General features: G+C 41.2%; 2 protein-coding genes and 1 pseudogene across 3 annotated transcripts in view; all 3 read right to left on the bottom strand.

Moving 5' to 3' along the window:
• Positions 1–13,938: 13,938 nt before the first annotated feature.
• LOC148791579 (uncharacterized) lies at positions 13,939–39,037 on the bottom strand (annotated as a pseudogene). Its single transcript, XR_016076389.1, has 7 exons — positions 38,972–39,037; positions 38,611–38,854; positions 15,029–15,220; positions 14,835–14,914; positions 14,670–14,742; positions 14,496–14,566; positions 13,939–14,213 (listed from the first exon to the last, which is right to left on the bottom strand). The product of XR_016076389.1 is annotated as an uncharacterized LOC148791579 (transcript).
• A 1,916-nt stretch (positions 39,038–40,953) lies between these two features.
• On the bottom strand, positions 40,954–59,164 carry LOC104591148 (wall-associated receptor kinase 5-like). Its single transcript, XM_088888240.1, has 8 exons — positions 58,693–59,164; positions 56,492–56,729; positions 55,892–55,919; positions 54,362–54,833; positions 53,697–53,864; positions 45,287–46,192; positions 43,567–43,728; positions 40,954–42,447 (listed from the first exon to the last, which is right to left on the bottom strand). Exons 1-8 carry the CDS (start codon positions 59,162–59,164, stop codon positions 41,276–41,278), a joined length of 3,618 nt encoding a protein of 1,205 aa, XP_088744366.1. The 3' UTR covers positions 40,954–41,275.
• A 6,036-nt stretch (positions 59,165–65,200) lies between these two features.
• Positions 65,201–72,089, bottom strand: part of LOC148791578 (uncharacterized) — a 7,917-nt gene continuing 1,028 nt past the window's right edge. The window contains exons 2-3 of the mRNA XM_088888239.1: positions 70,973–71,134; positions 65,201–66,169 (exon numbers count right to left, since the gene is read on the bottom strand). Of these exons, the coding sequence (XP_088744365.1) occupies positions 65,238–66,169; positions 70,973–71,134 (1,094 nt within the window). The 3' untranslated portion in view covers positions 65,201–65,237. The remainder of the gene's footprint in view (positions 66,170–70,972; positions 71,135–72,089) is intronic.

The following is a 72,089-nucleotide window of genomic DNA, read 5'->3' as shown; positions in this document are numbered from 1 at the left end:
CATCTTTGCTAGCCTTGAGGTTTCAACCTTGCACCAAGCAATAAAACCCTGTTTTTCATACAAATAATAATGAAGAACTTTAATGTGCATTTGGACAATAATGAAGAACTCATTGTATCTAGGATATAAAAGTTCTTTACTAACAAAACAAATTGTTTAATAAGTGCTCTACTTATTGTTTCAATATTTCTATAATGATTATCAATGGCACTTTGATACTTAAATGGGGGTATGAAATTTATCAAAATGGCCATATAGCTTTAATGTTACAATATGTGAATAGATCCTATTATTTATCCATATAGGAAGTTTCTTCTTTTGAAATCAACCAACAAAAGAGTACATAATTTTCAAATACCTTGAACTTAGACTAACCATATAAGATGTCTTAGATCATCTTAGTGAGGGAAATCCATTGACAATATCATGTCTTTCAGCAAAGAAGACTACTTAGATGTATCACCAACATGATGTTTTGGTGGTACTGGACAAAGTTTTGTGGGTTTAGATAATATGTTCACATTCTCATCTTCTCGTGGTTGAACCCATGGGTGTTTTTCTAACCTCAGTCCTTGTATCCCAATTTTAACCTCTTTCAAAGCTGGTCTTTCTTCACCTTTTACATTGAGGCATCGCTTTGTAATTTCAGCAACCACCAAAAGTTCTTTAATATTTTCCTCTTTCAAAAGCCGACTTTCAATTAGTTCAAAGAGACGATTCTCTAGTTGGCCACTTTACGTACTCTGTAGATTTAAGCTCCATTAGTATCTCCCCTCTTTTTGCGTTAAGGGGTGTATAGTTCTTTGTTTGGACTGGCAAAGATCGGGAGCATCGACCTGACGACCTGCTATTGCAACGAAGGGTTTTGCTTCTACGACAAGGATACCTGCTACGCCTACGCGGCAACCTGCTATGTCTTCAGGACAACTTGCTTCTCTTCATCTATTTGCTATTGCTTTGGCCATCCTGTGATCTTTCCTTTTCTCACTGAGCTCTACTTGAGATTCGATTGCTTCTTCAGCCTTAGTAAACTTGGCCGCTTGGTCGAGGAACTGTTGGGGGTTCAATTCGACCTCTCAACACAACTTGTAGTGTTGAACACCGCGGAGAGCTGAACGGTAGGGTCGAGGTTGGGTATCTATAGGCACTACAGATTAAACCTCTTAATATAATTCCTAAGTGATTCATCGTCTTATTGGACTACGTATAAGAGGCAAGTTATTGACTTCATCGTCGTTGTAAATAGGACTGCGAACTGATTCTATGTCTTTATTGAACCCAGTGTCAACCCAAAATACCACAACCAAGCTATGCCTCAAAATGTTGTAGGAAACACCATGCACAAACTGGCATCTGTTGCCCTATGAAGCTTTATCAGGGCTTGAAAACTGTCAATGTGATTGACCAAATCTGTAGTACCATCATAAGACTCGAGGCTGAGGTCCTTGAAGTCCTTGGAGTGGGGTGCCTTTGTTAGAAGGATTAGGATGCATCATATGCATGGCCGAACCATGCTAGATGGCTAGGCAAAGTTTCAAAAATTCTCTAGTCCTTTTGGGAATTGAGTTCCCTATGTTTTGAAAAACTACATTTTTCAAGATTGGTCTTGCATTGAACCGGACCAGATTTGACACAAAACAAAGAAGGATAATTATACCTGATACGGATACCAAAAAAGCAGATTCTAGGGTGGAAGTTTACGCCCAAATCAGTCCTAAAACCAGCCTCCATTGAAAATGGCATAGTGTATAGGTGAAGCTGATTCAACAACACAGTTTTTAACAAACTGCAATCAAGTTCTTAAATCAATTTGGGGAAGGTTAACCTGAAATTCTTTTGAATTTTTCTTGCAAAAATCAAAAGAAAACTAATCTCTATCAGTCCTTGAAAGCCTAAGTCGTGATAGGGTTTCTTGGAAGGCAAAAGAGAAGAAGAGTCAACAAGAGAAAGTGGTGTTCTAGTCTAGTTCGCCTTCTTCTTCTTTTATCTCCTTATGGAGCACTCTCCTAATCAAATTAGGAGAATATCCAAATCTAATTTGGATCTGAAATTTATTAAGAGATAAGCCCTATCCTCTTAAAAGGATGGGTGCTCTATACCCATTTCCAAACCTAGATTTGACCCAGAGCATATGGCAACTTAAGTTGTCATGTGACAACTTACTTAATCTTATTAATTATGGGCCTTAACCCCATTTCCTTCAAAGGCTCATGACCCAAAATGTTGCATGGAAAACTTAGGCATGATTTGTATGACGTAAGACTCCACAATGACCTCACATAAGTCCACATGGGTTCAGCCCAACCTCTATGGAAAGGTTAAGCTGAATTTACTCCTAAACGTAGTAAACCCTTGAGCACATCACTATGGGATCAATATGGGCCCAACATTTACACCTAAATAATTAATGAATTCATCAATCCTATGAAGATCAGACGATGATGGCCTTAAGTAAGATAAAGTCCACCAGATAATCAGCCCTGTAATGGTCTCTTACACTTAACCTCTCAGCCCATAATGATCAAACACTGCCCTACAAGGAATGACCTCTCCCTTAGCAACAAGGTTCAGTGTCACACTCTCTACTCGGATGGATCCTAGAAATTAAAATCTTTTGCAAACATTTTTCATAAAACATAATATATATATATCATATAAATATATTTTGCAAAACCAAATCTCAAACACATTTAAAATCCACTACCGACAGTTTAGGTTTCCATCAGAGAGAGTGTAATTCCTATCATTCACTTTGTTCGACAAAGGAGTCGATCATATCACTATGATCACCCATTCAAATGAATTCTTAGACTGCCCCAACATACCCTAGTTTTGAACCTTTGATGGATCTCACTGATTGGCATATCAAAGACATCCCAATCCAACACCTAGTGCAGTACCATAATCAAGTCTAGGGGTTATGTGTAACTTTCCAGTTTTACCCATCAATTTCCAAGGTCCAAAGCATAATTAGAAAATGGTCCGGGTTTAGTGTTTCATCCAAACATAAGTTACATGTCCTTCGGGTCTAACAATAGTAGCTGAGACAAGTTGCCCCAATTTCTTTGGTAGCATATCAGTGTTAGCTTTTGCAGGATAAACTTCCTAAGTCTATCCAACAGTTGAGAAGATTTTAAACTAACACGAGTCTCATAAGTTTCCCGTTTACATAGAAATATACCAATATCAACAAATAATGTACTTTTATTCATTTACAACAAATGTATCTGTACATCAATCTGATTGGAGCGAAGGGCATACACTATCTAATAGCCGCAAGGTTCTCGGGTGCTAACAGCTGCACTCGAGTGACGGTTAGTGTAGTGGAAGTGGCGACCACCTCTTCTTTCTTGTCTTTTTCTTTGCTCGGCACAAAGTGAGTCCTTCTCGGGTTCTACTAGGAGAGTCTGCGATGCCTCCTTTGTGACCCCTTCATGTCTGTATTGGCGGGTCGGCAACAGAGCTAGCTCGGCTAGTGCCTTCGAATGCTACTAAGTCTCGAACTTCAAGGTTATGGGTGTGTTGCTGCCTACTAGCATGGTTTTGATTCTGATCGCTGGGGTTCTGGTTGATGTTTTCGTTCACCACCGGGGTGGGGAATGTACCAGTGATCTGATGCTGATGTGGTTGCTATTGTTGGTAGTGAGGGGCTAATGGCATTGGCACACCGAGGGGGCCATGATGTATTGTATCAACTCTTAAAAATGGCAGCCATCGACCCTCCATAACTGCATCCGTAAATCCATATTGCGGACGTACTATAACAACTCATAAAATGTCAACCATCAATCCCAGTAGGAACCACCGAGGGGGATGCGATGCTTAGCAAGGTGAGGGTATTGCTAATTTGCCCGACTGCAACCATTGGACTTTCAATGCTCATCACGAGCTGATTCTACCCCCCTTGTGTAGTGTCATCTACTAGGACATTGTTGGCATTATTTTTTGTGTGGCTTGCGTGATTGCAGTAGAGTTGGTGAGAACTTCGGCTTTTAGTCATGGTTCCCACAGACAATGCTAATTTAGGATGCGTGATCTGGTGCTCCCTACTTGTAGTATACGTGTGTTTCATGCTGTTTGCTCGAGATCCTTGATGAAGATGTGTTCGTCTCATTCGGAGGTCATTTATGAGTCAAAGTCAGGGTCCGCATGGGGGAGTCATTCCTGAAGAGTGCAGCGTGGGGAAATGGGCCCGTAGAGTATGGGACGTGATCCCGGGAAACTAGGAGGCCTGATCCTTGAGGGAGGGCCACGCATGTAGGGGACTGTTCACCACATCATGCAGTTATCGGCTAGGTTGTGGTTAGATCTATGGGACCTCGGCGGGAGGTCTCTCCTTTGCCGAGGTCAACAGGTCAGCCACGACTAGTTCGTCAGTATGCCGAGGTGTCGTTGAGGCTCCTTAGCACGTGCAAGGTCCTCTCCTAGTGTTCCAGGGTGGCTCCCAAGTGCATCCAAGGTGATAGGATGTGTCAATGGAGGGTCAAATCCTCCATCATCAGGAAGAATTGGTAGGCTCTAAGTCACGAGGTTTGTGGAGAGACAAGGAGAAGGGAGATTCAGTCACATTCGGTGTTGGTGGTTTTTGAAGCAGGGGATTCTCCACTATTAGAGGTGTAAAGCGGGTCGTGTCGTCCTCCCTAGTGGAAATTTTGGGGGTTAGCCCAGCACGGCCCACGGCCTAGGCCCAAAAGGGCTCCTGCCGTGCTGTGCTGGCATGCGGGCCTGGGCTGGGTCGAGCTGCAAGCCGTACCGGGCTGGGCCACAGGGTGAACCTTGGGCCTAGGCTGAACTGGGCTGCACTATTTTCTTTTCATTTTTTTCTATTTCTTTTTTGAAAATTTTGATTTCTTTTCTAAGTAAAATTGTAAAACTAAAATATTTAACTTTCCTATGGACTTTAGGAATTGGGAACTATTTAAAAAATTAGGAAATGAGAATTCTAATTTATTTAACACATAAATGAAAAAAAAATACTTAACCAAATTTAAATAAGAATGATGGAATAACAAATTGGAAGAAAAATAGGAATTTTATTTCATTTAAATTTGAATGCTACAAATTAATGAATTACAAATACAATGATTTGATCATTGCATACTTTGATGAATAAAATATAAAAATGGAATAAATTAATAAAATATAAAAAATAAAATATGGTTACAAATTGAAAATACAAAATTAAATTGTTAAAAATTTAAAAAAGTAAATTAAATAAATTAAGTAAAATTAAAAAAATTACATTTATTTGAAAAAATGAAAAATTCTATACAAGTAGCCAAAATTCATGAATCATCATTCATGACTTTCATTGTTCATGCAACTTCTTTGTCCGGTGTTGTAATATATCTTCTGCATCGAGCCAATCCTTTACGCAAATGCACATCTCTATGCTTTCATTGTTCATGCAGCTTCTTTTGTCATCCAGCACCCTAGTACTTGCACTAAAACAAGACTCTAATGGAACTATAGATACCGGAGGTGTTAGTAGATCACGTGCCATGGTGGCGAGAACCGAATAATTTTTCGAGTGTTCACTCTACCAGGCTAAAATATCAAAATTATTTGATACTTCATCTAAATTAGAAAAATTTTCTTGTAAATAAAAATTAAGTTCAGTAAATGAACTTGTGGAACTAGTAGATTTCTGCCTTCTACTTATTAAATAAAAAAGTTTTTCTCTTCTACTACTGTTGTAGGAACATTTTCTACAACTTCAGATTCATACAAACTGTACATTTCAAATAATAAATTACTAGTTTCTTCTTTTTTATTTCCTATATCAATATTCATATTTTCACAATATGTTTCAAGTAAAATATCTAAACCATCTTTCCTAATCGTAGGGTCTAATATTGTGGCTAAACAATAAAGGGGAGAAATGTTCTCCCAATATATTTTTTAAATTTATTTTCCATAATTTTAACAATACATTGAAATTATGGATTATTTCTATATTTAGCAAAAAATCACTAATTACCATTAATTGATATGGTAAATTACAACAAGTTGGATAATAAATTCCAGATAATTCATTTGTTGCATTATAAAAATGTTTTAAAAAATCTCTTATACAGACTGTCATTTCCCAGTCTTCCTCAAATATCATATCATTAGGCATTTTAAAATTATGAAAATCAGAAAGAATTTGTTTATGAGATATACAACTTTCTAACATAGCATAGGTAGAATTCCACTTATGCTTTACATCTAATATAAAATGTTTATATTTTAAACTATAATTTTGGCATAAATATTTAAATTCTTGTTTCTTGCTCCTGAACTTTTTATATATATAATACAATTTCTAATTTTTGAAATAATATTCAAGGCATCTTGAAATCATAAATTTAAGATGTAACATGCACATCTAATATGAAATAATTTATTATTTAAGCTTGGTTTTAATTGAAATTTTAAAATATTTATTGTAGAATCATTATTGCTAGCATTATCAAAACGAATATCCATAAGCATGCAAAGTACTTAAAATACTTGCAGCAATAGCTGGGCCACTATGTGGCCATTCAAGCCTAATAAAGCTTAAAATTATTTTATTCAAAAGCCAAATTTCATCAATGAAATGGCCTGTAAGACAAATATAACTAATATTAAATTTGGATGTCCAAATATACGAAGTAATTGCAACTTTAGAATTAAAATTTGCTAACAAAGAAATTAACTTTTGTTTATATGAATAAAAAATTTTTAAAGCATCGGTTCTTATAGTATCCCTATAAACTTTTTTATATTGTGGGTTTACAGAACTACGCAACCATTTTTCTAGCTTGTGAATATCTAAAAGTACCAAAGTAGTCCCCCTCCCTATCTATGTTTGGGTTGTTTGTCTCCCTTCATCTTCCTCTTGATCATGTTTGAGTAGATGTCTACTCAAATGACCCGTACCACTCTTGCTACAATAACTAAAATATTTCCTACTTTTTTGGCAAACAACCCTTTTCCCCTTCCCGTCAATATCCTCTACATTGAAAACTTTCCAAACTGGTCTACTCAGCTTAGAAACCCTCCTTTTTCCCCTAGTATTAGTACTACTAGGGGTGAAAGTTTCACTTCCATCAACATTAATTGCATTAGTGCTAACACTACCGTGATGCAATTGAATGTTATCCATGGTGAATATGTTGGGGAATCGGTTTTCAGAAGAGCTGGTCATTTTTTTTTTAATTCTAAAAAGGTAAAAATTAATCTAATTCGACTTATCCAAATTATCAGTTCAAAATCTCAACTTGATTTTAACGGTTGAAGCCTTTGAATGTCCAAGCCTCCCGAATTGAGATACTTGAGCTGGTTAAGCTAGCCTTCTTCTTGTTGATAGTTGAAACTTCGATAAAGTTGAAACTTGAGAATTGGAGAATGCAGAATCAAATAATTAGTTAATTAGAATTTCTCAGATTGCAGATAATTGAAAATCTATGAGTATGAGAGAGAGAGAGAGGATATTAAGAGAATTGTTAAATTGGTGTGATGAGAATGGTGGAGGATAGGGCTATTTATAGCAATTGAACATAATTCAATTGCCCAAAATACCCAAAAAACTGTCTATTATTTAGTTGGTGGGAGGGGTATTTTGGTCATTGTAAAGTTACTTATAACTTTACCTAAAATGACCCATAAACTAGTTGTTATATAGCTATTGGGGGGGATTTATGTCATTTTCTCACCACCACCATAAGCAAAATACACAAATACCGCCCTAATATGGTTGTTTATAACTATTGGGGAGTATTTCTATAAACCCCCCAAATAAAAAATGAAACTAGCCGTTGTGACCCTTTGGGTGGGGGGGTTGGAGGGGGGGGCAACGGTTATATTCTCGAGCGGCTGAGCACGGTCCACTACGGGCCTAGCAAGCCGTGCCGACACGTGCGCCGTGGGTGGCACGACACGTGCTGTCGTGCAGTGTTGTACTGGCCCATAGGCCTCGAACCCCTAGCCCAGCATGACACAGATCTCTATGCCAGGCCTGGCACGGCTTGTGGGCCTTCATGCTGGGTCGGGCCGGGCCGATCTAAAATCGTGCCAGGCCGGGCCGCGGCACGACATCGTGTTAGCCATGCCTGGTGGGAGTCCAGACATGTGGGAGTCCCACATCTATCCACAATGCCAATCAACGTTGGCCTGTGGGAGTCCAGACATTTTACTAGCGTTAGCCGGAAGTATGCTAGATCCGGTGTTGTGTCGGACTGAACACCAGAGAAGAGGACTCCAATTTCCTCTTCTCAACGTTTGCACCACTAGGCAGGCTTTTCGATTTTCAAACCACTGGTTTGTTTGGTGGGCGGGGAAGATTTAGGAGGGCTGCATTTTCGATTTGGGGTCTGGGTCAACCCTTACGTGTCAACCCAATCTCTTTCACTCTCCTACCTAATAGCCATGAACCTAGGATGGGCTTACATTGGGTTGGTTTAAAGCCCAATCCGTCGGTGACATCTCAATGTCTAGTCCCCTTGAAATCTATTTGGCAGAGGTTTGAGAAGATCATGTGTCCTCTGTGTGGTCACAATGGGAACTTGAATCTCCAAGACTCGTTAACCATTAATGAAGACCATAGTATGTTCATTCTTGATAGTGTTGGGAAGAAACCATGTTTATCCACAAACTATTTCTTTCCCAAAAATAAAAACTTATAGATATTCAACTAGCACAATTCCAAGCAAGATATTAACCAAAAACAATCATAAGCCAAGCAAAGAGAGACACACGATATTTAACGTGGAAAACCCCTCCAATGTGAAGGGTAAAAACCACAGGGCCAAGGAGACCCAACCAAAATCTCCACTACTAACTTTAGGTAACAATTACATCAACTCAATCACCACAATATGCTCACAAATTTAGAGCAAATACAGATTGTCAAACATACACTCAAGAATACCGAAAGCTGTGAAAGGAATAGTCAAAAAAACTCACAAATGTGGCTACAGTTCAGCCACAAAATGGAGACCTATAGTACTCCAAATCAGATTGCCACCGTTCAGATCGTAGGTCTATGAGGTCCGAACAAGCCCACCACATTTCAGCCAAATCGAACCACAAATGACCCTTGATCAGAGTGATTGGTGAAGACTGCTGCGAGATGTTTTCTTTTCCCGACCAACTGCGAGTTGCTTCTGTTCGACCTCAAATAACTGGCGATTCAAAACTCCGATCAAAGATCCAACCGTTCAAAATGCGGCATGATGAGTCCTCCACCTACTTTCCAAATTTCAGCTCGATCGGACGGTGGATCAAAAAGTTCCGGCCGTTTGACGAACTCTGCGCATTGAGAAATCTGCACAATATTTCGATTTCTCTCTTTTGCTCTCTCTCTTCAACACACCGTGCGCAAATCTGATGTAACCCTAGTTTTTTATTTTTTCTTTTGAAGACAAAAAGACAGTGGGCTGAAGGAGAATGGACTGTAACATGGATCAATATCCCACAATGGGCTGGACCCAACAATTCTCCCCCTCCATCCCATGAGAGAAGGGAGACACTTCAAAAAAGGCAACTATGCAAATTTATGGCCGGATGCTCCGGCACACAGTTCAAGCTTCTCTCAAGGCACTACTTTTGTCAGTGTGAATCTTTTCAAGTTCAATCAACTTGGAGTTCAAAACATCTCGAATCCAATGACTGTCACAATGTAGTATGTACCAAGATGAATGGAGTTCAAAACATCTCGAATTTTTGTTAGAGTGAAATGTCAGATTCTTACCAAGATGAATGGCACTCTGACTGTCACAATGTAGTATGTACCTTTCTTGAGTGAAGCCAAGTTCGTGCATGAATTTCTTCATCCAAAGAAGCTCTTTACAAGCTTCAGTAATAGCAATAAACTCTGCCTCGGTGGTGGATAATACAACACACTTTTGCAATCTAAATTGCCACGCCACAGCTCCCCCTGCAAAAGTAATCAAATAGCCTGATGTAGATTTCCTTGAGTCCAAATCTCCGGCCATGTCTGAGTCTGTATTACCAACAAGCACAAGTTTTTCAGATCCAAAACAAAGCTTCAAACCACTAGTACCACAGAGATATCTCATAATCCATTTCACAGCATTCCAATGCTCTCTACCTGGATTAGCCATAAATCTACTAACCACACCAACTGCATGAGCCAAATCTGGCCTCCAAGGAAGCTCAAAACTTTTCCATTTGGTAATCAAAAGCTAGAAAGATGAGAATAAGCTCTCAAAGAAAGATAAAAAAAGATAAAAAACATTGAATTTTGAAAAAGCTTCAAATGAAGCTTTCTAGTCTTTCTATCTGATATATTGCCTATAAATGCATTTTTGAAAGCCTGGTAGACTGTGTCACTTTCCAAACGATCATTGTCTATAAAAACAATACCTCAAAAGCTCAATATGTCTTTTGGCCATTTGGACTACTGGAAGATCTTTTCTGAAAAAGCTTTCCAAACGGCACCTAATTTGATAACTTTGTTTTGTCATACAACAAAAGGGTTTGCAAAATTAAAGAAAAAAAAAAGACAATGGAAAATCGAATAAAGCCAAATAGGCTATTATCTTAGAGATTCAATTGGTATAGTTTCGAAGATTGGCTCTATTGTAATGCATTCTGTAAAGTGTTGGTCATTTAGAGTTACATAAGCTATAGCTTTGACACTTAAAATGTTAATATAGAAACAAACTATCAAATAATTTTCCCTAGAGGAATTATAAATTACACATGAAATGGATTAATTTTTATAACGAGTCAAGTGAATCTAGATTGTAACTACACATGGAGCACACCAATCTTCCCAATGCACTGGGTAACATGTTGTGGATAGATGAGGTAGAGTTCTTGTCGGAAAGATATCTGAAGTCAAGTCAAGTGCACCTAGAAAGGAAAAATAACTACGCCTTTTTTTGAAGTTTTTAATATTTTAATCTATGTCATTTTCAAAACTACCAATTAGAAACTCTAATTTTCTAAAAAAAATCATCCTAAAATCTCTCTCTCTCTCTCTCTCTCTCCCTACATGTTCCAATAACCTAAGTAATCTAATATCCTAAAAATTTCTCCTAGACAACCTCACCCATTATCCCCAATTTTCCCTTAAGATGTCTCTTATTTAATAGTGAGTTTCTCTCCTAAATTATCTCTAATTCTTACTTATCTTCTCTCCCACTTTTTATCTACATCTATCTAAAGAAAGTTTGAATTAAAAGTTTAAGAATTGTTTAAATATTCTAATAAAATTATATAATCACTTTAAAATATTTATTAAAGACAAATATAATCAATTTAATAATATTCATATTATTAATATTTATATATTTTTACAAAATTCATCACAAAAGAATATAAAATTTTATTTTTGAGATTATTCAATCTAAATGTTATTCAAAAATAAAAATTTAACATTAAAAATGAAACATTATTTAAATATTTCAACAACTAGATATTTTAAATAAAAAATATTAAAATTAATACTTTAAATCAATTAATAATATATTTTAAATAGTTATTGAATAACTTTTAATTACTATTATATTTTATGAAAAATGTTTGCAAAAGGTTTTAATACTCAGGATCCATTCGAGTAGAGAGTATGACACTATACCTTACAGCCAAGGGAGAGGTCCTTCTCTATTGGATAATGTTTGATTATTATGATTCGAGAGGTTAAGTGTAAGAGACCATTAAATGATGTTTATCTAATGAGTTTTATATTACTTAAGTTCATTATCTTGGAATCTTCATAGGGTGGCTGAATTTAAGGATCATTTAAGTGTAAATGTTAGGCCCATATTGAACCCATAGTGATGTGTTTAGGTGTTTGGGTTTATTGTATACAGTGAATTCGGCCAAGCCTTCTCATGGAGGTTGGGCCAAATCCATATGGACTTATGTGATGTCATTGTGGGGTCTCACGCCATACAAATCAGGCCTAAGTTGGCCATACAACACCCTTGGGTCATGGAGTTTTATAGTTGATGGGCCTAAGGCCCATAATTAATATTAAATTGTCATGTGACATGGGACGAATCTAGGTATGGAGCACCTAATCTTATAAGAAGATAAGATATATCTTTAATTAGAGTCGAGATCTGATTTAGATTTGGATTGTCTTCTAATTGGATTAGGAAATAACTCCATAAGAGAATATAACAAGGGGGGGGGGGTAGATCAATCCAAGATAGCTTTATATTTGTTGTAGTTTCTAGTTCTCTTCGCACCCATTTGTCTCCCAGTTTTTCCTAATTCGACCTCAGTTATTTGTGATTGATATAGATTAGTTTTTCCTCTAATTTTTTCAAGAAAAATTTAGGGGATAACATGCTCAATTTTCCTAATTCGATCCAAGCAGTTGGGTTATAGTTTTATTGAAAACTGTGTTGTTGAACTGACTTTAGGAATACACTGCATCATTTTTCAGTAAAGGCTGGTTTTATGACTAATTTGGGCATGAACTTCTACCTTAGGATCTACGTTTGTGGTATCCGCATCAAATATACATCTTCATTGATTGGTTTAAAATTTGATCCAATTCAGTGCAAGATCGATATTGAAAGATGCAACATAGGGAATTCAACTCCCTAAAGGATTAAGAAATTTTTGAAAATTTACCCAACCATAACATAGTTTGGCCATCCATATAATGAATCCTAACCCATCCAACGATTTTTTGTTTTATTTAAAAAATAAAAATAAAATAATTAAAATTTACATTCCTATTAGAAAATATTCAAACATATTCAACCATATTTTTAAAAATATTAACATATAGACGTATGTGTACATATATACATATATAAATGTATGCATGTATATTTGTATTTATTAGCAGGGATCATATGGGGTGGGAATCATGGTCCACATGACGCAGGGAGTGCTTTCTCCATTCTCAGATCATCCCTGCCAATGGGGATGAAAATTTTCCTATCTCTTCCCAAACAGGGGAAAATTATCCCTACACTCACCTCATTCGGGGCAGTTCTGCATAGGAATTAGGAAAATGAAAAAAATTGCTATTCCTAAATTTAATAAACAATCTTATATAAAATTAATTATTGTTATTTTTGTATTATAAAAAAGTACTAAAATAATATATAAAGTATAAATAATTATTGATTATTATACAAAATAATTGTATACTTTTATATATTTAATTTAGTAAAACACACTAAAAGAGAATTCACAGATTAATCAAAAAATATGGGGAATTTCAGCTTTTATTTTCAAACGTGAGAAACGGCAAAGGATCCGATAAAAGTTGACCTTTGGACTTAACTTGTAAAAGCTGTAAGTCATTAATCATTTGGGAAGGAAGGGCTATGAGGCATTCGCACTTCGCTTTTATGAAGTTGGATCCATCCAACAAAATTAGAATCAACTTTTAGTGAAATTTGGGAGACAATTTTGATCATTCATACAGTCCTTCACGTGGCTTCTTTAATTAGCTGAATCAAGCCAGCTACCTACAAGAAACAATAAAGTGAAGTGCTTTGAAATGGGAGACCGGATCTGCTCCTGACACTCGGCGCTTCACAGGCGTCTCACATGCACATTCTATTCTATGATGGTTGAAAACATTTTTATCGTACTTATTAATTATTATTGATAGAAGATGTGGTTGTGATAAATGCACAACCCTTTGTCAAGTCACTTTCATTGACTTGACTGAAGACTTTTTTTGTTTATTTTTTTTTGAATAGGCAAACTTGACTTGAAGTCTTGAACAAGCCATTAGCTATCTAATAAATTGGACAGCACCCTCTCTTCGGTTCGCTTTGTGTTGATTAATTAGTATATTGAAAACAAAACTAAAATTTTGGGATGGTTGTGGCATTGAAACCAGTCCCTTGGTAATTTGCTTGGAAGTAGTTAGTATATTGGAATATGTGTAAGGAATAAATTTTACTGATGTATAATCTTAAAACAAATGGCTTAAAAATAATAATATCAAAACAAATAAAACACCAATAATGAAACCATTTCTAGATCAATTCACTAATCAATCAAACCATTGATATTGTAAATCCGTTTATACTCAGATTTAATTAAGATAGCCTTGTATCCATCATACCATGATACTTTGTAAATGCACCATGATTTGCACTTCCAGCTACCATTCTATAACACTTTCAGATTGTTCATTTTCGTTTTTTTCCAGAGAATTAATTTAACATAGGGACTGATCTACTAATCAACAATTCAGATCTGCTACAGAACATAAATTCCTCTTCCCCTTCCTCAAGCACCTGCTCATTTTAGACAAAACAGAACATAAACCAGCTGCTAACATCTCCCAATGCCCCTTCTAACTGTCAAAGCTAATAAACTAAATGAATTCTTCTCTCGGACTGTTTTAAACAGAGATTAGTGATTGTCCTAGCAAATAATCCAGTGACCATACCCACTCATATGTATCTTGAACACTTTCTGTTTTATAATGGACTTGACAGTGTTTCAAGCATGTTTCTATTCATATACTTCAATTTTGATTACTGGAAAAAGTGTTATGATATATTTAATTAATATACCTGTCAATCCGAGACAAGATATTTTTGGATGACATAATCACCATAGGTACCTTTTTGAAGGTCGAAGATTCCTGCATAGAAAGATTAAGGAAACAAGTAATTACTGAATTCAGTATTTTTCGAATTAATCCGTTGAAATGCTATAAGAATATGTATGAATTGAATCTAATTAACCTTGATTTTCTTGAGCAGCTCATATCCAGTCATCCCAGGCATAATCAGTGATTATCATATTTAACTTCAAACCCTGCAATTAATATCAGATGAAAAGAATAAATCACTAAAAAAATAATTCCAATGAATCATTTATATTGCCTACAACTTACTAAATTCTCTTACACCCATGCCGACTGCAGAGTTTTCTTCCCCATCCAAACCCAGAAATTTCAGAGCACTCCTTCCACTATCCACAACAGTAACTAAGATTTCAACAATATTTATTAGATAACAAAAAAAAGTTCAAAACAGAACACTACAAAAACGAAAAGAACAAGATGAGAACCAAATGCAAGGAAGAATAATCTGAAAATGACCTTTGCAAGAAGGGATCTTGAGCAGACGCTCAATTACTTTCCGATCAACAAAACTGTCGTCAATCGCAAGAACATGCACTTCATCAGATTCCGCTGACGACAGCGAAGGATCGATTTCTTCATAACACTCCTTCAAATAAGGATGGAAATGTTGGAAATTCCCCAGCTTCTCTCTGTCAATCACTTTCAAACCTCGTTATCTCTCTGTTTTAAGTCTCATCAAATCTGGAAATCTGCTTTTTTAGAAGCCAATTTTAAATCCACTAGCTATTTTCCGGTCTGCAAATCCACCCCGAATTAATATCTTCATCTTCTCTGTATCACTAGACAGTAGCACCCAAATGGTGAAATGAACTCATCCATACCATTTCAAATTTTCATATAGAAAATATTATGGAATGGTTTATCAACAAAAGACAAATGTTATCACTGGCTACATCACTTAGATTTAACTTGTTCTCTCTGCTCAGAAAATCCTAAAACCTTCCCTCATTTATTTTATCCTATTGAAATGGTATCGGAATCTCAAACTTACATATTCAAAACAGATTGCCACTCAGTTCTTTAAGACTCTTCTTACACCCCATTGGAGATCATTGCCAAATGGAGCACATACTTCACACCACTGATACACAGAATCATTAACTTTTGAGATGCGAAGCCCAGCCATGGATCAACAAACCATCTTGTAGTATTTACCAATGGCTTCACACAAATAATCAAGGCATGGAAGAGTGTATCCTAATAAAGTATAATTTCAATAGCCAAAAAAGGGCAATTACCCCTAGACATAAATCAGCAACTATACAGTGAGAAGCTGTACAGAAAACTAAGAGGTATTGCAAAAAGAAAGCAAATGACATCCCTCATAAAACAATATTTTAACTCAACTATTTCTTTAGGTGCAACCAAAAAATAGACAAAAAAACAATGTCAAATGCATGATAACCCCCCCCAAAAAAAAGAAAGCTACTGAACTTGAACCAAGGCAAATATTATTGAAAAACGTAAAGTAGATAAATGAGCCCCAATTATATGATAGTTGCATAATGATTTAATGATACAAATTAGTCCCAAATTAGTCCCAAATTAGATCTCCGAATGATATTCTAGAACCAATATCTGTAGCAACAAAGTAGCTGATGAAGGGAAATTTGGCCCGACCTCGCAATCACTCGATACGTGGCAAAAGTAAATATTCAGGGCAACAGTGCGTCCCAAACGCAAGCACCAAAAGGAACCAACAGTCCAGGAGCCCGAGCTCCCTACTAGGAGCCCGAGCTCCCTACTAAGAACCCGAGCTCCCTACTAGGAGCCCGAGCTCCCTACTAACAACCCGAGCTCCCTACTAGGAGCCCGAGCTCCCTACTAGGAGCCCGAGCTCCCTAAGGACCCGAGCTCCCTACTAGGAGCCCGAGCTCCCTAAGGACCCGAGCTCCCTACTGGGAGCCCGAACTCTCTACTAAGGACCCGAACTCCCTACTAGGAGCCCGAGCTCTCTACTAAGGACCCGGATTCCCTACCAGGAGCCCGAGCTCCCTACTAAGAACCTGAACTCCCTACAAGGAGCCCGAACTCTCCCTTAGGCCCTGAGCCTCACAAAGCAATGACCCGAACTGGCCCATGGCAATTCGGGACACTCCCCAAACCGAACTCGAGACTTCACCTCGCCTTGCCACTCCTGTACCTCACCTCCCAGATACCTGGCTGACCGAACGTACCGCCCCTGACACCGGGGGTGTCCATATCCTAGGGCGGCGCACCTGACTGGCTTGGAATCTGACGCTTGACAGCCTCACTTCAAACGGCCTCCTGCCACCGCCACCTGCCACCATCATCACCAGTCACAGAGATGACCTCGACAAAAGGAGCAGTGGCGGTTCTGACCAAGTCAGAAGAAAGGACATCCGAACTGACAGGAACTCAAAAGTAATCATGCCCGATCTGACAGAGCTTGGAAGTGAGTGTGCGAGGTGGTTATAAAAGGCTTCCGACCCCCCAAGAAGAAGGTATGCAAACTTTGCACTATCTGGTTTCATTTTGCCTTTAAATGATTCTAACTTGAGTTTCGGAGCCTCCACACCGGGTCTCCCCCGAAGCGTTCTCACCCTTTGGTTTCAGGTTCCCCGTAGCTCCTTTCAGAGGCCAGGTCATTGACAACTAGGACCGAACGGATTGCGCACCATCAATTGGCGCCATCTGTGGGAAGGTCGCTTCTAAAAGCCTCCCTCTAAAACTCTCAACTCCTCGATCCCCTCTTCTTCCATAAATCGACGTTCATGGCTTCCTCCAGTAATGCCGGACGTGGCATAGAAACAAACACCACCGGGGAATGACCCCAAGCTCCCGTAATATGCATCGGACAGTTCACCATCCCCCTTCCTGTGGATGGAATCCCCAACTTGGATGCGCCTCAAACAGTGGCGCCCATGAATCCTCCTACCATGAACATCCCCTCTTCGTTCCTTGTCGAAACAACTTTTGCTGAACCAACCGCCGTCCCCCTGGTCCCCCTGGCGACTCGCCCAAACTAGTTGGACGACCTGATGCAATGCATGCGGGCGATGCAGGCCCAAATGCAGCAATTCCAGCAACATCAACTCCAACAGCACCAAGTGCTGCACCACCTCTCCCAACATCATTATCAACAGCAGTTCCCCCAACTACCCTTGAACCAGTCATTGCTTCCACCTAGGCACCCAGCCCCGAAGCAGGTTAAGGCCTCTCCTCAGGGTGGACACCCTCACCGGGGAGAAACCTCCCAGCTGCAGAACCCCCCTAAAAGTCAAGCCTCATCTCCAGGCCGAAGGGAAAGGAAAATCACCCCCGCCTCACAGCTCGCAGGCGGAACAGGAACCTCGCCCACGAGGCCAGCACCTCAGTGCTCCAGACCCGAGTTCCCGCTCATGGAGAACCGGTTCAATGCCCTAGTAGCAGACTACCGGCATTCCGGGCCCGTCGAGCTTGGCAACACCGAGGCCAGCAGCGCTAATGCCAGGCCCACTCAACGAAGGCGCCGGCGAAGGCGCCAGCGAAGTCGCCGAACTGCCACCCGCGTCCTGCCCGAGCTCAAAGGAAAGGAAGAGACGAGCTCGGACGAGGTAAGAGCTACCCCAATTCTCTCAGTTCCTTCTCCCCTCGCATCAGAACTCCTGGCAATCCCCATGCCCAAAGACTTCAAGCTCTCACCTTTGGATAAGCATGATGGATCCTTCGACCCCAACGACCACGTCGATGCTTTCCAATCCCAAATGCACCTCACTAGGGCCAGCAAATCATGCATGTGCGTGGCCTTCACCACCACCTTCAGGTGCGTGGCCCGCACCTGGTACAGGAACCTAGCCCCTAGGTCAATAAGAAGCTGGACCCAGTTCGTGCAGGTCTTCACAGCATACTTTGTCACTAGCAAAAGGTGCCCCAGAACGGAGGAAAGCATCTTCGGGGTAGTCTAGAGAGAAGGAGAATCCATCCAGGGCTACATCAAGCGGTTCAATGAAGCATGCTTACAGATACCGCAATTGGACCCCGCAGTACAGCTCGCCGGAGCCAAGAGAGGAGTAACGCACAAAGAATTCAAATGGCACATGGTAGCCAGCCAACCCGCGACCGTGGCCGAATTCCTCAAACTCGCGGACAAGTTCATGAGAATAGAGGAAGAAATCAACCAAAGAACCGAAGCCGAGATCAAGAAAAGGAAAAGAGAAGGTGAGCCCACCAACCCAAGTGATAGGAGAAACCTAGCCCGAGAGGCGAAGCCGAGCCAGCCGTCCCGAGCTCCCCCAGCAGTTCGGACGGATTACACGCCATTAAACACGAGGCAGACTGAGATCTTGATGATGATCAAGGACGCCCCGTACGTGAAGTGGCCACCTCGCCTGAGGGGAATCCAAATGAGAGGAATAAAAATTTATATTGTAGTTTTCACAAAGATCACGGTCATAGTACCGAACAGTGTAATAATCTCCGAGACGAGATAGAGGGACTCATCCGTCGTGGATACTTGAGAAATTTTGTGTAGTATGACAACAATAAGGCAGGTTGACAAGGGGAGCATGGAAAAGATATCCCTGAATCCAGCAGCAAACCAGCCGAAGCGCCGCTACGACAACCCCCGGAAGAAAGGCCAGTCCGAGGGACCATCCATGTTATAGTGGGAGGTTCGGTGGTGGCAGGATGTACTTCGGCAGCAGCCCGGACGTCAGTTCGCGAGGCAGCCCGAGAAGAGCAGAATCCTCCCAAGAGGCCGAAGACGGAAGAACCGATATTCTTCACGGAAGATGATGCGCGAGGTGTCCATTACCCTCACGATGACACGTTCGTCATAAAACTAAGGATCAGCGACTTCGAGGTCAAGCGCGTGCTTGTGGATTCGGGAAGCTCGACAGACATCCTCTTCAAGTCAGCATTTGAGCAGTTAAAGTTGCAGAAACACGAGCTGAAGCCCTCAAATACCCCTCTAGTAGGCTTCAGCGGAGAGGAAGTCAGGCCCCTCGGGAAAATAACAGTACTTGTGGAAGTCGGCACATGGCCCTGTGCGGTCAGACTCAACCACGATTTCCTGGTAGTCGCGACCCCCTCCCCATACAATGCCATAATAGGACGGCCACTTACGCACATTCAGCGGGCAGTGGTCTCCACCTACTATCTGGCAATGAAGTTCCCTATCGACTTCGGTGTGGGGGTAGCGCGGGGCGATCAGCTTGAGTCCCGCAAGTGTTATGTTGCCGCCCTGAAGGGAAAGACAAAGGCAGCCGACGACCTCGAACTGGAGCGGCCTACGGAGCAAGGCGAAGAGCGAGCTTCACCCACAGAGGAGACTATCGCAATACCAACCTCGGCTGTGGATCCGGCCCGAACAATACAGATCGGTGCTTCCGTCGAGGAACCTCTACGAACTGAATTGTCAGACCCGTTAGACAGAAGAAACTCAACTTAGCCCCAGAGCGCTGGAGGGTGGTCGACGAGGAGGTCGAGAAGCTCCTCGCAGCAGACTTCATAAGAGAAGTTCATTACCCGAGCTGGGTGGCCAACCCAGTGCTGGTGAAAAAGGCAAACGGTAGGTGGCGCATGTGCGTCGACTACACCGACCTGAACCGAGCTTGCCCAAAAGACTGCTTCCCCCTCCCCAGGATCGACCGCCTAGTGGACGCGACCTCGGGACATGAGCTGCTAAGCTTCTTGGACGCCTACTTGGGTTATAACCAAATCAAGATGGACTTGTCCGATGAGGAAAAAACCAGTTTCATAACCAAGTTCGGCCTATACTGTTACAAGGTCATGCCCTTCGGATTGAAGAACGCTGGGGCGACCTTCCAAAGACTTGTAAATAAGCTATTTCGGCCCTTAATTGGAACGAAAATAGAGTGTTATGTAGACGACATGGTCGTCAAGACGCAGTTCTCACGAGAGTTAATACAAGACTTAGATTCTGTTTTCCAAATTGTGCGTCGATTTAGCATGAAACTAAACCCCAACAAGTGTGTCTTCGGTGTCACCTCGGGTAAGTTCCTCGGATACATTGTCAACCGGCGCGGTATTGAGGCCAACCCAGACAAAGTAAAAGCCATCGTAGACATGAGACCACCCCGAAAAGTAAAAGAAGTTCAGAGGCTAAACGGCCGCATAACCGCCCTAAGCCGCTTCATGTCCAAATCAGCAGACCGCTGTCTACCCTTCTTCAAAGCAATCAAAGGCAAAGGGTTCGAATGGACCCAAAACTGCCAACTGGCGTTCGACCAGCTAAAAAATTACCTCGCTACTATACCTACCTTGGCCAGACCTGAGGAGGGTGAAGTCCTAGAACTGTACCTCTCAGCAAACAACGAGGTGGTCAGTTCGGTACTTATAAAAGAAACAGGTCAGGTCCAGCGACCCGTCTATTATGTTAGTAAAATCCTACAAGGGGCAGAGGCGAGGTACCCGCAGATAGAAAAGTTAGCGTACGCACTGGTAATTGCAGCTCAAAAGCTCCACCCGTATTTCCAGGCCCACACCATCGTGGTCTTGACCGACCAACCCCTAAGGCAAGTTTTACTTAAACCCGAGGTTTCCGGTCGGCTAACGAAGTGGGCCATTGAGCTCAGCGAGTACAACCTCCAATATAAGCCACGAACTACTATTAAGGCCCAAGCCTTGGTAGATTTTATCGCCGAGTGCACTTTTAGCCTCGAAGCCCCTGGGCTGGCTGAGCCTGGGATCCCCAGTTTGGGCAAGCCCATAGCTCCCAAGCCAGTAGAGTCTGAACCCCGTGAAGTAGTAGCCAATGTGGCATCTCTCCTAGTTAGGCCAAACGCGAACTGGGATGAAGAGCCCTGGATCCTTCACGTAGATGGCTCCTCGAACCAACAGGGCAGTGGGGCTGGAATAGTCCTACGTGGACCAGGTGGCGCAAAACTGGAATACGCACTACGCTTTCAGTTCACGGCATCCAACAACGAAGCAGAGTATGAGGCACTGATAGCTAGGCTGAACCTAGCACAGAAGGTAAGAGCAAAGCACATAGTCATCTGTAGTGATTCTCAGCTCGTGGTCAACCAGGTTACGGGCGAATACGAAGAACGCGAGCTCGCTATGATCGCATACTTAGCAAAAGTAAAGAACGCTCTGCTCAACTTCTAGTCACACTTCATCAGACAAATCCCAAGGTCAGAGAACACTGAGGCCGATGCCCTGTCACGGTTAGCCAGCACGAGTCACAACACCATGAGAACCGTGTACATAGAAGACTTACCTCGGCCTAGCATCCTCGGGGGGGCAGAGGAGGTCACTCCCGTCCTTGAAGCAGAACCGAGCTGGATCGACCCACTCGCGAGCTTCTTGCTAGATGGATCCCTCCCCGCAGATCGCAATACAGCCAAGAGGGTGCAGCGACAGGCAGCCAAATACGTCATAATAGACGAGCGATTGTACTGGCGATCCTACACGCTCCCCTACCTACGTTGCTTGCGACCTGCCGAAGCCGAACTTGTACTACGTGACACCCATAAAGGGCTATGCGGCGAACACCTGGGGGGCAGAGCCCTCGGCCAAAAAGTACTCCGACAAGGATACTACTGGCCAACAATGAAGGCAGAAGCAATCGAGCTCGTCAGGAAATGCGACAAGTGCCAAAGGCACGCCAATATACACCACCAGCCTGCTGCCGACCTCAAGTACCTCACCAGTCCATGGCCCTTTGCACAATGAGGCATCGACCTCCTAGGGCCTTTTCCACCAGCAATAGGAGGAAGAAAGTTCCTAGTGGTGGCAGTAGACTACTTCACAAAATGGATAGAGGCCGAACCTCTGACAACGATCACAGCTCGAAACATACAAAACTTCTTCTAGAGGAACATAGTATGCCGCTTCGGACTACCTCGGGTACTGATCTCCGACAACGACAAGCAGTTCGAGGATATCAAGTTCCAAGAATGGTGCCAAGACATGGGAATTCGTCAGAACTTCACATCGGTCGCACACCCACAGGCAAATGGTCAAACAGAAGTAATGAACAGAGCAATGCTCCGCGGACTGAAAGCACAACTGGACCGAGCTAAGGGGTTGTGGGCAGATGAGCTACCAAGTGTTCTATGGGCTCACCGAACTATGGAAAAAACCGCCACAGGAGAGACCCCCTTCAACCTCACCTATGACACCGAAGCAGTAATCCCAGCGGAAATCGAAATACCTACGTTACGATTAGAGGTGTATGACGATCAGGCAAACGGAAACGGATTACGCATAAACCTTGACCTACTGGATGAGGCAAGAGACCTCGCGCACATCCGAACTATAGCCTACCAGCAAAAAGTAGCTCGGTACTACAACGCCAGAGTAAAGAAGCGAAGCTTCCGTGTTGGCGACCTAGTTCTTCATAAAATCATGGTACCCGAGCCCGACGTGGGAAAACTGGGACCAAATTGGGAAGGACCCTACAAAGTAAAGAAAGTGCTCGGAGGGGCATACGAGCACGAAACCTTAGAGGGTAAGCAAGTACCCCGAACTTGGAACATCGTCAACTTAAGAAGGTACTACCTATAAACCACCAAGGCAAGTACCCCGAGCATACCGAGCTAACAAGCCAAAGGCGAAGCAGAGGTAAAAAAATGAGTTAGCAGGGAAGACCGAAAATGGTCAGTTCGGCAAAAAACACAGCTCGAAGACAGAACAACCAACACTTAAACAAAAGAAGCCATTTCATTTCAGATAATGAAGTGTACATTCAAAAAAATAAATAAATAAATTTTTACAAGCCCGGGGCTACTTCTTCATTATCAGAAGCCACTTCGACGATACCTGAAGGCCCCGCCTCCCCCTCAGAGTCTGGTTCACCATCCGCAGCGTTAGCCATCTCCTGAGTGATGCGCAAAGTGGATATAGCGCTGATGTCGAGCTCGGGGTACGTATTCCGGATCATCCACCGGCTTAGCTTGAAACCTCTCCTGTAGGAGTCCACCATCAGATCATCGAAGCCCGGCGAAGTAATATAATCATCAACAGCTTTCTTCTTCGCATCCTCGATGCCTTGAGAGAAGATCTGAGTCCTCTCCCTGATATCCTCCTAATGGTACTTGACCTGATGCTGCAGATCCAGCCTCAAGTCCACCATATGTTTCACCACCACTCCCATGGCCTCAGCATCTCTCTGAGACCTCGCCTGCCTAGACCGCGCGAGGCGAGCAGCCTCCTCGGCAGCTCGCGCCTGCCTCGAGCTCCTCTCCACTTGGTTCGCCAAGGCGTGAATAGAAGAGTTCACCTACCGAAAGGAAACACAAGTGGTCAAAGCAACCAATAGAAGAATAAAAGCCGAAGAACTCTAAAGGGAGATCACTTACCACCATGGCATGGGTAACGGCACGACAGGCCACTTGGTGTAGAGGGAGATCAATCCACGCCGCGACTTCCTCGGGAAAAATGGCCTCCTTGCTCCTTTGAAGAGCGTGAGTAGGCGACAGCACACCCCCGGAGCCCCCGAGCCTGATGGCCCAGCTCGCGTGTGGGCAGACCCGAAGTAGGCGGGAGCCCCTGTGTGAGTAGTTTCAGCATAAGGGGCTCCCACCGACTCCCGCATAGGAGGAGCCATCTCAGGCCCCCTAGGCTGATCTTCCGCCGGATAACCCGGCACCTCGGGCTCCGCACCCTGGGGTAGCTCGGTGCGAGTTCGCTTAGCAACCCGTTTCCTCCTCTTCATGCCCTGGAACAAATGCCCACCTCGGGTCCCTTGAGAGTCCATCACACCTGCGAAAAGGAGTTCGGCATCAGTAAAAAAGCAAAGGAAGAGCAAGACAGAATCGCTAGGGGAAGAACCTACCCGAACTCAGGCCGACAGCAATACCTCCGTCAGATACTGTTGACACTTCAGCCCAAGCCGCACCCATTGCTGGAGGCCCTTCACCGTCTCTTTGTCAAGTGTGATGCCGGAGTCAGGAGCGGCCATCCCCCAACCGGTCTGAAACGGCCACCCCAACACACTTCGCACCCTGAAATAGTCCCGCTTCCACGCCGGGACCTTGTTAGGGAGTTCGTGTAAAAGCTTGAAGCCCGGGCGAGGAGACAGGTAGTATGCCCGCCTACGCCCAGGGAGGGGACCCGCTTGCTTTTTAAGCATTAAAATAGAAGAAAAAATCTCCAAGTCCAAAGGAAAGCTCTCCTCACAGAATAGGGAGATCGTCCCCACTAAATTCCAAATGGAGTTCGGGTGGAGCTGGCCGACCGTCACACCGAAGTGGTTCAGAACCTCGACAAGAAGAGGATGGTAAGGCAGTCGCAGCCCCGCAGCGAGCTGCTCCCGAAATATCACGATCTCATCAGGACCGTGTTCCCAAGGGAAGCTACCCGTAGGGATGAAATAGGCGTACTCCCCAGGCAAGTTATAGTAGTTTATGAGGGATCGGAGTCCCCTGGGTGTCATGGTCGAAGGGCCAAACTGATCTAAAGCCCGACTGCGGCGGGAGGTGGACGCCAAACTACCCGAGGCACCTCGGCCTATGGGTTCAATCTCTTCCTCAAGACCTACATCGGGCTCGCTAGAACTATAGGGGGATACAAATCGGTTCGTAGAACCTGCATCAGACCCGCTTGGACTGTCTGAGCCATCCGAGCTAGACATCAGGGAGTAGAAGACGGGTTCCAGGAAAAGCACTCACCTGGGAAGAAGATTGGAGTAGACCACGAAAGCTCGAGCGAGCAGGAGGAGCCTAGGACGCGAACTGAAAAGCCTGGACGTGAGCTGAAACCTGGACGCGAGCTCGAGAGGTACAGTAGCAGCGACTGGGGTCCCCCCCCCGCTATTTATATCAACAGCGACCGGAAAACGATGGCCCAGATCGAAGCCAATCCAACGGCCCATGGTAGCGCTGACCGCACGTCCTCCGAAACCGAGACGTGACCAGCACACGTCTTCCTGAAACGGACGGCGCCGGCGCACGTCTTCCGAAACTGATGAGGCATCAACGCACATCTCATCAAAACTGATAGGGCGTCGGCGCGCGTCTTTTCAAAACTGACAGGGTGTCAGCGCACGTCTCCTCACAATAAAAGCGATAGCAACACGACTTCCAAAATTTGAGAAAATGGCTGCCATCATGTCTCCCAAATGGCGCGCTTTTTTGAAAATTCAAATTAAAGCGCACGCCATCAGTTGAATAAAATTTAAAGTACGGGGCAAAATCTACTTGCCACCTTGCAAACTCCCCGTGCCAAGGCAGGACCCTTAGCCCAGGGAGTGGGGGGCAATTGATGAAGGGAAATTTGGCCTGACCTCGCAATCACTCGACACGTGGCAAAAGCAAACAACTCGGGGCAACAGTGCACCCAAGACGCAAGCACCAAAAGGAACCAACAGTCCAGGAGCCCGAGCTCCCTACTAGGAGCCCGAGCTCCCTACTAAGAACCTGAGCTCCCTACTAGGAGCCCGATGTCCCTAAGGACCCGAGCTCCCTACTAGGAGCCCGAGCTCCCTAAGGACCCGAGCTCCCTACTAGGAGCCCGAGCTCCCTAAGGACCCGAGCTCCCTACTAGGAGCCCGAACTCTCTACTAAGGACCTGAACTCCCTACTAGGAGCTCGAGCTCTCTACTAAGGACCCGGATTCCCTACCAGGAGCCCGAGCTCCCTACTAAGAACCTGAACCCCCTGCAAGGAGCCCGAACTCTCCCTTAGGCCCTGAGCCTCACAAAGCAGAGACTCGAACTGGCCCATGGCAGTTCGGGACACTCCCCAAACCGAACTCGAGACTTCACCTCGCCTCGCCACTCTTGTACCTCACCTCCCAGATACCTGGCTGACCGAACGTACCGCCCCTGACACCGGGGGTGTCCGTATCCTAGGGCGGCACACCTGACTGGCTTGGAATCTGATGCTTGACAGCCGCACTTCAAATGGCCTCCTGCCACCGCCACCTGCCACCATCATCACCAGTCGCAGAGATGACCTCGACAAAAGGAGAAGTGGCGGTTCTGACCAAGTCAGAAGAAAGGACATTCGAATTGGCAGGAACTCAGAAGTAATCATGCCCGAATTGGCAGGAACTCAGAAGTAATTGTTCAAATGCAGTATCCAATTAATAAGGACCTAAAAAAATTAAATTCTTGAATAAAGGAATGCATCCTACCAATCCAAGTTGGCTTAGAATAATGTTAAACCTGCAAATCATAGCACTAAACTTCAAACTTCAATGAGATAAGCTTTAAAAAGCTCTTTAATAAATACAACCAAAAGAAAGCTTAAAACATACAAAAAAGGTATTGCATTTTACAGTGTTTGAACCACAAAATTCCCATTTATGATGTTAAATAAATCAACAATATAGGAAGAAAATTAAAGTAAGTCAAATATGTTTATGGCCTACAAGCCAGCTGATGCAAATTGGACTCATTGTCAACAGCCTTTTTCCCTATCAACATCTCCAAAAGAACAATGCCAAAGTTGTAAACATCCAATTCCTTATTCAATCGGGAGGTGTGTGCATACTTTAAATCAACAAGTAATTAAGAATGTGCGATGCATGAAAGGAATTTTAGATATATCATAAAAATTGAAAATTAACAAAGTTAACAATATGATTAAAATAAACTTAAATGCTTATATTAAATGTGTGTGTGGCAATTTTAAGTTACAATAACAATTATTATTATTATTTTATTTAGAATGAGGAATATAGAACATTAGAAATGTTCCCGTGTTTTTGACAAAATACTGTATTTTTTTCAAGTTTTGTGTTCTATCGTTTTTTTAAATATTTATTATTCAATTATGACATCATGTGTTTTTCTGAAAAGTTGGATCCTTGACCCACCATCAGGATAAGAAAATATCTTTGATTTTGGATTAGTTTTAAATTATATATATTTCATCAACATTATATAAATAATTTTTGCTTATCACACTTAATTTTTGTTTGACATAATTAATATATAATTTTTTAAATATTCTTTTTATTACTTGTATTTTTTTTATTTTTTAAAGGTTTATTATTTTATTATCGTATTATCAATTAATCCATTTGACCCAAACCACTAACCAACCACCCAAATAAGAAAATAGTTTGATTCTTTGTATATTTATATTTTTAAAAATTTTATTTTTAGACTATGACATCATTTCATTTCTAGGTTGATTTTCAATTTGGCATTCCATTGTCATCATTAATAGAAATATTTCATACATTACATAATAATTTTATTTAGTAATGTGAATATACAATATTAGAGATATGCCCTGTTCTTTTTATTTTTTGTATATTATATTTTATTTATTTTATTATTTAATTATGACATTTTCTATTAACCCTTTTGACCCCAAATGGTTGAATTACTTACCCACCATGTGGAGGGAAGAAAATGGTTTTGTTTTGAAATTATTTTTCAAAATATTTATTTTTATACTATTGTCAACACTTGATTTTTTCTCAATCCGTCGCTTGGGCCTTTTATTTACCCTAAATGCCTAATCAGATCCTTTCGATCTCTTTAAAACACTCAAAACCCAAAAAACCCAAATTTCAACCCAAAGCCCTCACCATTAAATCTACTCGATCCTATCCAATGACCCTAATCAACCCCCACTTACACCTCGACCACTAGATCCGACACCACCATCAGACGCAAAACCTTCCAAAATACCTATCCATAAAATTTCAGCTCAAGATTCCTTTGTTTGTCCTTCCATCAAGCGAAGATTCTATTCCAATGCCTCTTATTAGCATAAACACTCACAACTCAGATTTCCTTGGTCTTAACACATTCAAACCGAACAAAGCATACCATTAAACTCTGGATACATAAAAACACCAACCTATAAAGTTTTGACCCTAGATTCCTCCATATATCCTTTCATCAAACCAAGATTTTGTTCTAAAACATCTTGTTGACCCAAATTCCTACGATCTTGACCCCCCTTAATCGATCAGACACACTCATTAGACTCTAGACACACCAAAACACTTGTTCATAAAATTTTAACCCAAAATTCCCCTATTTATCCTTTCATCACACAAAAATTTCATTTTAACACCTCTCATACCCACAATCCATATGTACTTGATCCGAACACATATAAACCAATTAAACCTTATAGATCACCTCAGATTAACCAAAAACCCCACTCTATGAAATTTTAGCCAAAAATACATTCATTTACCTTCAATCATACCATGATTTTATTGCAAGGCTCCAGATTGACCAGGCATCAAATCCACCCGATCTAGGTCCAATTGGCTCAATCTAACCTTACCAATCACCTCAGACTACCCAAAAGCCCTACCTTATCAATTTCATCCAAAACAAACCTTGTTTGCCCTTCGATCACACAAAGATTCCATTTTAATGCCCTAGATTAACTGAATTAAACCCTTTCTATATATGACTAGTCCATGCCCAATTGGGCCAACCTGACCCCACCAATCAACACAAAATGTCTAAAAACTTCACCCTATGGATTTTCAACCAAAAATACCCTTATTAACCCTTCCATCTAAAAAGATTTTTGTTTTAACAAATTTTGCTAGCCCACTCACACAAAATCCTTATCAGCGGTTAAACCCATCTCAACCTTCCATTTTTTTTACCCAAAACAACCCACCATTGGACCAGAATCCTAGTTCAACACCCTGGACCCGGTTTAACCCAATTTTTCAAAAATACCAAAATACCTTAAAATTTTCTTAAAATTACAAAATTACCCCTTTGCTCTAAAATAAATTTTTGACCTAAAATTTTCAATTAAGGAGAATCGACTATTCACTCTTCTTCCCTATTTGAATAGAGGAGCCAACAACGGTGGTGATACAGTGACAAAACCCTTTCTTCACTGATCTTTCTCCCCCTCTCTATCTTTCTTCCTCCCCTTCTTTTTCTCCTTCTTCTACCTTCCAAACTCCACCTTCCTCTATTCCTAGTTAATAAGATATCATCAATATATATAAGTAATAAAGGCATAACACTATTTTTTCTATAGATGAACAATGAGGGGTTCGTAGTAGCCCTACAAAACCTAAGAGATTGTAAAAATGGCAAGACAATGAAACCAAGATCCTAGAGCTTGTTTCAATCCATAGAGAGCCTTATGTAATCGAAAAACATGTGTAGGATGTTGAGGGTCAACAAAACCTTGTGGTTGTTCCATAAAGACTCCCTCATGTAATTGTCCATGAAAGAAATCATTGTGTATATCGAGTTGTCAAATGGGCCAGTTGTGCATAACAGCAAGAGAAAGAACACTACGTATGGTGGTGTGATGGACCATGGGCCTGAAAGTACCATTGAAGTCAAGCCTTGGTCGCTGAGTATAGCCACGAGCCATAAGGCGGGCTTTGTAGAGCTCAATAGAGCCATCAACCTGATGTTTGTGTTTATAAATCCACTTGGAGGTGACAACATTCATGTCAGGTTGAGATGGTGCAAGAGACCACCTGCCATTGTGCATTAATGCATCAAATTCATCAGACATGGCGCGACGTCAAGGCTCACTTTTAACAGCCATAGAGAAGGATGTGGGTTCAATTGCACTATCTGAAAGTTGGGAAACAAGAGTAGCAGGAAGAGGATACCTCATAGCAATGGAAGCATGAGAATTCTGAGACCGAGGTTGTGATCGTGTCACCATAGAGTGTGTTCATGTAGTAGGCTGCAACAAATTGGAAGTGTGACGAGGACCTTGCTGGATAATATCATTCAATGAGCAAGTCCTTTAAGGAGGAGAAATAGAGTCAGGCGGTGAGAAGGACTGAGATGAGGTCGATGATGTAGAAGAGGTGGCACGAGCAGGTGATGGTGAAGTTACAATAATGTTATCATGTTCATCTGATTGCAAGAATGTAGAAGAGCCATGAGGGTTACCATTTGGTGTCATCGTCGGTGAAGTGAAGACTGGTCCTTGGGGAGGTGTAAGAGGATAGTCGAAGGGGCTGGGGGGAATGGTTGGCACTTGGACTGATGGTGGGTGTAGACATAGCATAAGGAAAAAGAGTTTCATTGATGATGACATCCGTAAAAATATATACTTGACCAGTGGGACGACGAAAACACCTATACCCTTTTGTGTCGAGGACTGTACCCAAGAAAAGTGCACTGAGAGGAACGATAATCAAATTTATGTTGATTACAAGGGCGAAGAAAAGAGTAACAACCATAACCGAAGGTTTTGAGAAAGGTGTAGTTATAGGTTCATTGAAAAAAAATTTGAAAGGGGGACTTAAGACCAAGGAAAGAGTGATAAGACACTTAATAAAAAGTAGTAGAGCCAATGTGAGAGATCTTCAAACCTACCCCATTACTGACTCTCACTTGTTCTGGACCGTGATAATCTGATTTGATATGAAGGTTCTGCAAATCCGGTGTCATGTGTGTTGATGCACCCGAATCTGGATACTAGTTGGTATCAACGTCAAAGGTATTATTAGCATGAAAACTCACTGGAGTAGATGGTTGGAAACCTAAACCTTCACCATGATAGGAGATATCGAAACGACGATAGAAATTAACAACCACGTGACCAGTCTTACCACAAAGTTGGCATCGAGGAAGATTGTTATTTGAAGGTGATGATGCACAATCCGGCCGGTCTTAGCTGTCAATGATCTTGCCTTTGAATTGAGTAGCGGGGCACCTGAAACGGAGGAGATGAAGAAGCTCCGGGGAGAATCCGGTGTAAAGGCTCCGTAGCTCAAGTTAGAATCCTTCAAAGGCAAGATAAGCCAGATAGCGCAAAGTTAGCATACCTCGTTCTTGGGGGGTAGGGAGCCTTTAGTAACCACCTCACGCACTCACTTCCAGGCTTCTGTCAGTTCGGGCATGATTATCTCTGAGCTCCTGCCAGTTGGGACGTCATCCCCTCTGGCAGGGCAGAACCGCCACTGCTCCTTTTGTCGAAGCCGTCTCTGCGGCTGGTGACGGTGGTGGCAGGTGGCGGTGGCAGGAGGCAGTTTGAAGTGCGGCTGTCAAGCATCAAATCCCAAATCAGTCGGGTGCGCCGCCCTTGGATATGGACATCCTCGGTGTTAGGTACGTTCGGTCAGTCTGGTGTTTCAGAGGCGGAGTGCTGGAGTGGCGAGCGAGATGGAGTCTTGAGTTCGGTTTGGGGAGTGTTCCGAGATGCCATGGGCCAGCTCAGGTCACGGCCTTCTGAAGCTTAGGGCCTGAGAGAGTTCGGGCTCCTTGTAGGGAGCTTGGGTTCTTAGTAGGAGCTTGGACTCCTAGTAGGGAGCTCGGGCTCTTGGCAGGGGATCCAGTCCAGTAGAGTTCGGGCTTCCAGTAGTGACCTCGGGTTCTTAGTAGGGAGCTCGGGCTCCTAGTAGGGAGCTCGGGCTCCTGGACTGTTGGTTACTTTTGGTGCGTGTTTTGGGCGCTCTGCTGCCCCGAGCTGCTTGCTTTTGCCATGTGTCGAGTGATTGCGAGGTCGGGCCAAATTTCCCTTCATCAATTGCCCCCCACTCCCTGCGCTAAGGGTCCTATCTTGGTGTGGGGAGTTCGTCAGGTAGCAGGAGGATTTTGGCCCGTAGTTTGAATTTTATTCAACTGATGGCGCGCGCTTTAATTTGATTTTTCAAAAGGGCGTGCGTTTAGGAGACGTGACGGTAGCCGTTTTCTCAAATTTCGGGAGTCGTGCTGCAGACGCTTTTATTGCGAGGAGACGTACGCTGACACCCTGTCAGTTTCGAAAAGACGCGACGCCTCGTCAGTTTCGAAAGACGTGCGCCGGCGCCGTCCGTTTCAGAAAGATGTGTGCTGGTCACGTCTCGACTTCAGAGAACGTCCGGTCAGTGCAACTGTGGGCCATTGGATTGGCTTCGATCCGGACCGTCGCTTTCTGGTTGCTGTGGATATGTAAATAGCGGGGGGGGGGGGACCCCAGTCGCTGCTATTGTACCTCTCGAGCTTGCGTCTAAGTTTCAGTTCGCGTCTAGGCTCTTCAGCTCGCGTCCTAGGTTCCTTCTGCTTGTTCAAGCTTTCGTGGTCTACTCCAGTCTTCTTCCCGGGTGAGTGCTTTTCCTGGAACCTTGTCTTCCATTCCCTGATGTCTAGCTCGGAGGGTTCAGACAGTCCAAGCGGGTCTCGTGCAGGTTCTACGAACCGATTTGCATCCCCCGGTAGTTCAAGTGAGCCCGATGTAGGTCTTGAGGAAGAAGTTGAACCCATAGGCCGAGGTGCCTCGGGTAGGTTGGCGTTCACCTCCCGTCGCGGCTGGGCTTTGGATCAGTTCGGCCCTTCGACTATGACGCCTGAGGGACTTCGATCCCTCATAAACTACTATAACATGCCCGGGGAGTACGCCTACTTCATCCCTACGGGTAGCTTCCCTTGGGAACACGGTCCTGATGAGATCGTAATTTTTCGGGAGCAGCTCGCTGCGGGGCTGCAACTGCCTTTCCATCCTCTTCTCGTCGAGGTTCTAAACCACTTCGGTGTGACGGTCGGCCAGCTTCACCCGAACTCTATTAGGAATTTAGTGGGGACGATCTCCCTATTCTGCGACGAGAACTTTCCCTTGGACTTGGAGATTTTTTCTTCTATTTTAATGCTAAAAAAGCAAGCGGGTCCCCTTCCTGGGTGTAGGCGGGCGTACTACCTGTCTCCTCGCCCAGGCTTCAAGCTCTTACATGAACTCCCTAATAAGGTCCCGGCGTGGAAGCGGGACTACTTCGGGGTGCGAAGTGCGCTTGGGTGGCCGTTTCAGACCGAATGGGGGATGGCTGCTCCCGACTCCGGCGTCACACTTGATAAAGAGACGGTGAAGGGCCTCCGGCAATGGGCGCGGCTTGGGCTAACGTGTCAACAGTATCTGACGGAGGCCAAGCTTATTGTTGCTGGCCAGAGTTCGGGTAGGTTCTTCCCCTAGCGATCCTGTCTTGCTCTTCTTTTGCTTGTTTTACTGATGCCGAACTCCTTTTCGCAGGTGCGATGGACTCTCGAGGGACCTGAGGTGGGCACTTGTTCCAGGGCATGAAGAGGAGAAAACGGGTGGCTAAGCGAGCTCGCACCGAGCTACCCCAGGGTGCGGAGCCCAAGGTGTCGGACTACCCGGCGGAGGATCAGCCTATGGAGCTCGAGATGGTTCCTCCTATGCAGGAGCCGGCGGGGGCCCCTTATGCCGAGACTACTCACACAGGGGCTCCCGCTTACTCCGGGTCTACCCACACGCGAGTTGGGCCATCGGGCTCGGGGGCCCCGGGGGACTTCAAGAGTGTGCTGTCGCCTATTCACGCTCTTCAGAGGAGTAAGGAGGCCATGTTTACCGAGGAAGTCACGGTGTGGACCGAGCTCCCTCCGCCCCAAGTGGCCTGCCGTGTCGTTACCCATGCCATGGCGGTAAGTGATCTCCTTTTTTCTTCGGCTTTTATCCTTTCATTCGTTCCTTTGATCACTTGTTTCCTTTTGGTAGGTGAACTCTTTTATTCACGCCTTGGCGAACCAGGTGGAGAGGAGCTCGAGGCAGGCGCGAGCTGCCAAGGAGGCTACTCGCCTCGCGCGGTCTAGGCAGGCGAGGTCTCAGAGAGATGCTGAGGCCATGGGAGTGGTGGTGAAGCATATGGCGGAATTGAAGCTGGACCTGTAGCATCAGGTCGAGTATCTTCAGGAGGATATCAGGGAGAGGACTCAGATCTTCTCTCAAGGCATCGAAGACGTGAAGAAGAAAGTTGTTGGTGATTATATTGCTTCGCCAGATTTCGATGATCTGATGGTGGACTTCTACAGGAGGGGTTTCAAGCTAAGCCAGTGGATGATCCGGAATACGTATCCCGAGCTCGACACCAGTGCCATATCCACTTCGTGCATTACTCAAGAGATGGCCAACGCTACGGATGCCGAACCGGACTTCGAGGGGGAGGCAGGGCCTTCGGGTGTTGTCGAAGTGGCTTCTGATGATGAAGTAGCCCCAGACTTGTAAAAATGAAATGGCTCTCATTTTTTTTTTTTGAATGTACACCTCATTGTCTGAAATGAAATGGCTTTTTTGTTTAAGTGTTGGTTGTCCTGTCTTCGAGCTGTGTTTTTTGCCGACCTGACTATTTCGGTCCTTTAGTTCGTTTTTTACCTCGGCTTCGGGGTACTTGCCTTGGTGGTTTATAGGTAGTACCTTCTTAAGTTGACGATGTTCCATGCTCGGGGTACTTGTTTTCCTTCTAGGGTTTCGAGCTCGTATGCCCCCCCGAGTGCTTTCTTTACTCTGTAGGGTCCTTCCCAATTTGGTCCAAGTTTCCCTACACCGGGTTCGGGCACCATGACCTTACGAAGAACCAAGTCGCCGACGCGGAAGCTCCTTTTCTTTACTCTGGCGTTATAGTATCAAGCTACCTTTTGCTGGTAGGCCGCAGTTCGGATGTGCGTGAGGTCTCTCACCTCGTCCAGTAGGTCGAGGTTGGTGCGTAACTCGCCCTCGTTTGTCTGTTCGTCGTATGCTTCTAGTCGCAGCGTAGGTAATTCGATTTCCGCCGGGATCACCACCTCGGTGCCATAGGTGAGGTTAAAGGGGATCTCTCCTGTGGCGGTTTTTTCCGTGGTTCGGTGAGCCCATAGAACACTTGGTAGTTCGTCTGCCCACAACCCTTTGGCTCGGTGTAGTCGTGCTTTCAGTCCGCGGAGGATGGCTATGTTCATTACTTCTGTTTGGCCATTTGCCTGCGGGTGTGCGACCGACGTGAAGTTCTGACTAATTCCCATACTTTGGCACCATTCTTGGAACTTGATATACTCGAACTATTTGCCGTTGTCGGAGATCAGTACCCGAGGTAGCCCGAAGCGACATACAATGTTCTTCCAAAAGAAGTTCTGTATGTTTTGGGCTGTAACTATTGCCAGAGGTTCAGCTTCTATCCACTTTGTGAAGTAATCTACTGCCACCACTAGGAATTTTCTCCCGCTTGTCGCTGGTGGGAATGGCCCCAGGAGGTCGATGCCTCATTGGGCGAAGGGCCATGGACTGGTGAGGTATTTGAGGTCGACAGCGGGCTGATGGTGGATGTTGGCATGCTTCTGACACTTGTCGCATTTTCTGACGAGCTCGATTGCCTCTGTCTTCATCGTTGGCCAGTAGTATCCTTGTCAAAGTGCTTTTTGGGCGAGGGCTCTGCCCCCCAGGTGTCCATAGCACAAGCCTTCATCAGTGTCGCGGAGTACCAGCTCGGCTTCGGCTGGGCGCAAGCATCGCAGGTAGGGGAGCATGTAGGATCGTCGGTACAACCCTTCGTCTATCATGACGTATTTGGCTGCCTGGCGCTGCACCTTCTTGGCTATGTTGCGGTCCGCGGGGAGGGTTCCGTCTAGCAGGAAGCTCGCGAGTGGGTCGATCCAGCTCGGCTCTGCTTCAGTGACGGGAGCGACCTCTTTTGCCCCACCGAGAATGCTGGGCCGAGGTAAGTCCTTTACGTACACGGTTCTCATGGCGTTGTGGCTCGTGCTAGCTAGTCGGGATAGGGCGTCGGCCTCAGTGTTCTCTGACCTCGGGATTTGCTTGATGAAGTGTGACTGGAAGTTGAGTAGAGCCTCATTTACCTTTACTAAGTATCCGATCATTGTGAGCTCGCGCGCTTCGTATTCGCCTGTAACTTGGTTGACCACGAGCTAGAAATCACTACAGATAACTACGTGCTTTGCTCCCACCTTGTGCGCTAGGTTCAGCCCGGCTATCAATGCCTCGTACTCTGCCTCGTTGTTGGACGCCGTGAACTTAAAGCGTAGTGCGTATTCCAGCTTTGTTCCGCTCGGGCCGCGTAACACTATTCCAGCCTCGCTGCCTTGCTGGTTCGATGAGCCATCTACGTGAAGGATCCAGGGCTCCTCATCCCAGTTCGCGCTTGGTCTAACCAGGAGAGATGCTACACCTGGCTGCTACTTCACGGGGTTCGGGCTCGACCGGCTTGGGAGCTCCGAGCTCGCCCGAACTGGGGTTCACGGGCTCGACCGGCTCAGGGGCTTCGAGGCTAAATGTGCATTCTGCGATAAAATCTGCTAAGGCTTGGGCCTTAATGGCAGTTCTTGGCTTGAATCGGAGATCGTACTCGCTGAGTTTGATGGCCCATTTCGTCAGTCGACCGGAAACCTCGGGTTTGAGTAAAACTTGTCTCAGAGGTTTGTCGGTCAGGATGATGACGGTGTGAGCCTGGAAGTACGGGCGGAGTTTCCGTGCTGCTATCACCAGTGCATACGCTAGCTTTTCTATCTGCGGGTACCTTGTCTCTGCTCCCTGCAAGATTTTACTAACATAATATATGGGTCGTTGGACCCGGTCTGTTTCCTTTACTAGTACCGAACTGACCACCTCGTCGCTTGCCGAGAGGTACAGTTCTAAGACCTCGCCCTCCTCGGGCCGAGCTAAGGTTGGCACACTAGCGAGGTAATCTTTTAGCTTGTCAAACGTGAGCTGGCAGTCTTGGGTCCACTCGAACCCTTTGCCTTTGATTGCTTTGAAGAAGGGTAGGCAGCGATCTGCTAACTTGGACATGAAGCGGCTTAGAGCGGCTATGTGGCCGTTTAGCCTCTGAACTTCTTTTACTTTCCGGGGTGGTCTCATATCTAGGATGGCTTTTATCTCTCTTCAGCCTGGGGACGAGGCCTGGCTGTTAGGGGGGTTCAGGGGCCTGGAGGCCTTTCCTTGGTGGGGGCGCCCATCCTGTGGAGAGGCCTTGACCGGCCTCGGAGCAGGGTGGCGAGGTGGAAGTAGTGGTTGGTTCAGTGGCAGTTCGGGGAACTGCTGTTGATAGTGATACTGGGAGATGTTGTGCAACACTTGGTGCTGGTGAAGCTGATGTTGCTGGAACTGTTGCATCTGGGCTTGCATTGCCCGCATGCACTGCATCAGGTCGTCCAAACGGTTTTGGCTAGCTGCCAGGGGAACGGCGGTTGGTTCAGCAAAGGTAGTCTCAATAGGGGGAGGAAAGGGGATGTTTGTGGCAGGAAGGTTTACGGGCGCCACTGCTTGTGGCGTATTCAGATTGGGGATTCCGTCCACCGAAAGGGGGATGGTGAACTGCCCAACGCACACCACGGGAACTTGAAGCTGTTCTCCGGTGGTGTTTGTCTCTGTGCCGCGTCCGGCATAGCTGGAAGAGGCCATTAGTGTTGGGTTTTTCAAAGAAGAAGAAAGGGGGTATGAGAGTTTGGAGGGAGGCTTTTTGAAGCTTTCCCACAGACGGCGCCAATTGATGATGCACAATCCGGCCGGTCTTATCTGTCAATGATCTTGCCTCTGAATTGAGTAGCGGGGCACCTGAAATGGAGGAGATGAAGAAGCTCCGGGGAGAACCCGGTGTAAAGGCTCCGAAGCTCAAGTTAGAATCCTTCAAAGGCAAGATAAGCCAGATAGCGCAAAGTTAGCATACCTCGTTCTTGGGGGGTAGGGAGCCTTTTGTAACCACCTCGCGCACTCACTTCCAGGCTTCTGTCAGTTTGGGCATGATTATCTCTGAGCTCCTGCCAGTTCGGACGTCATCCCCTCTGGCAGGGCAGAACCGCCACTACTCCTTTTTGTCGGAGCCGTCTCTGCGGCTGGTGACGATGGTCGCAGGTGGCGGTGGCAGGAGGCCGTTTGAAGTGTGGCTGTCAAGCGTTAAATCCCAAATCAGTCGGGTGCGTCGCCCTTGAATACGGACATCCTCGGTGTCAGGTACGTTCTGTTAGTCTGGTGTTTTGGAGGCGGAGTGCTGGAGTGGCGAGCGAGATGGAGTCTTGAGTTCGGTTTGGGGAGTGTTCCGAGCTGCCATGGGTCAGCTCGGGTCACGGCTTTTTGAGGCTTAGGGCCTGAGAGAGTTCGGGCTCCTTGTAGGGAGCTCGGGTTCTTAGTAGGGAGCTCGGACTCCTAGTAGGGAGCTCGGGCTCTTGGCAGGGGATCCAGTCCAGTAGAGTTTGGGCTTCCAGTAATGACCTTGGGTTCTTAGTAGGGAGCTCGGGCTCCTGGACTGTTGGTTACTTTTGGTGCGTGTTTTGGGCACTCTGCTGCCCCGAGCTGCTTGCTTTTGCCACGTGTCGAGTGATTGCGAGGTCGGACCAAATTTCCCTTCATCAGAAGGAGAATTGCCTTGAATCTGATAATTGCCTCTGCCTCGTCCCCAACCACCACTACAGCTACAACCAGGTCCACGATTATTACCATTGTTATTATACTGTTGATTACCTCTATTTTGACCAGTGACAATATTTGCTAAAGGCATTTGTTGCTGAGAGATCCCAATCTCATGACTGATAAGAAGGCCATGAAGATCTTTTAATGAGGGCAGAAAATCATCAGATCTAGTTGTAAGGGCTGCAACAAATTGAGAATATTCAGGTGCAAGAACTGAAAGGATGTATAAAACAAGATCTTCAGATGAAACAGGGGTAGATATGACAGCTAGTGTATCTGCTATGGTTCGAGCTTTCTGGAAAAACTCATAAACAGTGGATGATCCCTTCTTCAAATTTTGAACTTGTAGTCGAAGCTACAAGGCTCATGCTCTCGAGCGGGATGCAAAAGATCGAGAAAGAGCACTCCATACTTGTGATGATGTAGTTAATCCAATAACCTGTGCAAGACCATTGGCCACGTCGAATCCAATTTTCATGAGTTGGGTTTGGCACCTTGACATTGGAATCTGTAGTTGGTTCGATTTCTTTCTCAGGACAAAGGATCGTGCCTTCAGCAATGCCTGTCAATCCGTATGTTCGAAAGATTGAAATAAAATTTTGAAAATGATTAATAAAAATAATTAATTTTATATGACTTGGATTGGCTTGACCCAGTTGAGAATGTCAAAGAACTGCTGCTATACTTTCTTTTAATGAAAAACTTTTGACTCCTAGACATACATTTGATCAAATGCTTTTTTTAGCTAAATTTGGGTTTAGGGGTTTAATGTTCAACGGTTGGGATTATAATTTAGAATTATGAAAATAATAATGGTTTTTATTTGTAAATCAAGAGGTGGTCAGGAAAATACATCTTAATTACTACAATTGGAGTGAAGTATAGGGCCAATATAGGAGAGCTGAACTCGGGATGGACAAAAATTTTGGGCTCTTTGGTGTTTGGTTTTTTCATCAAACATAGCTTAAAAGCTATCAATAGGGACCGAACTCAGAAAGGAAAAAGTTGTTTTTTGACCCTCTCAAATAAGCACTAAAGCTTTTCTTAAACAAAGCATGTGCATCATACGGGTTCCCTTAGTTAATTATTAAATTTGATCAGATTTGATTCAATTGGCGCTTAAGACTCGGTTTGGAAGCAGTACATATCTTATATGTATTTGCACTGTACATATTTACATTTGTACTCTTTCCAAACTGAGCTTAAGAAAAACTTAAACTTCAATAAATGGATTAAAAAGGTATACATACTTTTTTAGGATGAATTAATGATAAGGATACTCTATAGCAAAATCGACTGTCAGATTTTAACTGATGGTATAGGTTTCGGCATAAGTTGGCTACATGGTGTTTTTACATTCTTTTCGTAAAACAGTGATAATTAAGATTAGGTTCAGTTCACTGAGTTGATCACATTTGAACTTGGTGCTTTTGGTTTTCGAAGGTTACTTTGGTTCTCCATTTGAACATCTGAACACATTTTTGAATTCTAAAAATTGATCTCAAATCTCAAAGTTTAACATACCTCTTTATAAATTTAGAACCAAATTAAGAGTTTAATTGAACTATAATGTAAATAATATTTATTATATTTATGTAATATTATATTTTTAAGGTAAAATAAAATTTTACCAAAACAAAAAAGAATAGATGTACAGATCCCGCCCCTCAACAACAAGAACTCCATCCATACAACCATTCATCGTAAGGGCACCTTACATCACCCTAGCTACCTAACAAAAACTAACACGCCTAGCAACTTGAACCCTTTTGCTTTTGGGCTGTGCTTGACAAATGCATGGCTTCCTGCTCGACTTTGTTAAAAACATCTTTTGCCCTATGTTGACCACCAAGAAAAAATAAACCCCCAGTTTTTGACATTTGATTAACCGCCTCTAATTCTGGTAGCTCAGCACCATTACCTAATCCTCCTCTCTTATATGGTGATTAACGTAGGGGTGGCAATTGGGTGGGTTTGGGTTTAGGTTTGGGTTGAGTTTCAATATAACATATCTAATTCGTCAATTCTTTAATGGCCTATTTAAATAAAGTTAAATGGATTCACCTAAATCCGTCTACCGGCCGAAACCGTTAACCATATAATAGCTTTAGTTTTAAGAAAATAGCTTAAAAGCTAAAACCAACTCATTTTTAACAACTTGGCGGTTAGACATGGTCCCCAATATGTTTTTGTTCTCTAACAATATCCCCTCACATCCAACATTAATTAAGGAGAAACAAATGAAAGAGAAAACCAATTATAGAAGGAAAGGGGAACATCGTATTATGTGTCATGCAAAGTATGGCTGCTTCTTATGGTTGAATCCATGTTCTCATCCTTGCCAACTTATAATTTCACCATATTGTACCAAACAATGGATCAGAGAGTGGACTAGATACAAAAGTAAGCTTTACTGCATTTTCTTGCAAAAAGTGTTTGCCTCTAGATACTCAAACATGAAAGAATTCTCTTGTAATCAGCTTGCTTAGATTTTATAGTTGGTACAACATGAAATGAAGTCTCATTTTTCATAGAAGAAAGTAAAGCATTATTTTGAATGTGCTTTTGTACATTCACTGGATCTCATACATAAGATGAAGGAAATCTACTAATAAAATATATAAATAGTTTAACGGAGATGACCAAATCATTATTTCAATATTTCTACAATGATAGGAAAAGAACATTAGACCTAAGGGATGTCCTAGATTATTGCTCAACGAGGGAAATTCATGGATAATATCATATTTCTTTGCAAAGAAGACTGCTCAGATGTATCACCAACATGATAGAATTCTGAAGGTTCAGATAATAAGCTCACATTCTCTTCTTCTATCGGTTGAACCCATGGTTGTTTTCTCAACCTTTTCAAGTTTTGTAGCTCCATTGCAACTTCTTCCATAGTGGGCCTTTCTTCACCTTTTAGACTGAGGCATCTTTTTGCAACCTTAGCAACTACACAAAGTTCCTCAACATTTTTCTCATCCACAAGTCGATCTTCAATTAGTTCAAAAAGACGATTTTCATTCATTGATGAAATGAAATATGTAGCCAAGTTTCTTTGTTCTTGTGGTCTTTCAAACGAAAGAGGTTTTTTACCTGTTAAGAGCTCTACAAGAACCACTCCAAAGCTATAAACATCACTTTTCTCTGTCAATTGACTTGTGTGGAAATATTCTGGGTCCAAATATCCCAATGTCCCTTGAACCAATGTAGTTATTTGAGATTGATCGGTGGGAAGTAACTTGGAAACTCCAAAATCAGAAATTTTTGCAATATATTTTTCATCTAATAATATATTCGTGGATTTGATGTCCCTATGAATAATTGGTATAGAGACTTTGGAGTGAAGATAGGCAAGTGCGCTAGCAGTTTCTGTTGCAATTCTCAATCGATCTTCCCATGAAAGCAAAATGCCATTGTTTTGATGAATATGGTGAAAAAGGGTTCCATTGGAGATATATTCATAAACCAACAAAGGTACTTCAGTCTCTAAACAACATCCCAAGAGTTTTACCACGTTGCGGTGATTAATTTGAGTTAAAATGAGAACCTCATTTATGAATTGCTCCAATTGACTAGCATCCATTATTCTAAACATTTTAATGGCAACAACTTGATGATTAGGTAAAATGCCTTTGTAAACCGTACCTTGTCCACCTTGGCCTATGACGCACTCTTCATTATAATTATTGGTTGCCAACTTTAACTCTTCGGTTGAAAAGATTTTTAAGAGATTTGAACCTCCATTAGATAATTGTTGTTGTAAAAGGAAGCCACCATTTTGCTCAAGGTATTTCTCTTTCAATCTCATGAGCTTTCTTTTCCTTACGATCAAGTATAGCCAAGAAATACAGACGAGTAACAAGAAGATGCCAAAGCTTATACCTGCATAGAATATATATCAGTCATTAGTTAATGACAGAATAACCACTGTTATATATGTTGCAATTTTCTCAAGGAACAAGATTTCATAAATTGACTAATAAAATGACCTTTTTTATGAAAAGATAAAAAGAAAAACTAATCATAAAGTTGACAGAATCTATGTAATATTTCTTTTTTCTCATTTTTGGTTTAACCCCTACAACATCCCCGACATATTGATGCATACATACATATTGTGGGACTTCCTGGAAGTAGTTAGGAAGCTAATTAAGATGGCTGGCAGACATTTATACAAAAGGGTGGATCTGAAATATTGTTGCAAGAGGTTCCAAGAATACCGAGGTCAGGGAAGAGGCAGGCAAGGCAGACCTATGAAATGATTTATTAGGCCTGTTTGGGGTATCGGTTGGCCGGTGCCCTTTCTGATGTTTCTTGAGTTGTTCAGAGCACGGTCTTCTTGGGTTTTTGGGTTTAGCTTCTGGGGTGGGGTGATTGTTTTATCTTCTGTATATAGTAGGGATTAGCTGGATATCAATTTTCTTTTATTAACAAGTATATAATAGATCCCATATGATGAATTTGAGAAATCCATTGTTCATGTTAATTGAAGCACTCCTTTGCTAGGCGTTGTTCAGCATTGTATTCATTTATTAGTGGGATCAATATTGAGAACCGGTGCTATTTTGCTAGCTAAAAATCTAAAATATTGTTTAAATGTGAAATAGATTTTGAAGGAATGATATTTCCAATTCACTGCCAAACCTCTAATCTAGAAAAAAGAAATTTATTATTGTTTGTAGTCAGCTTGTACAACATAATTAAGAACTCATTTTCTTTTAAATGGGTAGCAAAAAACAATATATTATGATTAAATGTTACACATGATGTCTATAAAAATTATTTTATCATATGGTATCTTACAATATGCTGCGTAATGTGGAAAGTTGCATTTAATTAAGGTGGTATTGTTTGTTAAAAATGCAAAATGGAACTACAGAAGGGAGAAAGTTGCTAGTAGCATGCATGTAGAAAATCTTTATTTTGCATTATGTATAGTGCATTCATGATCGGTCCCCGACAAATGATACTAAATTAAGATAATGCATGTAAGAGCATTACCTAGGATGACCTTAATTACAGGGAAATCTTTTTTGCAACCTTGCCCATCTTTCCTACCATCACCATGCGTACCCTTTGGACATGGGCAATTGTATGATCCAATTGTATTAATGCAAGTTCCTATGCAAGGATTTCCTTTTGGATCATTACACTCGTTTACATCTGGCATAAGAACGATAATAAACAATGCATTAGTTCAAATATTATAAGTGTTGTAAAGTTTACAACAAATCCGAAAATATCAGAAGAAAAGGGTCATTATTATTTCAATGGCTTTCTCAAACCACATATTAATATTGATTCTTGGATTTATAGTAATGTTTTAAGTAATAAAGTAATCATAAAAAAGAAAATAGTACCAATTAGGCAATTAACCAATGGTAACGAAATATAAACTTTAGAGGGAATGGAGTAATAATGAAATTTTTCCTAGCAAGAACTAGGGGCAAACCAAAATAGGTCATGGGCTTGGCTAGAGGTAGAAAACATTGATTTAAGCTCAGTTTGGAAGGTGTAATGCAAATATGTAGAGTGAAAAATCTTATATTTTGTATAATTTTGTATGTATTTGTACTGTACATATTTGCATTTATACTCTTTCCAAAGTGAGCATTAAGATTCATAATTTAACCGTGTATTAACAAAAACGGAATGAAAAAACAGCACTCATGTAACTGACCCCGTGTAGTTGAGATAAGGCTCGGATGCTGCTGACTCAAATGGGAGAAGTATTAAATGAGATGGTTCAAAGAGTTCCGGAAGCATATCTCATGGCCCTCATTTCACTTTCTTATTAATGTTATGGTAACTCTTGATTTTTGTAATTACACTTATAAATATAAATGAAAATATCTTTTAGATAATTTAAATGACAAGAGATAATTAGGTTGAACAGAAAACAGCTAAAGCATCTTCTTTGGCTATGCTTGGTTTGGAGGAAAAGGTAGGGAAAGGTATCAAAACCTATACAAGGTTTGTAAAGGTTTTCTTACCTTTCCTTTCCTTCCCTACTTTTTCCTTCAAACCAAACATAGCCTAGATGACTCCATCAATTTGTTTCTGTTAAACGAGAAGCGTGGACTACATCAACCGCTATATCCAAGCTTTTGTCATGGAGTTTCTCCATAGAAATACTAGCAAATCTTCTTCAATATGGGTTGTTTTTAGTTCGGTGGGCTTGTTGGGGTTTCAGCCCAATCTTTTTATTTTCTGAAAGTAGTGGTTACTTTGTGCCTTTGTCTCTTATTTTTGAGCTTTTCCTTAATTTTTTATTAAAATTTTATACCTTACCCTTCTGAAAATTTATTAGCTCAGTTCGAAGCGAACCCAGTCAGAATATCTATGCTATGTTTGAATGTAGCCTAGGCCAAAAGTTAGCCTATTATATCACTATTCTAACCCCTTGGCTTAGTTACATCAAATTTTGATACATCTGTGGGATGTGTACGTGCCATGTTTTTATCAAAGGGCAAATATTCGATTATAATTCAGATCATTCGAAAGTAATACAAATAATATCATATTTACCAGTATTTTGATATTTGATGAGTTAATAAATTTATGATTCGTGAATATAGTTTTGGGCTAGGTCAGTAGTAGTTCAAGTCTGAGGCCTAAGCCAAGCTGAAATTGGACCTAGGATTGATCCAAAGGTTGTCTCTTGTCTATATATCTAAATACTGAAGTTAAAAAAAAAAAGGAGAATATTATGAATTCGTACCTTGGCAGCCGTCGGGGAGATAAGTATTCCCTTGAAAACCTTTCTTACATTGGCAAAGATAACCGGGGCCATTTTTGGAGTGTATGCAATTGGTATTGTTCCCGCAAGCATGGTCGGTGTTGGTTACTCCTTGTGTTTCATCGCAAGATGTATTGCTTCGAATTGCCCAGTCAAGTACTACTGGGGTTCTGAATCCAACGTTTACAAGGTAATCCACATTATTTATTGAGTTCCATAGATTAGAAGCACTTGAGCCAAACCAGTCTTCGTCGGACAGAAAGGCCATCCTGCATTTGCTCATATTCCAAGCGTAGGCTGTGTGCAGAGATTCTTTCTTGTAACTGTCAAATAATAGCCTAAATGAGTCAAGATCCTCCGGTATCACCTTCTGGCAGCATCCGATGCCATCACAACGTATATTTGTCACCTCCGTGTCATGGTGACAAAATGAAACGCATTCTGTGAGCTCTTCTAGGTGATAATAATCAGTCATGATGCCACGTGTGTTACAACCAATAGCTATAAATTTGTTCCGAGAGTTGGAGAACCTATATGCCTTTGGAATTTTGGTGCTGTAATATTCTTTCTCCCCTATAGACATAGTCACAATATACGTCGTGTAGTGTCGATTCTCCCCCATATCACATTCGACAACAGTCCGATAGGAGAAAGTTAATTCGCCATCTAGTGATATGTTCAACACAATTTTATCACCATACTCATCACTGTCGGGGCCATACATCATCAGTTGCGGACGATGGTCAGTGGCTGTATTGCAGAACAACTTGAATTCATCTCTATAACAGCTTGGATCATCTCCAACGAGGCCAAACGGGTATGGAATGCTAACATTTCCGCATTTTCTTTGACAATCCAGTTGCTTTATCTCTGGAGATTTTGGCAAGGCTGTTGCAATTGTCATCACCATGATTAGCTGTTATAGATCAAGTGAAGGAACACAGCCAAAGCATTTTTCTGCTTTTTCTTTTCAATTTAAAAGGGATTAACGAAGTTATTTGCGCAATACCTCTCAACCATCTATCTGATCTATTTCACGGCTTGGTTTTAGATTGGCACTTGACGATACTGGGTATTGGCTAATGGCTATGGGTTTCTATATAATTGAAAAATATGATTGACCCAGTATCAGTATGATTTAGTTGGTCACTCGGTAATCGGCATCTCTCCCTCCGAGGAGGCATGGGTTTAAAGCTGTGGAATGGCTGACTGTCAGTTTAGTTGTATTTGTTTGGGGAATCTTCATTTACCCCCATTTCACTATTTTTACTTCGTCATAGAGTTGGGAATGCCGAGAGTGGGGGATTGATGGAAATACAAGAGGTATGGTGTGATAAGTTCGGCTGATGAAAGTTTTAAATGGATGTGAGTGTACAGTAAAGTGAAAATTTGTATCCTATGGAGTCAATGCCACGTTACTTTATTTGCATAAGATTGTGCAAACAAGATGTATACTAAACTGATTCTAGATTGCAACTTTCTTTCCAATTTATTCATAACTACACTTCAAATATACTACAAACAAGAGGTGTATAATAGGTTATATGTAAACCCAATCAAGAGTAAACATGTGGCAGATCCTAAGCCAATAACTAAAACTAATAAGATAAACATGGTCAGAAAATCAAAATATGCACAGATAAACTATAAAACTTAAATAAATGGTAAAAAATATATTAATAACTATACATATAAGAGAATGATTGCAATAAATGTAGGAGTGGAATATAAAGAAAGTGCTAGAATTCAAATTACTCCTTTGTCGGAATGATATGTACTAACCCGTATATGTTGCCAAATTTTAAACCTTGTTCTACCCATCGCCCATGTTGCATTCTTTAGAGAGAGATATATGGTTTAATACACCTAGAATTTTGGTTTATTTAATCAACGGGATGTATCAGTTCGGTTTCACTTAGCCAATATAAAAAACCGACGGTTAACTTAATCGACTGATATACATATATTTCTATATATTTTATATATATTTATGTACATTGTATAAATTTTTATATATATTTGATACTATCTATATATTATAAATTAATAAATATACATTATATATAAATATTCATTTTCATAATATATTATATATTATTATTATTTAAAATATAATATTTTATATATTTCTAGTTTTTATTATATATATTTATATATTCAACCAATTAATTGATCGGCTTTGATTCAGTTTTAGTTATTGGTTTTCCAGAAATTGGTAAGACCGGTTCGGTTTCAATACTAGGCTCACAGTTTGGTTAACAGAATTGTAAGAATCCCTGCTAAAAACCCATTATAAATAAAATAAATTGTATGTATTAATGCATTAAATGGACTACCACAGTCCAGTCCAATTTTGAAAACCATATTTCTGTTTTCTTTCCAGTTTAAAAAGAATTTTTTATGTAATTTTGAAAAATATTTAATACTGATCTTATGTGACTTCAAATCAGCCCCCACAACGTCACACAGCACATCCTGCTGTGTATTAGGAATATCTCACGATCATAATACCAGGAATGATGACATCATCATTGGGACATGTTTCTAATACACGGTGGGGATGTGGTGTAAGACGTTGTGGGGGCAGTCTTTGTCTTATGGGGGCTGATTGTCTCGTCTTATGTTGAGCCTTTTTATATGTGCAGCCTTTTATCTCTTGAAGTTATTTCCACAAGACCTCTCAACTATCTGATCGATTTCACGGTTTGGTTTTATATGTTTTCTTTTCAAAGTAATTTTCTTTTGAAGACCGAGTATGGTTTAGTTGGTCACTTGGCAATCAGTACCCCTCCTTCATATGGGGTCAAAGCTACATTTACATATGATCGTAAGGTGATCATGGGCCAGGCTGTGCCGATCTTAGCACCTATGGATTATGATAAGGGATTATAGCCCCAAGCTTAAAATATAGGCCGGGGCCTAGGTCTAAGCCTAGACCTGGCCTTATTCCAAACTCATGTTTAGCTTGCATGGCTTAACTAGGCTTTGAGCCCATGACACAATATAAGGCATGGGCCTCATCTAATTCGTATACTTGGTTTAGGCTCTCCATACTTTTATAGATTAAGGCAACGCCTTCATTCCCTTTGTAAAGCAATGTGAAACTTGGAACAGTCAATCACTATTCAATGTTGTTTTAAATCCTAATGAGGCCTTACCTCTGAGGACAACTCTCTCTCACATTTGAATTGACTCGTGTGTTGACATGTGGCATATGTATATGATAAAATTTGTATGTTTTAAATAAAATATTTGACATCTAATATGAAATGCAATATATTTGCATATATAACATATAAAATATGGTATAAGTTTATGGAATATTTATACTATTAAGTATGTAATTTATAGTATATCTATACCATCTTTCTTTCTCCTTCCCCTTTCCCACCTCCTCCTTAACCCTCTCTCTCTCTCTCTTCATTATCCCTCCCTATCCTTTACATTAAGTCACATCACTAAGGAGCTTGACTTTTATTAGTCCCCACTTTCCAATTACCTAAAATATCTCTCTCCTAAAGCCTCTTCCCAATTACTTTTATTAGTCCCCACTTTCCAATTACCTAAAATATTTCTCTCCTAAAGCCTCTTCCCAATTACTTTTATTAGTCCCCACTTTCCAATTACCTAAAATATCTCTCTCCTAAAGCCTCTCCCCAATTACTTTTATTAGTTCCCACTTCCCAATTACCTAAAATATCTCTCCTAAAGCCTCTTCTCAATTACTTTTATTAGTCCTTACTTTCTCAATTACCTAAAATATCTCTCTCCTAAAGCCTCTTCCCAATTACTTTTATTAGTCCCCACTTCCCAAAGCTAGTTGAGGAACGGCTAGTCTACAAAGAGTAGAAAGTTCCTGAGATTGGTAACTAAGCATCCTTGAGATGAGACATCGAAAGACACTTCGGACAAGTAAGCCGAAGACAAAAGATCTCAACCACTCCCGACCTCAACCATGATAAGACTAAGGCCTGCACCTTAAAAAGAAAGAGAAAAAGGGTAGCACAAAAGCTCGGGACCAAAAAGCATACTTCCATTAATTAGCAAAGATTTGTACATAATTTTAGGCTCGGCATATTGAGTTGTTTATACAAGAAAAAGAAGAAAAAGAATGATCAACATTGTAGCAACAAAAGTGGAGTAGAACAAGACATGAACTCAGACTAGTATCAGTAGCAGCAACCAACAGGCACTTCAATCCTTGGCAGGGCAGTTGGCCTCTTCATTCTCCTCAGGCATGTCCATGACTGCAGTGTTGTCCTCTGTAGGAGGAGTGGTAGCATCGTTAGAGCCCCAACCCTATGCAACCTTAACGATGTCAGGGAAATGGCATAACACCCTGTTCCAAAAGAGATTGAATCCCATCTCAAGGGAATGCACAACAAAGTTGTCCATCACATACTAGTACTCCTTCAAGCCCTTGAACTGAGCAACCACCTCCTCACTTGCACCTAAATAAGCACCTAAATAGTACAAGTTGTAAGCTCGGAAAAGAAGAGTTTGACAAATAAAGAACTGAAGCGACGAAACAAACTGACCTCCTATCTCATCAGCCTGGCATGCATCAACATCGAGAAGGACATGTAGCATATCATGTCATTCTCCACAATATCATGCCTATTGCTCCCTCTATTCCTCAATAAGCTAGGCCAATGCAAGTTGCAACACCTTAGTCCTCGACTCTTGGAGCACAGTCGGGAGAGGCAAGCCTCTAGGACAACACACAAAGAAGAACCTCTCCTTCTAGTGCTTTACAGAGGATGGAGTCCTGACCAACACCTTGATGTACTGCCTCACCAAGAAATAGTAGTACCCTTGCTAGTGGTTCTTCAATTGAAGTAGGAAACCATTCCCATGGTAAGTTTGACATCATGGACAAAATAGTAGGAGATGAGGCCAATTAGGAATCTAAAGGAGTTTGGCATCAAATGCGCTGGTAGCACTTAGTACCACTCAAACACTAGGACTACTCCCTCGTGCAATGGGAACCTTACCCTGGACTCTAAACTCTTCTCGTACACATAGAGCTCATCCAGCCAAGCATGTGTGGGCCCCTCACCAGCCTTCAAACACTTGAGGCCATACTCCTCAAGAATGTAGTACAAAGCTCGAATCCAAGCCATATCCCAAAGGTTCAAACATAATGGGGTGGTCCCAAATTGGCGACCCCCTGCATAGGAAGCTCGACCTCAATAGATGTCGGCCCCACCTTAGCTTCCTCGGCTCGATAACCCTCTCAGAATCTAACTCCCCGAAGTCTTCGGCCTTAGCCCCTTGGCCCTCAACCTCGGGAGCATCAAGCTTAGTAGCCTTGGTGTAAGACCCCGACTCAGACATAGAAGAGGAAGCACTATACTCAGAAGACAAATTAGAGGAAGAGGAAAAGGAACAGAAGGACGAGGAAGACATCTTACCTAGCAACAAGAACGGAAGGCTATGGAACTGAAGCAAACACAGAGCAACGAAGACTACTCCTCATCGAGCCCTTCAAGTGACTTGTTTTGCAAATGACGAAGGGGAAATGCTCTCCTTCCCCCCCCCCCCCTATTTAAGGGTTTTTTACAATCCAGATCAATGACAAAGATCAAGTGCTGCTCTGATAAGATCGGGAAATGAATATGAATTTCCGCCCTTCACACACATAAAGCCTCGAGAAATGAAATGATTCTTCTGACAACCTTTTACAAAGAAGGGATCTACGCTGAACCAACTGATCCAACTAGGAAAACCGGCCCAACCTCGATCTGTGCATCCCAAATTGAGTGCCCAACTGAATTTCGACTTCAACTTCCTCATCCAAAGACTGAAGAACTCTAGCATGCCATGCCGAGGCCGAGCACTTCACTCATTGACTTTTGAAATAGGGGAGTGTTCATATTTTGAATTTTGTCTTCAAGTTCCTTACCCAAAGACTAAAGAACTCTTCCATGCCATGCCAAAGCCAAACACTTTGGTCCTCAACTTTGAAACTGGGGGTGGCATTTGTATTTTGAATTTTGACTTCAAGTTCCCCAGACGAAGACCGAAGAACTCTTCCACGCCACCCTGCGACCGAGCATTTACTCTTCGACTTCAGTGGTTAACCTCATCCAAATAACTCTAAGAGCCTCATTCGACTAGGACACGGATCTTAGACAATAAAAAGGTACCTCTTGCTCAAGGTAAAGGATCCAACTCTTAATTCGCATACCATTGCTCTGCTCGAACCAACACCATTCCCTAACTACCTAGCCTGATAGCCCAGTGCTTTCTACTGACTTGAGCATTAGAGTGTCTACCTAGGGATAGATCCTCGGGCCTCTAATTCCTTTCTTGATTTTAGATCTTTGAGAGTGGATTCATCCTTCCACCTTGGCTCCACCTAATTAGCAAGGATTATCTGACTACGACCTCGGTTCTTGCACCACCTAGGATCGAGCAGCTTTATATATATACATATTTATATACATGTCATTGTCTCTTCTTTGTTTTGTTTGGCAATACTTGTCAGTTGTTGTAGTTCTCTATTCCTCATTTTAAGTGACCATTTACATTTACTTTAGCATAACTCTCACCCATGTAGACTCCATCTATTGAAATAAGAAAGTGGTGCATACCCCCTTCCCTCTCCTATTTGTGTCTTTCTCGAACTGGATCAGCCAATGTCTTAGGTTTGGAGTCACTATCGAGCTAAAGATAATTTTGAATTCAGCTCCTAGATATCTCATCACATCTAATTCTTTCAAATAAAGGGTGGCAACTCCAAATCAGCCAAAGTGAACCATTTTCTAATACTCAAAATTAGTCATTTCATCTCAAGTGTTTAGGCGTAAGGTTAGAATAGTTCAAAAAAAGTAAGGGCATTTGGGGATTTAAGTGAAAAAAATAAGGGAATTTTGGTGACTTTGAGCACAGAAAAATTCCTTATTAGAAGGGGAATCCTAAGATTCCAAATCTAAGGTTGAGGTGTTTTTCGGGATGAGGTCTAGTGGACACTAGTTTGAAGGAAGCATAATGTAGTTTCAACTAGCCAACTAAATTAAAATGCTTGAAATTGAGTCATTTTAGTTAGAGGGGTAAATGGAGAGTTTTGAATTTTGACTTCAAGTTCCCCAGCCGAAGATCGAAAAACTCTTCTACGCCACCCTGTAGCTGAGCATTTACTCTTCGACTTTAGTGGTTAACCTCATCCAAATAACCCTAAGAGCCTCATTCAATTAGGACACCGATCTTAGACCATAAAAAGGTACCTCCCCGCTCAAGGTAAAGGATCCAACTCTTAATTCTCATACCATTGCTCTCCTCGAACCAACACCATTCCCTAACTACCTGGCCTGATAGCCCAGTGCTTTCTATTGACTTGAGCATTAGAGGTTCTACCCAGGGATAAATCCTTGGGCCTCTGATTCCTTTCTTGATTTTAGATCTTGGAACATGGTTTCATCCTTCTACCTTGGCTCCGCCCAGTTAGCAAGGATTATCTGACTATGACCTCGATTCTTGCACCACCTAGGATCGAGCGACATTATTGTAGTTTGGCAATACTACAATAAGAAAGTGGTTTCTTCTTTGTTTTGTTTGGCAATACTTGTCAATTGTTGTAGTTCTCTATTCCTCATTTTAAATGACCATTTACATTTACTTTAACATTGAGGTCTCACCCATGTAGACTCCATCTATTGAAATAAGAAAGTGGTGCATACCCCCTTTCCTCTCCTATCCGTGTTGTTGTAGTTCTAATACTCACAATTAGTCATTTCATCTCAAGGGTTTAGGCGTAAGGTTAGAATAGTTCAAAAAAAGTAGGGGCATTTTGGGATTTAAGTGAAAAAGAAAAGGGAATTTTGGGGACTTTGAGCATAGAGAAATTCCTTATCAAAAGGGGAGTCCTAAGATTCCAAATCTAAGGTTGAGGTGTTTTTTTGGGATGAGGTCTAGTGGACACTAGTTTGAAGGAAGCATAATGCAGTCTCAACTAGCCAAGTAAATTAAAATGCTTGAAATGGAGTCATTTTAGTAAGAGGGGTAAATGGAGAGGTTTTTGAGTGAAATTTGGAAGGTCCATGTTTGTGGGGATTTTGAATCCAATAGTGGCATCAAATTCACCTAAAAGCATTTGGATGGTAAACATTTGATGATAGATTTTATTGAGAAAAAAGGGAACCCAGAATTTAAATCTTGGTTTGATTGAAGATTAAATGAGGGAATATTGAAGTGAAATTTGGTGGGTAGGCATTTCAAGAGTATCTGGAGACTAATGGTAATGGTTGATTAGTCAACAAATGTGTCTAGGTTGTACATTTACAGTTATATGTCTCTGAAGAGAGGGTCACAGGGGGTCTTTAAGCAATGTGTTGTTTAAATAAATTTTAAGGCTTTGCATCCATTGGAATTGTTATAAATGACAACATACCTTGGCATCCGTTGGAGAGATAAGGATTCCCATGATAACCTTCCATACAATGACAGATGTATCCACGATTGTTGGTAGAGTTGGAGCAGTCGGTGTTCTTCCCGCATGCATAGTTGATAGATGCCTTCTCACATGTCTTGCTCTTGGCAGCAATTGACCCGTCTACCACTACGTACCCAAAAATAATGCTTTTAAATACTATTTTTCTTATTAGGAGATACTGAAAATTCAGATTGCTAATGTCACTTCAGGCTTCAGCCATGTTAATAATAGTAGGGAACGTCAGTAGATTGGGTCAAGTGATAAACCCGCCTTAACACGACTATGGGATCTTGTTCGGGTAATTGTTATTAACTTTCGGGTTAAGACTAACCTACAGGAATACGAGAGAATGCTGGTATATATTATTATTTGGATGGGTCAGGTCGGGTTTGGTGAACCTATTCCAACTAGTCAAGTCGTGTTATTGGGCATAGGATCGGGTTTAGGTCGAACAAAACCCGTATAGAACCCGTTCCATGTGACACAAAACAGCAAGGCATTTATCATGCTACTTTCATAATTTTAATATTTGTATTTGAATTTTAAAGTAAAAGAAGATAAATTCTTTGAACTTAATACCATACCTCGGCATCCATCGTGTAGATAGGGATTCCCTTGATAACCTGGCAGGCAATTGCAAAGATATCCAGCGCCATTTGAGGAGTTGGTGCAATAGGTGTTACTCCCACAGGCATACCCAGCCACGTCTCTTTGTGCTTCCTCGCAACTCTGGTTTCGAATTGCCCAGTCCAGAATTATGGAAGTGTTGATCCCGACATTTAGAAGGTATTCCACATCGTTTCTCATCTCCCAGAGCCGTGATACTTGTGAGTCAAATAATGAATCCCGGTCGTCGGACAGAAGAACAGCCAACCCACATTTGCTAATATTCCTTGTGTATGCGAAGCCGTTAGGGCTCCATATGAATAAATCAAAGTCAGTAAGATCGTTTGGTATGGTTGTCTGGCAGCAACCAAAACCACCGCAAGATGAACCAGCTGTCACTTTTGTATCGTTCAAGCATGACGATAGACAGTTGACATAAAACACATTGCCCTCGTAATCACGCAACTGGCCAACACCCCCTCCATTCCCCTACACCAATAATGAAGTGACGATCATGAGCAAGCTCATGGAAGATCTTGTAATCAACCTACAACCACCACTAGCAGGAGTCGACCCCGAGAAGGGAAAGCATGGAAGAAGATGGTGTAGCTATCACTAGTGGCTGAATCATGATTTGGTAGTCGAGATCATTACCCAAAGCCTTAACCAATTCCCATCGAAATGGTGGTCGAGAATTCAGGATATACATAACATCTAACTTAGAAGCCATAGGCTATTTGGTAGCCTAAGAGAATGACGAAAAAGTCGAGTGGCCCATCTATTATGCGAGTAGAACTTTGAAACCAACAGAGAACATCTACTTACACATGGAACAATAGTGTCTAGCATTAGTCTTTACTACATAAAAGTGTGATCCAATCAGGTACTTCATTGATAGATCCCTACTCTCTAGAAGATTGGTTGAATGAATGATGAAGCTGATTGAGAATAGTATTGAATACATCCAAACTAGAGTGATAAAGTGTCAAGCAGTCGCAAACCTCCTAGTTGCTTTTCCTACTAGTGATGATTTCCCCATCTCTGAAGAGATACCCAAAGACCTCCCCCTCATCGCGGCAGTAGAGAAGGCAAGATGGGTTATAACATTTGATGGCAGTAGTTCCAATTCCTCTACAGGAACCAGAGGTATATTGTCTTTGCCTACCAGATAGACTTCAGCCTACTCCCTCAAATTGCAATTCCCCTACTCCCACAATATCACAGAATATGAAGCACCGGTGATGGGTCTAACAATAGCAAGAGATTCCAAAGGAAAGAAAGTAAAATTCATAGGAGATTCCATGATAGTAATTGGACAAATGGGGGGTCACACCACAGTAAAAGAATTGACAATCATGTCATATAGAACATTGATCCAAAAATTGACCAAAGACTTGGCGATAACCTACGAAGACCAGAATCGAGCCAAGAATAGATATGTTGATTCTCTAGCCACTCTGGGATCTAAGATACAATCGAGCAGCCCAAATGATAGGGTTATCGACATCCACTACACACTATTGATCGCTACCCTCAGGAACACTCACTCCAATGTAGAAAGGCATGGCAGACATGCTGAGCATATGGACGAGAAACAGAATTCTCTAGAGAAGCAAACTTCTACTCTATCTCACCAATGCCAAACCACTTCTCTCTCTTAGCATTGAGACACCTCATCCCACGACAAATGTCCAGTGACACATCCTCATAACCATCACCCTCTAACGTAGCGATAATAACAGATAACTGTGACAATCACTAAGGAGTGACGCTTAGCTACAAGTGCTTGCAAATGAACATTACCATAAAAGGGGAAAACACATATGATAAGCAACACTTATAGCTAGAATCCATGGTTTAATGAATAATATCATCCATCAGGACATATAAATATCCAAGAAACATCAAAGCCAATGAAAGCTGATGACCACCAACTGGAACAACCGCAAGAGGAACCAGGATGGTATTAAGGCCATAGTTAGGGTTCCCAAGAAAAAAAACAATGACACAACATAGAGAATAAATGTTGCGAAATGACATTGACTATCTGTCTTTCTGGCCATAACATCTATTGGTCTCGTGCTTTCAAACCAGAAACCAATCTAGGTTTTGAGGGGCCATTTCCCCCAGGCAGTCGATTCATCTACCTGTGCCTTGTAAATGTTGAGCTCTTCCCCAACTCTGTATATAGATCGGTCAGGATATTGGGAATGAACTTGGCGTATTGAGGATGGTGGGCTGAAACGGCACCACCCAACGGTAATGCAAGCAGAACAGCCATGTCATCAACAGTGACACTGAACTCACTGAACGCACCTACGAACGTATGTGTCCGGCAACACCAATGGGACAAGAGTGGAAACATATAATCTACCCCTTCTCTATCTGGAAGGTCCAAGAAATAGTCCACAAATCTTAATAACCTGGCACTCTGGAGCAACCAGTAGTACATGGGGTTTTCTAGGAGGAAAAGAGTCTATGCTGTGAAATTTATTAAGGACCATCAGTCCTTAGTTTAGAACAGCTGAAGTAAATAGTGTGCTTCAAATGACCATAAAAACATGCAACCTCATTCACCTCCACCACGTCAAACATGCCATCCTTCCCCCTGGACTCAGGCATGGGAGGTTAGAAAACCTTCCCATGACTAGCAGCCAACAATCTTCACTGACTCGTATTCGGAGAGTAGTTCCATAGTGTCCACATCCCTTACAAAATCAATGAAGGGGCAATCAGATTGCACAACCTTTTTCTGCTTGTGAGGAGCCATTGATACCAGAGACGGAAAAATCGTGCAAGAAAGAAAAATAAACAGGAAGATCAAAACTAAACAAAACTACTTCAGTAGCAAAGCAAATGCGAACACGAAGTTTGAAGCAAATAGTACCCTTTATAGTAGTCCCATTCACATTGACAACTCAAACAGCGGTGTAAGGAGGCAAAACAAATGATTATTAGCTACTCGCCAGCATACAGTTGACATACCGACCATTACACATTTAAATTATTATTCCTAGAAAAAGGCAACACACACAAATATCAAATTTAAAACTGCTACCACAACACATAATAGCTAATCCAAATGAAGAAACATGAAGCCCGGCACACCCGCCAAAACATGTGACCGACTAGCAATGAATATGAGACAATGGTTATACATCCAACATACATAACCATGTGACTAACTGTGACCCACTACATACACAACCACAATAGCATGGTACCACTTACATGAATGATAGAAGAGATCCTTCCCAAAAAATATTGCATAAGAAGAAGAAGAGGACGAAAGCCATCATTTAAATAGATTTATCCAAAAATAATATTATACACACAAGACATTAGAAAAGCTACACACTTCACCAAGATACAATAGGGTAAACTACAATGCCAATATATGAATGCACTCGAAGTGTTTCTTGACAAAAAGCATTTTTTCAAGACATGAGGGGGCTGAAAAACCAAACATGACCAAAACAGCCTCTCGTCAAAATGTTTCCCATCGAGAAGGAAGGGGGCTAAAAGCATGAAAAGTCAAGCAACCTTAACAATAACAAACTCCAAAATCATACACTCCAACAATAACACCATGTCAATAATTTTTTATTTTCCAAAGCTTACCTTCCCTTAGTGCACCCGTTAACTTTTCTTAGAGGTGTCCACATAAATAACAATTTTCATAACCAAATTACTCTTGAATGGCGAGTTAGAGGAAAAGGGTGCTTTTCAGCTTTCAATTTTCATGTATTGTTTTTGCATTTTTAGTATTTTATTATAATTTCCAATGTTTTTACTAATACATACTATGCTTTAATTATTTGTCTTTATTATACGGATTTTGATAAGAACATTAAAATTATTATTACTATTATTGTTTTATTTATTGTTATCATTTAAAACTATAACATGCAATACATGTATACATTTCTACTCTTCCCAAACTGAGCATGAAAAAAAAACAGATATAACCTTAGCTAAAAACACTGGTACTGTTATTTGGATGGGTCAGGTCGGGTTTGTTAAACCTATTCCAAGTAGTCAAGTCGGGTTGGATTGCCTTCAGATCGGGTTTGGGTTGCAAAACCCATACATACAGAACTCGATCATTTGACATCCTTACAAGAGTAAACTGTAAGACATGAGCACATGGGCGATCCAAAGAATTCCCTTACCAGATCAATGGTTTTGATTAGCGACTTCCGTACGTCAATAACAATAATGCATTTATTATCATTCAATTTTCATATTGAATATTTGTATTTAAATTTTAAAGTAAAAGAAGATAAATTCTTTGAACTTAATACCATACCTCGGCATCCATCGTGTAGATAGGGATTCCCTTGATAACCTGGCAGGCAATTGCAAAGATATCCAGCGCCATTTGAGGAGTTGGTGCAATAGGTGTTACTCCCACAGGCATACCCAGCCACGTCTCTTTGTGCTTCCTCGCAACTCTGGTTTCTAAGTATTGCCCAGTCCAGAATTATGGAAGTCCTTATCCCAACGTTAAGAAGGTATTCAACATTGTTTCTTATGTCCCAGAGATGTGATACTTGTGAGTCAAATAATGAATCCTGGGCGTCGGACATAAGAACAGCCAACCCACATCTACTAATATTTCTTGTGTATGCGAAGTCGTTACGGCTCCCTATGCTTACTTCAAAATCATTAAGATCGTTTGGTATGGTTGTCTGGCAGCAACCAAAGCCACCGCAAGATGAACTAGCTGTCACTTCTGTATCGTTCAAGCAAGATGACCAACAGCCGACATCGCCCTCGTAATCATACAAGTCGGCATACGTGTCGCAACCGACTGCCATGAATCTGTTTCTGGTATTGGAGAGCCTGTAAGTGTTTGGAAAAGAATATCTAATGTCATAGCCGTCCAGGTATTCATCTTCACCCGTGTTAGCCTTGCATGCATTGGCAACTATATCCAAGGCTGCTGTTGGTGATAGAGCAGTTGGTGTTCTCCCCGCATGCGTAATTTCTGTTTTCTTTTTCACATGTCCTGTTCACATTTGATCCGTCCAATTCTATGCATACAAATTAATGTTTTTAAATTACAAGCTGTTTATTTTTCAGATTAAGAGAAAATTAAAAATTCAGATGGCTAATGTGACCATACGAAGGTAAATTAATGAGACCATTGTTGTAAGAAGTTATTCTAAATAAAAGCATACTGATGTCAATTGGAGTAGATTTGGTCCAATCCGATCCAGTCCAATGTGAATTCATTATAAATGGTGCAGGTTCAATCCAATCCAATGATTATTTTGGACAATTTTGGATCAGTTTAATTCAATGTTTAGACCGTCCAATCTGTTCAAATTTGTTTTAATTAAGATTAATTCTAACTCAAACCTAGTCCATTGACACCCATACTTTTAACTTCTATCAATGAACCATATATTAGCTCAATTCAACCCAATCCAATATAAACTTATTACAATTGGACTAGGTTCAATTCGATCAAATAGATACTTTGAACGATTAAATCTGGACTCTAGAGTGATCCAATTCAATATGTCTTGCTGGTCCATCCATTGTTGGTTCGTCCAATATGTCCAAATTGATTTTATGGATCCAATAACAACCCTAATGAGTAGTATAAGTACATATTGTCTATCCTCACTGTGATTTTAATGAAGATACCAAATCGGAATCACAAAAACATCCAGGATGACACACAAGCTGATGCGGACCCACAATGGATCTATAGCTCGCCATAGAATAGCGATGAGCTCAAAACTATCACAGTAATGCAATGGATGAAAACACTATCAACTAAATTCGCTAATAGTAGGACATCCATTAGGATCAAACAGGAACATGTCAGATTAGTTCTGATGCCACCCGTGCCATGTCACTACAGCAAACTTGTTAAGGGAAGTAACACACATGTAGTATGAGAATCCTCTGACAAAAGGAAACTTCATCTTAGAAAGATCTCATAAGACAGATGGCAAACCCCTAGCAGTGTTCCCTTGTCAGTCGACACCGAATTGAATATCCCCTTTCCAAATAGGAGTCAAATCCTTATTGGCTCATTCCTTTTAGGAGCTCGGGATCTCCCTTTATCGGAGGGGGTTCAGATCATAATGAAGACATGACTCTCTGTCAATAGAAGCTCATAGCCTACCCATGTTCCTAGCCTCCCTTCGCCTTTCAAGGAGACCACCATACTTGCCCTTACGACTACATCTATATTAGAATCTCTAGTTATGTTCTTGATCGTGGAGATGACTGCTCACAGAATTAACCTTTCCCCAATCCCATAGGAATAATCCAACAACCTTGACAACACTAACACAGGAGTTGAGGAACATATTGGCCTGGAAACTGTCGACTTGGTTGATATTGAGATCTTGGCCAACAAGGTGTACGAGTTTTGACCGTCTAGAACAAATGCAAGCCAAAATGAGAGGTATCCAACAAAAAATGATAGTGATTGAACACTCCCCATTCACTCCTATTAGCCCTTCTACACCCGTCCCCGCAGGCTATCTTGGGAGTCTAAACCCTGGAGCAACAGAACATCCATCCGAAACCAATCTTGTAGCCACACCATACGCGGCGTAGAGGACCTGCTTCTTTGCTGTTGAACAACCTTGTGTAGTCCAACCAGGTAGTGCAACGGTGGAGGCACCCATTAGTCGAATGGAGATAAGGGAGTACGTCCAAGGCTTGGTGGAAGAGAGCCGGAACATATCCCTCTGGTTATGTTCCTTTCCAATAGTGGCCACAATACGATGGGCAGAAGGGGAGCCCACAGGAACACACCAACAAGTTTGAAGATGCACTAGGAGTGTTCTCTTTCGATGAAGACCTAAAGGTTCGAGAATTCTCTAAATCCTTGACTAGGCCAACATACTCGTGGTTTGTCAACCTGAAGGCAGGGAGCATCGACTCATGGGATGAGTTAGCCAAGAAGTTCTTATCTAAGTGGTTCACCCTCAAGTAGAGGTTGACGATGGTGGACCAACACAACACGAAACAACGTGTTGGGGAAGACCTATTGGCATATGTCATACGATTTCAAAAGCTGACACACTTGGTCTTCGAAGAGCACGCAACACAAAAGGGCTTCGTGGAGTAATGCATCCAGGGGATGCACCCAACATGTAGGATTGGGATCGAAAATATCATGATTGAAACATTCAATCAGCTCTAGAAATGTGTTGAGAGAACAACATAGATTGTCACCACCCTGGAATCACGGCTAGCTTCATTAGGGCTATAGTATGCTAAGAACAAGACATATGACATCGATCGCAGACCCAAAATGTAGGATTGAGATCGAGAACATCGAGATTGAAACATTCGACCAACTCTAAAATTGCATTGAGAGAATAGCACAGACTATCACCACCCTAGAACAAGGCAACACACACAAACATCAAATTTAAAACTGCTACCACAACACATAATAGCCAATCCGAACGAAGAAACATGAAGCCCGGCACACCCGCAAAAACATGTGACCGGCTAGCAATGAATATGAGACAATGGTTATACATCCTACATACATAACCATGTGACTAACTGTGACCCACTATATACACAACCACAATAGCATGGTACCACTTACATGAATGATAGAAGAGATCCTTCCCAAAATATATTGCATAAGAAGAAGAAGAGGACGAAAGCCATCCTTTAAATAGATTTATCCAAAAATAATATTATACACACAAGACATTAGAAAAGCTGCACACTTTACCAAGATACAATAGGGTAAATTACAATGCCAATATATGAATGCACTCGAAGTGTTTCCTGACAAAAAGCATTTTGTCAAGACATGGGGGGGCTGAAAAACCAAACATGACCAAAACAACCTCTCGACAAAATGTTTCCCATCAAGAAAGAAGGGGGCTAATAGTATGAAAAGTCAAGCAACCTTAACAGCAACAAACTCCAAAATCATACACCCCAACAGTAACACCCTTTTCTCAAGACGTAGTCAAAACTTTGCAAAAACCCCCCTTCAATAGCCAAAGTTGTTGGGAGCACACACACGACAACAAAACCTAAGAAAAAATCAGCGATCAACTAAAAATGAACCAAAAAACAGCCTTTGCCCATGTGTCGATTACAATACTCTAGCCAATATTAAAATGTAGCAATCACAGAAATGCTTATTGATAAGAACACTCTTACTAATAAGCAAGGGCCTAAATGTAAGTACATGTAATCTATCCTCACTACAACTGTGATGAAGATACCAAATTGGAATCACAAAAACATCTAAGGTGATAAACAAGCCAATGTGGAACCGCAATGGGTCCATAACTCGTCACAGACCTACGATTAGCTCGAAACCATCACAATCCTACAATGGACGAAAATACTATCAACTGAAGACCCATAAAGGGAAGTAACACACGTGTAGTATGAGAATTCTCGGATGAAAGGAAACTTCGCCTTAGGAAGATCTCATAAGACACGTGGCAAACCCTTAACAGTGTCCCAATGTTAGCCAACACCGAATCAAAGATCCCCTTTCCAAATAGGAGTAAAATCCATTTTGGCTCCTTACTTTCAGGTCCCCGGGATCTCCCTTTATAAAAGGGGGTGTAGATCTTAATGAAGACATGACTCTCTATCAATAGAAACACATAGACAACCACACTTAGCCTTACCACCACATCTACAAGGAGAAGCAAAAGAAAACTAGGAAAAAGAAGAGCCACCAACAACCTATTATAGTGCTGAATGGAAGTCCTAGTTACATTGTTTTTTCCAAAAAAGGATGCTTCAATTCATGGTACAACTCCAAGTAATAAAGATGCGAGTCCAGCAACAGCATGCGTAGAAGACTAGCGCAATCACATTCACGAGGTGTTACAAGCCATGTTAAACTTATACAGGCACGTTCTCTTCTACCAAATGCCTCTTGTTCTTTTGTGGGCTGGTTTGTTCAATGTTTTAAAAACTGACCTAGAGGTCAAACCGTTTTTCCTCCAAGTCATGGTTCACTGGTTCAACTAGTCGGGTCGAATGGTTCAAGCCATGTTACGTCATATATATGTGTGTGTGTGTACATATATGCCTATAAATGTATATCTTATCAATAAATAATGTAAAAATATTTTAGATATGTTATATATATTTTTATATTTAATTTATGTTTTTCTAATTTAGTTTTTAATTTTTTATTTATAAAAAATGTTAAAAATTGAAATTTGAGGCCAAAAAAAGTGTTTTTTCTTTTGCAAAAATTGTGAGGCAAGGTGTGTATGGCTCCTTGGAATGCATAGATCTTAAAAAGTTACCCAAAATAAAAAAAAAAAGAAAAAGAAAAAGAAAAACAATCACCACAATCAGACATTGGAGTGCAAAGTTATGGTCTTCAAAATTTTGCATACATTAAATGTGCAACCCGTAACCAAGTGATTAGGTCGAATGGATCAGCGGTCAAATTGGCCAGATCAAACGGTTCTTGACCAAACCAACAATTTTTGACTGTTTAATAGGTCTTGATTAAATCGAACCTAAAATCCTGACTGGGTGATAATTCGAATGATTTGACTAGCTGAGTCAATGGTGGGCTGAAAACATTGGGTTTGTTGTTTTAGGGCCCGTTCTCAACTAAGTTCAACCCATTAGAGAGGAATTTGCTAGCTCCAACAGTATACGGCAATTAGTACATCTATGTCAAACTTGGATAGTAGTGGACCCTTGGCATTTCAATGAACCACCACTCCCCAGTCCCCACAATTAGAGATCCTCAAGCAATTTCACAATAGTACCTATGAAGGCTACCCAAAAACGCTATGGGCTCACAATTGTACCACCACATCAGATCTAGGCCCATATCTCCATGAACTTTATGGGCTCGCTAGCTCACAATGAAATACTTCATTCATATAGTCGATTGAATTTCCAAATATGCCCATTTTCTACCCATAACAAATCTATATATAACCTATTCCAAAGCGCAACTATTTTTAAAATAAATATTCCCCCTACAAGCATGCAGGACTCAATTATCTGCAACTGAGATGTAACATTTACAAAAAATACTGATGCGTTTTCTTCAATCTCCGTAGTATACATAGATTTTAATTTCAGCTTGTGATGCACTGATGCCATGAATTAAATAATAAAAATAAGAATTATAAGAAGTATTATAAAATTTATTAAATACTTTAAGTGAATTTGTGTAAAAATCATCATGAGTTTTTAGTATTTCTATTAAACTCACCACAACTTTTCAAAATGTCTGAAATTCACCATGTCAATAATTTTTTATTTTCCAAAGCTTACCTTCCCTTAGTGCACCCGTTAACTTTTCTTAGAGGTGTCCACATAAATAACAATTTTCATAACCAAATTACTCTTGAATGGCGAGTTAGAGGAAAAGGGTGCTTTTCAGCTTTCAATTTTCATGTATTGTTTTTACATTTTTAGTATTTTATTATAATTTCCAATGTTTTTACTAATACACACTATGCTTTAATTATTTGTCTTTATTATACGGATTTTGATAAGAACATTAAAATTATTATTACTATTATTGTTTTATTTATTGTTATCATTTAAAACTATAACATGCAATACATGTATACATTCCTACTCTTCCCAAACTGAGCATGAACAAAAAAACAGATATAACCTTAGCTAAAAACACTGGTACTGTTATTTGGATGGGTCAGGTCGGGTTTGTTAAACCTATTCCAAGTAGTCAAGTCGGGTTGGATTGCCTTCAGATCGGGTTTGGGTTGCAAAACCCATACATACAGAACTCGATCATTTGACATCCTTACAAGAGTAAACTGTAAGACATGAGCACATGGGCGATCCAAAGAATTCCCTTACCAGATCAATGGTTTTGATTAGCTACTTCCGTACGTCAATAACAATAATGCATTTATTATCATTCAATTTTCATATTGAATATTTGTATTTAAATTTTAAAGTAAAAGAAGATAAATTCTTTGAACTTAATACCATACCTCGGCATCCATCGTGGAGATAGGGATTCCCTTGATAACCTGGCAGGCAATTGCAAAGATATCCAACGCCATTTGTGGAGTTAGTGCAATAGGTGTTGCTCCCGCAGGCATAACCAACCACATCTCTTTCTGCTCCCTCGCATGTCTGGTTTCTAATTGCCCAGTCCAGAATTATGGAAGTGTTGATCCCGACATTTACAAGGTGTTCCACATCGTTTCTCATCTCCCAGAGCTGTGATACTTGTGAGTCAAATAATGAATCCTGGTCGTCGGACAGAAGAACAGCCAACCCACATCTACTAATATTCCTTGTGTATGCGAAGTCGTTAAGGCTCCTTGTGCTTGCTTCAAAATCATTAAGATCGTTTGGTATGGTTGTCTGGCAGCAACCATAGCCACCACAAGATGAACCAGCTGTCACTTTTGTATCGTTCAAGCATGATGATCGACATTCCACATTGAACACAGAGCCCTCGTAATCATCCAATTCGCCATACATGTCGCAACCGACTGCCATGAATCTGTTTCTGGTATTGGAGAGCCTGTATGTGTTTGGAAAAGAATATCTAATGCTATAACCCGCCGGGTATTCATCTTCACCCGTGTAACATTTTACGCTTCCCAGAATGGAAGTCGTTAGTTGATGAGCATCAAGTGATATATGGAGAATGGTATGCTCATCTCCCACATAATCGCCATAAAACGTCAATTTTGGAGGAAGGATGGCAGTGTCGCAGAATAACTTGAAGTCATCATTTTTGAAACAGGTTGGATCATCTCCCACTAGGCCAAACGGGTATGGGATGCCAACATTCCCACATTTGCTTTGGCAGCCAGGCCTTGTATCCGACGATATCACTAATGCTGTCATCATCATTATGAGACGAGGTGATGAAGAAAATAGTAAATACATTTTCCAATCTAATTTCTTGCTTTCATAACTTTATGTGGAGCATATTCAACATAGAAGCAATAAGACATGAATTTTGATATATAAGACATGCTTGGTTTTGATAAATAAGACATGCTTGGTTTTGATAAATACATTTTCCAATCTAATTTCTTGTCTAAGTTGAGTTTTGATCAATCAAAATCCATGCATGAATTTTGATAAATAAGACATGATTGGTTATCACGTTTTTGATACAAATTGATTGATCAGAAGTTTTCTCGATATAATTCTTTTTTTTTTTTGTGACAAAAAAAATATTGAAAATAAAAAAAGAAGGAAAATAAAAACAAGTATTATGTCGGTTTTGTAAACCAACTAAAGAAGTCAATGTTGACTTCTTTAATTCCTCCCATTCAGCAAATCATAACACCAAGATGTAGCTTCATCGAATACCGCATTTCGAGATGTATAACAATGATCGGTATTTGGATCACAATACCTCGGATAGCTTTTTTTCGTTGTCATAGCCGAGGAATATACATCGGATAGCTTTCTTGTCAAACTTGTTGCATAGATGGTTTGGTATGAAAATAACATACACAGCCAAATACGCGAAAGTGACTTATAGTGGGTTGACGATTCTATAACTTCTCATATGGTGAGAGAAAGCCAAGTGGTGCTTGTTGTAGTCAATTGATGACATGTTCTGCTGTCTTCATGCCTTTTGCCCAAAAACGTCCTAACACATTTTTACTTTGCAACATGCTTCTATATACTTCATCTAGATGTTGGTTCTTTCTCTCACCTATTTTATTTTGTTGTGGAGTGTTTGGATACGTTAATTGTCGTCGTATCCCATGTTTTTTGAAATAATCAGAAAATTCTTATGATGTGTATTTTCTTCCATTGTGAGTGAGTAGGAATTTAATTTTATGCCCAACTGCTTTTTTAACCTTCTTTTTAAATTCTATAAACTTGGAAAATACTTCAGATTTTTTCTTTAAGAAATATGCCTATACATCCTGGTGTTTGATTCTTGCTTCACTCATCCAAATATATCAGAGTGAATGAGCTCCAAAGGCTGTTTAGCTTCAAACTTTGATTCTATATATGGCAATTGGTGTATCTTGCTATATTGGCATCCAACACATACTGTGTTGGTTTGTACTTCCAATTGAGGGAGGCCTTTCAATATTGACTTTGCCATCATTACTTTAAACTTGTTGTATCCAACATGACAAGTCTTAAATGCCAAAGATCACTAGTTTCATTGTGTCGAGTCTTTTCTATATAAGCTAATTTAGTAAACATTACATAGATAGACTCTAACTTCCATCCTTCCATAAGAGGTGCCTCTAGTGTATGTATACTTTAATATACTTTAACATCATTCAAACCAAAGACTACACAATTGTCAGATTTAGAGTAGAAAACACTAACGCAGTCTGTCCCAGGCCAGGCACTGGAGACGACTTACCAGTTACCACCAACCGATGGCCTATTTCTGTAGAGTAGAAAACGACCTCACCAACGCAGAATGGGCCCTCCTTTCACCTGTGGCGCTTTTGTAACCGACGGACTATTCCAAATATCATGTCTTTCCAGTTTCCAATATCATAGTCGAACAAGTAATGTAAAAACAGAGAGCAAAGTATTGCATAAGCATACAAACCCCACTACCGAAGCATAGAAATAGAGACCCAAAATGGGCCCAAACCAGAACACAACAGACTCAGGGTCGGGCCCAACAAAACAAACCTAAACAACAATAGGCGGCTACCTAAAGCACCACTTGGAAAAACACGACGGAGAAAAAAAAAAAAAACAAAAGGCCCGGAAGCTCCCTTTTGACACTCTAAAAGTATAAAAGCTACAAAAGAAAATTGTAGAAAAGCTTTTGACATTTCGTAGCCTTGCAAGTTGTCCAGATTGTCGGGAGAGCAACCAGATTCCTCACTACTAACAGAATCCTCCACTTATTGGGGGATAACTTCACATAAGCATGGCTGTTGCATGGATGTCCTGCTACGTTGGAGGGCTCAAATATTACCAACACTCTACACCAACCGGTCGATTTGGGTTATCTAGATGTTTTAGGGTTATGCGGATGATTTAGTCGCAACTTCACCAAAGGAAATTCCTGAACTAGTGTAGATCACAGTATTCCCAATCCAGCCTATAATGAATGTTTTGAGAAAGATCAATTAATTCTCTCTTGGATTATTGTTTCCCAATCCAGCCTTTATATGCGGATGATTTAGTCGCAACTTCACCAAAGGAAATTCCTGAACTAGTGTAGATCACAGTATTCCCAATCCAGCCTATAATGAATGTTTTGAGAAAGATCAATTAATTCTCTCTTGGATTATTGTTTCCCAATCCGGTCTTTATTTCTCTACCTTTTCCTTCGAATCAAACATAGCCTTATGGAAAGTGGTTTTGCATTGATTGTTGAATATCGATGCTCACTAGATGTGCGGAATGCACTCTCTAAATCTTGTGCAAACTATTCGCGCCCACGCTCTAGATTGATCCAACTTAGGAAACAGTTGCATATAGCCTTAAGAAAGGAAGTAAATGTCTATATATGTTTTAAATGCAAGATCCTTAGCTGATATGTCTATATCTGACATAATACGTGTGACTCATACGATCCGAAAACGGAACCTTTCTAGCCACCGGTTTTTGGGTCAATGGTTCGACCGTCCATTTCTAACGAACGACCCGTTCTAACAACAAAAATTATAGGCAAAAAATTGAGTGTGTGAGATCTATTAAGTAGTTTCATACGTGTTATGTCATTTGAGCGTATGACTTATACGACCCAAAAACGGAACAATTCTGACCACTGGTTTTCAGGTTGACGATTCTAACAGATGACCTGTTCTGACAACAAAAATAAAAAAAAAAGATAAAAATTTGCCAAAAACCATTGAATGAGTCAACGGGTTAACGGTTCGACAACTCGGGACAATGGGTTGTTGATCGATTCAATAGTTTTTTACTAGGGACCGGGATTGGGGTGGAACCAAACCAGTTGCCTGGATGATCCCCAATTAAAAAATAAAAAAATGGCAGCTCAACCAGGTTCGAACGAATGACCCATTTTAACAACAAAAATTACAAGCAAAAAATTGAGTGTGTGAGGTCTATTAAGTAGTATCATATGTATTATGTAATTCGAGCATGTGATTCATATAGCTTGAAAACGAAACCATTGAACGGGTCAATGAGCCAACAATTTGACTGCCTGGATCAATGGGTTGTTGACCGATTTAGTTGTTTTTGGCCAAAGACCGGGATTGGGATAAAATGGAACTGTTTGCCTGGAGGTTCCTAATTAAAAAAATAAAAAAAGACAAAAAACCATTGAACGGGTCAATGGGTCAATTGTTTGACTACCCCGATCGATGGGTCATTGACTGATTTAATGGTTTTTGGCCAAGGACCAGGATTAGGGTACAACTGAACCGGTTGCCTGGACAGTTCCCGAGCTGAAATGTTCGTCCGTCCGGGTCAATGACAATTCAAAAGCCATGGTTTTTATGCATTTGGATTTTCACTATTCAAAGTTTTCTTCTACTATGGGTTTTATTCGAGCGTGTGCAACATGTTCCTCTTTCATTTTCTACTTTTTTTTTTATATTTGGACTTCTTCTTCAAGATCCTCCAAAACAGTTTTGGGTTTATTACTATTTTATTTTTTCTCTTTTGTTTTTTCTTTAGGTTTCATGTGCAATTTTTTTTATTTTCTTATAAGACGATCTACTGTCTCTTTCTTTAATTGCATGTATGTTTAGCCAAAGTGGAACTTTGGACTCGCTTTTCTGATTTTTTCATTGGTTTTCTAGTTTGGTGGATTTACTACAAATATTTTTTTGTGTTTAAAGTCACTTTGGATTTATCTTTCAAGGTTTTGGAATCCTTGGCAATGTCCACCCTTCTCATGACTATGGCTACAAAGTTATTCCATCTAATTATTGACATTTAAAAAAATGAGCCAAAAATGGAACCCTTCTGGCCACTGGTTTCTAGGTTGACGGTCCGACTATTCGATTTGAACGGATGGCCCATTTTGACAATAAAAATTAAAAATAAAAAATGCCCAAAACCATTGAATGGGTTGACAAGTCGATGGTTCAACCACCCTGGTCAATGGGTTATTAACTGATTCAATGATTTTTTACGAGGGGCTGGGTTTATGGTAAAACAGATTTGGGTGAATGCATTTACCCTAATAAATGTTACCTAAAAGGATATTAACCCGATTTGGATGAGATAGGCAAGAAGTTGTAAGCACATTCAATGAGCACTTGAAACTTTTTTTGACACCTGTCCCTTATAATACCCTCACCCTACCTTGAAAAAGATTAATACCCACTTTTAAAAGTTGTCAAAATATTTATCAAATACTCACTTAGTGTACCTACTAGATCCGGTCATTTAGTGTACCTTCCAAACTGAGCACAAATATCAATTAAACGTACAAAATTGGCACTTAGAGAAAAATTAGAAAAAAACGCCCTATCACTGTATCACATGCCCCAAGACCACAGAAAAAGTATTTCCCAAATAAACTGGAGGGATGAAAGCAAAGCTGGTCGAGATTCGATGGGCACCCTCTAGCCAATAGTGCGGATTGGTCACATATTTATGGAAAGTAGCAATAGGTGGTGTCGTCTATGCAGTAATATAAGATGCCTGCCTTCATTTCCTACTTAAATAATTGTAAAATTTGAAGAAAACTGGAAAAATTAAAATTTGTGAAGACATACCTTGGCATCCATCAGGAAGATAAGGATTCCCATAAAAACCTTCGGTACATTGGCATATATATCCAGGGCTTTCTTTGGAGATGTAGCAGTTGGTGTTATTCCCACATGCGTAATTGCTGTTTGCTTTCTCACATGTCTTGTTTGGATTAGACCCGTCCGATACTACGCATGCATATAAATTAAATTAAGATCTAATTCTTAAACTAAATTCTGCTCTTTTAGAGGTTTGGGAGTGTTTAAAAATAAGTGTTCATTTGAAATAAATACTTATTTGGGATTGGACCACATTATTAAGTACTTATTGGTATATAGGAAATAAGCTCAAAATAAGTATTTATTTTAAATATGAGGGGTTAGTTTTTTAAGCCAAAATTTCTAGTTTTTTTCTAAGTGCTTGCACAATAAGCATTTATTTAATTATTTTCTTCCAAAATTATCTATGTTGAATTTTAGAATACCACTTATAAAATAATCCCTAGTTGAACTTTATAAAAGTATTTTTATAAAAACATTTTTATAGAAGTACTTTATAAAAATGTTTTTATTAAAGTGGTTTCACAAAATTACTTAAGTAAAAGTACTTTTATAAAAAGTTCTTTTGAAAAAATGATTTCATAAAAGTGTTTTAATGTATCATAAAAGTGTTTTTATAAAAATAATTTAATAAAAATACTTTCTTATATGTATATTTTGAAATTTTGAAAGAAAATGAATGGCAAAATAATCACAAATACTTATTTAAGTGCGAACTGCCAATGAGAGATGAGTTACAACTCCCCATTGTGTATCCATTCAAAAGGAATAAAAAAAAAGTAAATAAATGCTTATTCAAACACTTATTTTTATGGTAAGCACTCCCAACACATGGCCGAACTTTGACCAATTAATCAATACTACTCTGAGAAGTTTGATGAATACCAGCTGATTTATTTAATTGGTTAACACTTACGATATCCAAAGGATATCAAGAAACAGAAAATTCAAACGGTACCGAAACCGTTGAATGATGAGAGAATGGGCAATCCAGACAAATCCTACTTGCCCGATCAACGATATTGACGACATCAAGTGTTCTCCTATGACAATATTGAAACGCAATTAAGCTCAGTTTGGAAGG

This window comes from Nelumbo nucifera, chromosome 5 (assembly GCF_055504915.1).
Source record: "Nelumbo nucifera cultivar China Antique chromosome 5, China Antique-T2T, whole genome shotgun sequence".
NCBI lineage: Eukaryota > Viridiplantae > Streptophyta > Magnoliopsida > Proteales > Nelumbonaceae > Nelumbo > Nelumbo nucifera.
This window is presented reverse-complemented; position numbering and strand designations above follow the sequence as displayed.

Coding starts and splice junctions, on each gene's coding strand:
- LOC104591148 (XM_088888240.1), bottom strand. CDS start 59,164: ATGGCAGTCGGTTGCGACACGTATGCCGACTTGTATGATTACGAGGGC. Junction 56,730..58,692: donor TCTTTGCAATTGCCTGCCAG/GTTATCAAGGGA, acceptor TGGACCTTCCAG/ATAGAGAAGGGGTAGATTAT. Junction 54,834..55,891: donor CCATGCCTTTCTACATTGGA/GTGAGTGTTCCT, acceptor TTATTGGTGTAG/GGGAATGGAGGGGGTGTTGG.